The 72,089-nt window shown below is 34.1% G+C and overlaps 2 protein-coding genes across 2 annotated transcripts; both read left to right on the top strand.

Annotated features, from left to right (window-relative positions):
- The first annotated feature begins 25,328 nt into the window (after window positions 1-25,328).
- LOC141705878 (glucomannan 4-beta-mannosyltransferase 9-like) lies at window positions 25,329-28,975 on the top strand. Its single transcript, XM_074508745.1, has 9 exons — window positions 25,329-25,652; window positions 25,740-25,838; window positions 26,551-26,803; window positions 27,240-27,350; window positions 27,439-27,575; window positions 27,689-27,802; window positions 27,923-28,122; window positions 28,234-28,446; window positions 28,608-28,975. Exons 1-9 carry the CDS (start codon window positions 25,329-25,331, stop codon window positions 28,765-28,767), a joined length of 1,611 nt encoding a protein of 536 aa, XP_074364846.1. The 3' UTR covers window positions 28,768-28,975.
- A 15,627-nt stretch (window positions 28,976-44,602) lies between these two features.
- Window positions 44,603-48,475, top strand: LOC141707197 (glucomannan 4-beta-mannosyltransferase 9-like). Its single transcript, XM_074510240.1, has 9 exons — window positions 44,603-45,130; window positions 45,232-45,330; window positions 45,512-45,764; window positions 46,717-46,827; window positions 46,916-47,052; window positions 47,139-47,252; window positions 47,394-47,593; window positions 47,693-47,899; window positions 48,054-48,475. The coding sequence occupies exons 1-9, from the start codon at window positions 44,807-44,809 to the stop codon at window positions 48,211-48,213; spliced, it is 1,605 nt and encodes a 534-aa protein (XP_074366341.1). The 5' UTR covers window positions 44,603-44,806; the 3' UTR covers window positions 48,214-48,475.
- The last annotated feature ends 23,614 nt before the right edge of the window (window positions 48,476-72,089 follow it).

Consider the following 72,089-nt stretch of genomic DNA (forward strand, 5'->3'; position numbering starts at 1 on the left):
CTTGCGTGAATTTTAGTGCGTGTTTTCGCCCTAACAAGTTTTAAGAAGACCTAGAGAGTATGAGATGGCTACATAGAAGAAGATTTTTGTTTTCTTTAATTTAGGCGATACTTGGATGTTTTTTTCGATTTGTCTTTGAACCCTAGTACTCTTATATTGTTTATTATCATGCTTTCATTAGAACCCATGGTGATGATGAGTTCGATTATGAACTAATCGTTATCGTGGGGTTCTAGCGAATTTATTTATAGATTTCTTTAGTTAAATTGTTTCGATACCTTAGTGTATGGTGATTGTATGATAACCTAGTATTGGTTGTGCTTATTCATCTTATGTGCGTAGCTAACATATAAGATAGTGTGTTAATCTCTATTGAAGCGACATTGAATATCGAGGTTTAGAATGTCATGCTAGCATAGATACATGTGTTATTGTTATGCATGATTCGTAGGTAATTTTACCCATCTTACTTGCCCTATGTAATCACGATAGATAACTTGCGCATTAAACCGTTATATTTTCAATTCTTATAGACATATAAGGACTAAGCATAATTAGTATCTATTCAACTTCTATCTCTTTTGTGGATGCTTGGTAGTAGGGTATTCGTACAACAAAAGTTGGCATTTACTAGTTTCATGTTATGTGATTAGTGTCATCACCATTGCATCCTAAAGTTAAGAATAATGACTTTGAATGAAGTAGTAATGAATTTAGAATCCCATGTTTATCTCATATAAGTAATTAAACCTCAATTCTCTTAGTTAATGCTATTTAGTATAATCTCTTAGTTTAATCAAAACCCAACTTGTTAATTATCTTAGCATTGAATGATAGCCATACCATTATTGGATAAGTGCATAAATTGAACTTAACCTTAACCAGTCTCTGTGGGAATGAATCTGATCTATATATTATACTACTTGCGAACGCGTATACTTGCGTGAATTTTAGCACGTATTTTCGCCCTAACATTTAACATCCCAAGTTCACTAAGAGAATTGACACTAGAGTGGAATTTATGGCCCTTTATAACGATCCATAAAGCTTTGAATTGGTGTATATGTACTCAAGTTGTTGGTGTTTTAATGTATTTTAATGTATTTTTGCATTTCAGGCATTAATCAGGAATACAGGTGAATTAGCATTGATTTGATGCTGATATGGTGTTAGAATGGTGTCTAAGAATAAAGGCTCGTGAAAGACCAACTCATTATAGCAAGAAAAGAAGACAAAAGAAGGTTTTCCTGAAGACCAGCGTGCCCGCGCTGTCATAGCGGGCGACCGCACCTGAGGAACAGAAACACAGCGCGCCCGTGCTGGTGAAGCGCGCGGTCGCGCCAGGTCGGGATTCCAGATTCCTGTTTCAATTAGAAGACTATTTTTCTGGGTTTTTGGATTAATTGGGTTGCTATTTAATGACAACAAAAAGACATTTTTCGTAACGGAGCTCAAGAAGAATATGACAAGAAGACCTATAGCACAATTCAACGAAAGTGAAGAAGATCTAGTTTATTCCTGTGAATCTTTGTTCTAAGTTGTAATTTTGGATGCTAGTTTTTGTTATATTGAACCTAATACTCTGGATTACGTACTTTGTTTATTATTTGTTTTATAAGGACTGCGTTTATTATACCATGATTTCATCGAAACCCACGTTAATGATGAGTCCGATTATGGGCTAATCGTTATCATGGGGTTCTAACGGATTTATTTAGTTAATTTGTTTTGATGCCTTAGTGTGTGGTGATTGTATGATAACCTAGTATTAGTTGTGCTTATTCTTCTTATGAGCGTCGCGAACTTATAAGATAGCATGTTAATCTTTAATGAAGCGACAGTGACTTTAAGGATTTAGAACTTGCCATGCTAGCATAGGTTCATGTGTTATTGACATGCTTATGTGACTTGGGAGGTAGCATCAATCTGATGCCTTTGTCAATCTTCAAGAAGTTGGACTTACCTGATCCTAAACCTACTTATATGACTTTGCAGTTGGCCGCCCGCTCTATTACATATACACACGGTATTGTGGAGGATGTATTGGTCAAGGTGGATAAACTCATCTTTCCTGCTGATTTTGTAATTCTTGATTTCGAGGAGGATAAGAAGATTCTCATAATCTTGGGGAGAACATTCTTGGCTACTAGTCGAACCTTGATTGATGTGCAGAAAGGTAAGCTCACCATGTGAGTGCTGGATTAGGATGTAACTTTTAATGTGTTCAATACCATGAAATTCCCTACGGAAAATGAGGAGTGGTTACTTCAGAACTTGATCAATTGCTAAGGTCCGATGCCTTAGAAAAAGCCTTGTTGGGGAATTTTGATAGTGAAGATGATGAAGCTAAGGAGCAATTGCAATATTTAAATGCTTCACCCTGGAAGCGAAAGATAGATATGCCTTTTGAATCTCTTGGGTTGGAGGAGCTGAAAAGTGCTCTAAAGCGCCTCAAGCCATCTATTGAGAAAAGCTCCTACTCTTGAGCTTAAACCTTTACCTGAACATTTGAGGTATCCATATTTAGGTGATGCATCTACTTTGCCTGTTATTATTACATCTAACCTTTCAGGTAGCAATGAGGAAAAGCTTTTGAGAATTCTTAGAGAATTCAAATCGGCAATTGGTTGGACTATAGCAGATATCAAGGGAATCAGCCCTTCTTATTGCATGCATGAAATTCTGCTAGAGGAAGGTAGCAAGTCTATTGTTGAGCAACAGAGAAGGCTAAATCCAATCATGAAAGAGGTTATGAAGAAGGAAATCTTCAAGTGGCTAGATGCAGGGATCATCTATCCTATTTTTGATAGTTCATGGGTGAGCCCAGTTCAGTGTGTGCCAAAGATAGGTGGTATCACGGTGGTAGAAAATGAGAAGAATGAGCTTATTCCTATACGAACAATCACGGGATGGAGAGTTTGCATGGATTATAGAAAGCTGAACAAAGCTACAAGGAAAGATCACTTCCCTCTTCCTTTCATTGATCATATGCTTGATAGATTAGTTGGGCATGATTACTACTGTCTTCTGGATGGCTATTCGGGATATAATTAGATTTGTATTACTCCAGAAGATCAGGAGAAGACGACATTCACATGTCCTTTTGGTACTTTTGCATTCCGGAGAGTTTCTTTTGGGCTATATGGTGCACTAGCCACTTTTCAGAGATGCATGATGGCTATCTTCTCTGATAAGATTGGTAATAATGTAGAAGTGTTCATGGATGATTTCTCGGTCTTTGGAACTTCGTTTGATGAATGCTTGCATAACCTTGGGTTAGTATTGAAAAGGTGCGTTGAGACCAATTTGGTTCTAAATTGGGAGAAATGTCATATTATGGTGGTCCAAGGTATCATTCTTGGTCACAAGGTTTCTAGTAAGGGTCTTGAGGTGAACAAAACCAAGATGGGGGTTATCGAAAATCTTCATCCACCAATTTCTGTTAAGGGAATTCGTAATTTTCTTGGTCATGCGGGTTTCTATAGACATTTCATCAAGGATTTCTCTTAGATTTCAAAGCCGTTGTGCAAGTTGCTAGATAAAGATGTTCCTTTCAAGTTTGATGATGAGTGCCTTGATGCTTTTGAGACACTATAGAAGAGTTTTATTACAGCACCTATCATAACTGCACCTGATTGGTCTAAACCATTTGAAATGATGTGTGATGCAAGTGATTATGCAGTTGGAGAAGTTCTTGGGCAATAAAAGAACAACATATTTCATGTAGTCTACTATGCTAGTAAGATTCTTAATGGTGCTCAACTGAACTACACCACTACTGAGAAGGAACTTTTGGCTATTGTCTATGGTTTTGAGAAATTTCGATCTTATCTACTTGGGACGAAGGTGACAGTCTTCACTGATCACGCTGTCATTCGCTATCTCATCTCGAAGAAGGACTCGAAGCCTAGATTGATTCGATGGGTTTTTTTACTTCAGGAGTTTGAATTAGAGAACAAGGACAGAAAAGGGACTGAAAATCAAGTCGTCGATCATCTCTCGCATTTAGAGGATCCAATTACAACTTCACAAGATAACTCTTTGATAAATGAATCTTTTCCCGATGAGCAATTATTTGGAGTGCAAGCTGAAGAACCGTGGTTTGCCGAGATTGTGAACTACCTTGTGAGTAATGTTATGCCTCCAGATTTGACTTCCGCTCAAAGAAAGAAGTTTCTGCATGAAGTGAAGTGGTATATGTATGATGAGCCGTTTCTTTTTTGACAAGGAGCTGACCAAATCATCAGGAGATGTATTCCTTATAGCGAAATGGGGGGATCTTACGAGATTATCATTCAATGGCTTATGGAGGACATTATGGTGGAGAAAAGACAGCAGCTCGTATTCTTCAAGGAGGTTTCTTTTGGCCGACTTTGTTTAAAGATGCTCATCAGTTTGTTTTGAAATGTGATCGATGTCAACTTGTGGGTAATATGTCCAAGAGGGATGAGATGCCTCTTAATGTGCTTCTCGAATTTGAAGTCTTCGATGTGTGGGGAATAGACTTCATGGGGCCATTTGTCTCGTCTTGCAATAATCAGTATATCTTGTTGGCGATCGATTATGTGTCGAAATAGGTGGAAGTCAATGCTTTGCCGACAAATGATGTGAAGGTAGTGCTTAATTTTCTTCACAAGCAGATATTCACAAGATTTGGAACTCCAAGAGTTATAATCAGTGATAAGGGGTCGCATTTTTACAATCGCAAATTCACTGCTATGCAAAGGTATAATGTGAATCATCGCATTGCTACGGCTTATGATCCTCAGATGAATGGTCAAGCTGAGGTATCTAACAGAGAGATCAAGCGTATTTTAGAGAAAGTTATGTGTCCATCGAGAAAAGATTGGTCTTTGAAGCTTGATGAAGCTATATGGGCGAATAGAACAACATACACTACACCATAAGTGGCCTTTTGTAACGGTTTTTTTCAGTGTAACCAGCTAAAGTGTGACGGTAGGTGCCTTAAAATTATTTTTAGCTATTTATGGTTACACCTTTTTTCATTATAACCATTGTTCTAATTTAGTGTAACCATAGAGAAAATGAGGCATCTATGGTTACACTATAACTAATGTAACCGTTGGTCTTAAAAATAGTGTAACTAATAACCGAATTTATTGGGAGGTTGAATAAAAATGAAATCCAACTGAGCGGGAGGCTTGAATTAATTAAAAAACACAAGGGGGGATTTATTACCCCCAACTACTACACTGTCCAAAAATTAAACACTCTCATTTCTCACTCAACACAAAGTCACACATATAAAGTCACACTCTCATCTCAGTCAAACACGCACACAAATTCACCCGGCCCTGTCCTAAAATTCAAAAATTCAAACATTCACCAAAATTCACAGATTCACTCACTCACCCTCAACACAAACTCACTCACTCACCCTCTCACTCACTCACCCTCTCACTCACCTCTCACTCAAAACTCAAACACTCACCAAAATTAGGGATTTAAATCAATCGGAGTTTCAATCGGAGTTTCAAAATTAGGGTTTGGGTTGCTTTGGAATTGGGCTTTCAATCGGGTCTTCGGGTTTGGGACTTGAGTCAGGTATTGGATTAGGGATTTCAAACAAGTCTTTTACATGTATGCTTCTCTCTTTTCTCTATGTTTATGAATGTGTTTATGTGTTTTTTTTATGTTTTCTCTCTGCATGTGATTTGTTTTTTATTGCATGTGATTTGTTTCTTTGTGATTTGTGTTTTTTTGGATGGGGTTCCTCACATAATCGAATGGTGTGTTTTTTGTAAGTTTTTGGTTGTTATTTTTTGTTTTTTTGTTATTTTTTGTGATTTATTTTTGTTTTTGGTTGTGATTTATGCTAGAAATAATGTGTTTCTGAGATTGGTTTTTCGTAAATCCATAACTTTCTTTTGTGCCCGTGTTAGTTTTATAAATTGCCACTATTTGGAGTACTTTAGCTTATGTATTCATATTCATATTTCCTAAATTGCCCTAGGAAACGCTGTTTAGTAAGAACAAGAAAATATTTGTGATAATATTTGTTATATTTTAGGTGAATGTTGGTGAGGGTAGGACTTCAATTAGTATGATTATTTCAAGTATTTATGATATGCAATCTATGAGTATAAGTATGACTGCCCTGCAACTGAGATAACATATATGCATTGTTTATTAGTTATTAGCTAGGTGCCCCATATGTAGTCTGATTCTGTTGGTCCAGAGGACTACCGTAATTTTAATGTCGCCTCGATATGTAAATTAGGCATGATTCTCTGTTTAGGTCTGTTGTGATAGTCGAGCGTCTAGGTTGATGCACACAGGCCTAGGCTATCTTAGACGCAGGGTTGTATAGTAGACTATACATAGGTAATTATTTTGGCTGACTGTATTCATGTTTTACGTACAGTTGGTAGTCATGACAGAGAAAGGTAATACTTGGTTGAATCTTCCCAAGTATACCAAAGGTTATATGGATGGAGTGAAATTGTATGTGAAGAAAGCAATGTCTAATTTCAGTAGAGGAGACGAAATTAAGTGCCCTTGTCGTAAGTGTGAAAATCGGTTATGGTGGGGTGGTAGTGACGTTGAGAGTCGCCTCATCTGGAGTGGACCTTCTCCGCCATTTATTCAATCAATTTACGATGTTAGTTTATTGGCAGACAAAACCGATAATGTAGAATTTGAACATAATACTAGGTTTGGAGATAATCTAGATGACATGTTAGATGGTAGGACCAAATGATGATGCACGAAAATTTTATCGACTTGTTGATGAAGTAAAGTAACCCTTGTACCCCGGTTGTAAGAATTTCTCACGATTAAGTTTTTTAGTTAGGCTTTACCATTGGAAGTGCTTAAATGGAGTGACCGAGGTTGCATTTGGAGAGATATTGCAGTTGTTAAAAGAGGATGTCCCCGATATTAACGTGCCTTCCACTTTTAATTTAGCTAAAAATATCATCAAAGATCTCGGTCTTGACTACAAGAACATAGATGCATGTCCGAATGACTGCATCTTGTATTGGGGTGATAATAAAGATAGAGTTTGTTGCAAAACTTGTGGTGTTTCTAGGTGGAAAGGTGTGGAGCAAGGCCAGGAACAAGAATTAGACGTTAACAATAGTAGAATTCCTGCCAAAGTAATGAGATTTTTTCCGCTCATCCCAAGGCTACAACGACTGTATATGTGCAAAGATTTTGCTAAAAAATGGTGTGGCATGCAGTTGAATGAAAGAAATATGGGAAGTTACGACATCCGGCTGATGGTGAAGCCTGGAAGACCATGGACGCCAAATATCCCGAGTTTTTATCAAAACCTCGCAATGTCAGATTGGGTATTGCTACAGATGGATTCAATCCATTTTACAAGATGAGTGCCACACACAACACATGGCCAATTGTAGTCGTGAACTACAACCTTCCGCCATGGCTGAACATGAAACCTGAGAACTTGATTCTCTCAACAATTATTCCTGGTCCAAATGATCTGGGGAACAATATTGATGTCTACATGTAACCTCTGATTGAGGAGTTAAAAGAGCTGTGGATAACAGGGGTGGAAACTTATGACGCTGCAACTAATCAGAAATTTACATTACGAGCAAGTGTTCTTTGGACAATTTCTGACTTTCCGGGATATGCAATGATGTCGGGGTGGAGCACAAAAGGGAAGCTTGTGTGTCCAGTTGCCATTATGAAACATCGTCGATGTATTTGAAGCATAGAAAGAAATTGTACTATATGAACCATCGGAAATTCTTAGACCCAAATCATAAGTAGAGATTTGACAAAAGAAGATTTAATGGTGAAGTAGAGACTGGAACAAGTGCTCCTATGTTAACTAGGAGACAAGTTGCCAAAATTCTCGATGTTTACGAGAATTCTTTTGGTGGGGTGGATAAAAAAAGAAAAGTTAGTTACGATATCAACCCTTGGAATAAAAAATCAATCTTTTTTGACTTGCCATCTTGGAAGGACAACTTAACTCGGCATGACCTTGATGTTATGCATATTGAAAAGAACATATGCGATAGTGTTTTATGCACCTTGCTAAACATTGGTGGTAAGACGAAAGACCATCTAGCAGCTAGGTTAGATTTGCAAGATCAAGGTATTAGGAAGGTGCTTCATCATATGCCCTCTGTTGATGGAAAACATCTTGAATTTAAGGTGGCAAAGTTTGACATGACGAACAAAGAAAAGGAAATATTTTGTTCCGTTCTTGAAAATGTGAAATTTCCCTACGGTTTTGCTTCCAACATTAGCAAATGCATGCAAGATAGGAAAGTGACGGGATATAAGAGTCATGATGCAACATGTAATTATGCAATACTTGTTACAATTTGCTGTCAAAGGATCGTTAAAGCTCGAGGTTGCAGTACCTTAGATCAGACTAGGTGAATTTTTTAGATGCATCTGTTCTAAAGTCATTGAGTTGGATGAAATAAAAAGGTTGCAAGAGAAGATTATTGAAATACTTTGTCAACTTGAGAACGTATTTACAAATGCCTTCTTTGACATTGTGGTCCACCTACCGGTACATTTGTGCAAGGAAATTCAATATGGTGGACCAGTCCAGCAAAGATGGATGTACTTCATTGAACGATACCTCAGAGTATTAAAGAAGTATGTCCGCAATAGGAGTAAACCCGAAGGATCCATTGCGGAAGGTTACCTTGCTCATGAATGTTTGACATTCTATGCAAGGTTTCTCAGTGATGACCAAAATAAATCAGTCAATGAGTCTCCAAGTGTAAATGCAGAAAAAGGTGGTTATGCTATCGGTTTAGGGAAAAGCAAATACGGGAAGGACATTAACTTAGGTGAAGATACTTGGATCGTGGCTCATAGGTACATTCTATTTAACTATGATAACAAGGAAGTGGAAGACCTAATTGAGTAAGTCCCCTAAATAAAATACTTGACAGAATATTAGGGCTTATTTCTGTGAAAATATTGGTAAATTGATTGTGAAAATTAGGGCTTATTTCTATGAGAATTAGGCATTATTTGTGTGAAAATTAGGCATTATTTCTGTGAAAATATTGGTAAATTGATTGTGAAAATTAAAGATTATTTATGTAAATTACTTGGTAATTTAATTGTCAACTATGTTTCTGTGATTACTTGTTTTATATTTATATTAAGTCTGAAATTAACATGGAATTCATGCATATGTGATTTGTGTTAGTCAAATATTTGTACGATCTATTTTGTTTCAGTCTCAAATAAACATAAGAATTTATGTTCTGTTTTAGTCAAGTAATTCAGTACATTGACTGATCTCTGTTTTCATATTTTATTGCAGGATGGACATCGACATTGTGAAAGTTCAATTGCACCACAGTGGAGAATTCATGAAGACCAGGTACTCTGGTGGCAAGGTTGAAACTTCTTACGTGGACTGTGACCGTCTTTCTTATTGTAAAATGATGGATTATGTTAAAGAGCTAAATTACAAGGAGATTGGAGGCTTATATGTTAATTGCAGAGGGTGGACACTTGTGACAGATGATCAAGGTGTAACCGAAATATTATTGTGAAATGATGGATTATGTTAAAGAGCTTTATATTATCGGTATTAGATGGTATCAAGTTATTTTGCTTGCCTTGGATTGTTGGTAGTAGTTTATTTAGATTGCCTTGGATATATTGTTGGCAGTAGTTATATTTTGGATGCTTATGTATTGGATTGTCATTGTGGATTTTGGATTGAAATGATTGTTGGTTATGTAATGGGAAGTGGTATTTTCAAACACTATATTGTCTATTTTTTAAATAAAGTGTTAGCATAGCCTTTTAATGTGTAGCCACTGTGATGTAAATGGTCACAATTTGATGTTAGTAATACTTTAAAAGTATAGATAAAGCCAACAAAAACTGTTAGTAAAGCTAAATAATGTATATTAAAAACATGTTACCATATATAAAAAGTATTACCAATGAAAACAGAGTTTTTCAAAAAAGGCATTTTGGTAACAACAATTTGATGTACCAAAAGAAAATACTGGTGTGACTATAAGTCTATGGTTACAGTACTCAAAATGTTACTATAAATATGAAAGTGTAGGCGTATACCATATATGAGCACAGTTTTGTCAATATAACCTAAAAACTGAAAACTGTAACCATAGACCCCTAAGGTAGCGGCCAAATTGGTTACGAACTGTTTTTTCACAAAAGTGTAACCGTAGCCCTTTTTTTAACTTACAGCCACACTTCTTGGCCTTCAACAACACTTTTTTTACTGTTGCAATAGGCCACTTAGTATAGTGATATAAGACTCTGTTGGGTATGTCGTCGTATCGGTTGGTTTATGGTAAGGGGTGTCATTTACCAGTGGAGCTAGAGCATAAAGCATATTGGGCTTTGAAGAAGTTGAATCTGGACTTTGATGCAGCTGGAAAGAAGAGGATGCTTCAATTGAATGAACTCGACGAGTTTCGACTTCAAGCATATGAAAATAATAAAATGTATAAGGAGAAAGTCAAATGGTGGCACGATAAGGGTCCAGTGCTCAAATCATTTGTTCCGGGTCAACAAGTTCTTTTGTTTAACTCTCGTCTCCGACTTTTTCCTGGAAAGTTGAAGTCGAGGTGGTCAGGGCCGTTTGTTGTCAAAACTGTGTTTTCACATGGAGCGGTGGAGATTTTTGAGAATGATCCATGCCAAGCATTCAAGGTAAATGGTCAGAGGTTGAAGCATTACTATGGTGACACGGCAAACCATGAGGTGGTTAGTGCCGTTTTATTTTCTATTTAATCTCGTATTTCTACGTCAAGCTAACGACGTAAAGCAAGCGCTTCTTGGGAGGCAACCCAAGTTTTTTGTACATTAGTAGATAGAGGAAGAAGAAAGAAAGGAGAAAAGCACAAAAAATAAAAAATTTCAGGGCCAACTACAGTAGCACGGCGCGCCCGTACTGAGGAAGCGGGGCGGCCGCGCCACTTTTCTAGAAACAGAGCGTGCCCGCGCTGCCTAGCGGGACGACCGCACTGAAAAGACAGAAGCACGGCGCGGCCGTGCTGCCCCCTGAATCCAAAAAAATAAAAACATCAGAAAAAGAAGAGAAAATCGGGGACATTACTACAAAATCAATTTCTACCCGATTTTTACTCTTCACATCCCAAATTTCCCTCTCAAAATCAAACCCATTATTCCGATAATCAATTTCCACTTCTATTCCAGATCTAATTCTCTCCCAACCTCCTATATATACATACACTTATACACAAACTTCTCCATCACTTCTCAAATTCTCAAACACAATTCTCTCTCAAACACTTATCTTTTATTCTCTCTTATTCAATCCCAATGGCACCCAAAAGACAGCAAACTCAAGTAAGCAGCAGCACCACTGATTCTTCGAGTGCAGGTGGTGTGAGTTCTAGGTTTTCAACTCATGAGGCTGAAGCGGAGTATACGAGGCTTCTCTCAAAGCCTATAGCCAAGGAGCGTGGTTTTCTGCCATCAGGGAAAGATGGTAAGTTGTTGGAGATGATCTTGGAGATGGGATGGGTTGCTTTTTGCGAGACACCTTCTGCTGTGCCCATGAGTGTGGTTCATGAGTTTTATGCTAATGTGAAGGCGGAGAAGAATGGTTTCACTGTGGTTAGGGGGTTGACGGTGGAGTACAGTGCGGAAGCGATAAGGAGGGTGATTGAGCAGCCCGCAAGGAAGCTCGGTCAGGATATTTGGAACGAGAAGACTCCGGAGGAGTTTGATTTGGATTTGATAGTTGCTACTCTATGTGTGCCTGAGACTCACTGGAAGTTCAAGAGGGGCACGACTGATTATTCCAATTATTCCATGTTCCCTGCTTCGTGCATGAACAGGTTTGCACGTGCATAGAATTCTTTTATTTGTGCTAACATCATGCCATCTTCTCACGTGCATGATGTTACTATGGAGCGTGCACGTTTGTAGTGGGGTATTCTGCAGGGGGACTATGTGGACCTTGGTATGGTTATTCACCAAGGGATTCTGAGATATTTACGAGGGAGTACTACAGGTTCTATACCCTATGTGTCCATTGTGATGAAGTTGTGTGTGGCAGTTGGTGTTCATTGGCCAGCACACGAGCAGCTCCAGATTCTGAGTGCTCCGATTGATAGTACCACTTTGTTGACAATACAAGAGTGGGATGGAGGAAAGCTTGATTTGAAAGGGCTTGGATACTCTTCTGACCATCTGCCAGGTGAAAGGCTAGCTGCTGGGGCAGCGCAGACGAGCAGAGCCGCTTGGAGATCTCAGTTAGGTGAAGAGGCTGGTCCATCGCAGCAGGAGGAAGCAGACGCAGATGTTGGAGTTGGTATGAGCATGGCGCAATATAGGCATTTAGCGAGGAGGATGGATGCGATGCATGACATCCATAGTCAGTTTACACGTGATCTCACCCAGGCATTAAGGACTGCATTCAGAGCCACGGGTGTTGACATCTAGTGGCCAGTATTTGGTGATGACTCTGTGTATCCACCTCATGACACGCCTGACACTCCACCCGTTGCGGGTGAGGATACTGATTCTGATTAGGTATGCCCGATTCCTTACTATTAACTTCACTAAGGACAATAAAAATTTTAAGTTTGGGGGTAGTAGTTGAAGGAATATGTTTTTGTGTGAGTCGCATATAGTTTACATATTCATGATAGTTTCGTGCATATAGTTGCATATTTGCCATGTAGTAGTTTTTTTATTTTTGTAGTTTTTTATAGTTGTTCATATAGTTTCATGCATTTGCATAATAACATGATCCCGTAGATGATTTTTCCGAGTGATATTGATGCTAGTGTAGTGATGTCGTATTTAGTGATGTTAAGCCTTATTGAGTTGATTTGCATGCTAGAGACAATTGTATTTTACTAAGTCTTATAGGTTGCTTGAGTGCTAGATCATGGTTATGGTTTATTTGATTGTCGAGGTTTAATCGCTTGTTTATATTTAAAGTTTAAGATATTCTCTTAATAATAAAATAACATGGATTTTTAAAAATGGAGAAAATTGGATTTCATTGCTAGTTGTTGTGGCTAGGTGTCAATTGGCTAGTATCTGGCTCATATTTATATGAGTAGTGTAGGGTTGAGCGAGATGGAGCGAAACACACTCGTCCAGAAATTTATGAAAAAGGGAAAAAAGGAAAAAAAATAAGTGTTAGCATAATTGATCACGAGTGGTCTCTTTAGTACTCGAGTTATTAAGTTCTTAGGGGACTTTGTTCCTAGTGACCTAAGGCTTTTATAGTCTGAGATCCACTAACCTAACGCTCACTATATAGATACTATTGTATAAGTCTTTTGTGGACTTCACTCATTGCACGGTAAGCATATTTGTGTTGTTTTGTTGTGAATAAAAGCATAAATCCATATAAAACTCCAATATAAAAATTGAAGTGTTATAAGTTATTTTGAGTCTAGCTGTTATTTTATTTATAACCTTGCAATTGCTTTGATGAGTGGTGAGTCATGGTTAGTAATCTAGTTGCGATGGTATCTGTAAGCATTTGCACACATGCACGTCTCTTGTTTGTAGGTTGATTTGTGAGGTTTGATTGATCTTTATGCGAATAATTGCATTTGTTGAGATGTTGCTTGTTGAATAGTTTAGTTATTCTATGGGGATCGTTGCATTCATATAGTTGCTTTCATGCATTTTTATTTCTTATTCTTTGATTCCGTTTATGCTTGAGGACAAGCATCGATTCAAGTTTGGGGTATGTTGAGTGGCATTTATGACACTTTATAACGCTCCATAAATCTCTGAATTGGTGTATTTGTACTCAAGTTGTTGGTGTTTTAATGTGTTTTGTAGTGTTTTTGCATTTCAGGCATTAATCAAGAATACAGGTGAATTAGCATTGATTTGATGCTAATATGGTGTTAGAATGGTGTCTAAGAATAAAGGCTTGTGAAAGACCAACTCATTACAGCAATAAAAGAAGACAAAAGAAGTTTTTCTAGCAGACCGGTGCGCCCGCGCTGTCATAGCGCGCGCCCGTGCCCGAGGAACAGAAACACAGCGCGCCCGCGCTGGTCAAGCGCGCGCCCACACCAGGTCGGGATTCCAGATTCCTGTTTCAATTACAAGACTATTTTTCTGGGCTTTTGGATTAATTGGGTTGTTATTTAAAGACAACAAAAAGACGTTTTTCATAATGGAGCTCAAGGAGAAGACGACAAGAAGACCAATAGCACAAATTTAACGAAGGCGAAGAAGATCTAGTTTATTCTTGTGAATCTTTGTTCTAAGTTGTAATCTTGGATGCTCGTTTCTTGTTTTGTTGAACCTAATACTCTGGATTACGTACTTTGTTTATTATTTATTTTATAAAGACTATGTTTATTATACCATGTTTTCATCGGAACCCACATTGATGATGAGTCCGATTATGGGCTAATCGTTATCGTGGGGTTCTAGCAGATTTATTTATGGATTTTTTTAGTTAATTTGTTTCGATGCCTTAGTGTGTGGTGATTGTATGATAACCTAGTATTGGTTGTGCTTATTCGTCTTATGAACATCGCAAACTTATAACATAGTGTGTTAATCTTTAATGAAGCGACAGTGAATTTAAGTATTTAGAACTTGCCATGCTTGCATAGGTTCATGTGTTATTTATATGCATGATTCGTAGGTAATTTTAACCATCTTACTTTCCCTATGTAATCATGATAGGTAACTTGTGCATTAAACCATTGTGTTGTCAAATTCTATAGACATATAGGGTCTCAATATAATTGGTGTTTATTCAGCTTCTATCTCTTTTGTGGATGTCTGGTAGTATGTTATTCGTGCAACGAAAGTTGGCGTTTATCAATTTTGTGTTATCTGATTAGTGTTATTACCATCACATGCTAAGGTTAAGATCGATAAGGCTATTGAATGAAGTATTTAATGAAGTTAGAATCCCATGTTTGGGTTATATATTATTCAAATCTCTTTAATATCTTAGTTGATGTTCTTTAGTATAATTCTCAATAGTTAATCGTAGGATAATCAAAACCCAAATTGTTATTCGTCTTAGCATTGAATAATAGCCACATCATTGTTGCATAAGTGCATAAATCACAAAGTTAACCAAAATCAGTCTATGTGGGAATGAACTAGAAAGAATTCTATATTACTTGCAAACGCGTATACTTGCGTGAATTATTAGTGCGAGTTTAGCCCTAACAAACACCCACTTTGTTCCAATTATACTTCTTTTCTTTGGTGCAGGAATCAACTTCCAAACTTTGTTCCTTTCAAATTGATATAGCTCATCTTGCATAGCAGATATCCAATCAGGATCAAGTAGGGCTTCCTCAATTTTCTTAGGCTCAACTAGTGACAAAAAGCATGCATGTAGACATTCATTTGCAATTGCACTTCTAGTCCTTACTCCAGCATTTGGATTACCAATAATTGCTTCTCTTGTGTGACTCATGTACCATTACCTGGTGTGAATTTGTTGACTTGAGTTCTCTGCATCTTCTTCATCATTGGCATGACTTGCAGAACTTTCTCCTCTTTCTCCCCCTGAGTTTGTGCTATCAAATTCAGGTGTTTGAGATGAGCTTCTATTCTCATGATTCACTTGTTCAGTTGAATTTTCATCCATCTTGTTGCTTGTGTTGACTTCAACTTCATCTTCAGAATCACTATTAATGTTGACATTTTTAAACTTAAGGACCTCATCTTTATTTTTATCAAGGAAATCCAAGCCTAAACACTTGTCATCATCAGAAGTCACATATGTTCTTTCCATAATTTTCCTTTGTTCAAGCACATAGACATTGTAGGCAGTTCTCTCCAATGAATATCCCAGAAAAATTGCTTCAAAAACCTTAGAGTCAAAACTTCCCACATATTCAGAGTTCTCTTTCAAAACATAACACTTGCTTCCAAATACATGAAGATGCTTCACGGTAGGCTTTCTTTTAGATAAGATTGAGTAGGGTGATTTTCCAAGATTCTTGTTAATGAGATATTTGTTTTGAGTATAGCATGTAGTGTTGATAGATTCTTCCCAAAAACTTGTTAACAGTTTAGCATCCTGCAGCATTGTTCTAGCAGCCTCTATCAGTGTTCTATTCTTTTTCTCAACTACCCCATTTTGCTGAGGAGTTCTAACAGCTGAGAATTCTTTAACAATGCCCTTGTCTTTGCAGAATTCAGTTAAAATTGCATTTCAGAATTTTGTGCCATTGTCACTCCTTAATCTTTTCATACAATTCTGATCTTCATCCTGCTTCTCAATCTTTTTGTTGTGTTCAATTATGATATGTGGAGTCTCATCCTTAAAATGCATAAATTCTACCCATGTATATCTTGAGTAGTCATCCACCATCACAAGTGCATATTTCTTCCTTGAAATTGACAAGACATTAACTGGTCCTAATAAGTCCATGTGAATAAGTTGCAAGGGTGCACTTATGGAATTCACAGTTTTACTCTTGTGACTTGACTTCTTCATTTTTCCTTTTTGGCAAGCCTCAAAAACTTCATTTTGAGAAAACTCCAGGTTTGGCATGTCTCTCACTTTTTCACCAGGGTGTTGATTGACTTGTAATTCAGGTGAGAGAGATTTTTGTGCCATAGATTTCTTTGCTCTACAAATGTCTTGGTGTAGAAGCAACAAATTCCTTCCTTATTTGTTGAGTGTAAATCTTCAACAAACAAGCTTCCCATTCTTACTCTTTTCAGAGAAACTTCACTAGTCTTTTTGCTGATGATTAAGCATTCTCATTTGTCAAATGCAACATTTAATCCTCTATCTGTGAATTGACTGACACTTAGGAGATTTACTTCCAAACCAGCAACCAGTGCTACATCTTTAATGACAACATTTCTAGAAATTAACTTGCCATATCCCATTGTGAAACCTTTGATGTTGTCTCCAAAAATCACTAATGGGTCGGCCATCTTCTCAAACTGTGATAGCAGGGCCTTATCACCTGTCATATGTCTTGAACATCCATTGTCTATGATCCATATGACTTTCTTCATTTTACCCTGCACACAATGAGGATTAAGTGTGTTTAGCTACCTAAGCAGTGTTATGTACTTTCTTCTTGTTAGCAGAATTTACAGAATTAGAATGAGTTGATTCAGAAAGAATGGTGTTCACTGATTGATTTATATATTCCCTTTTAGTTGCAGACCCAATATTGACTTATTTGAGGTCTACTCTCATCTTGTGGCAACTTGTCATCACTTTCATTTTATAAGGAATGCAATCAAACTTATCACAGACTGAATAGGGATCTTCAGTCTTTGCTTCATTATATTTGCATGCTCCCAATCTTGACCCACTAACAGCCTTTTTGCAAAGGTGAGTTAGATGATTTGTAGAGCCACATTTCTGACATTTTTTTCTTGGAGCATCTGCAACAAATGCAAAATTATTGCTCTTGTTTATCCCAATATTCCCATTTCTATTTTTCAACTTCTTTCCTGTATTCTCAGTCTTAACCTCCTTGATTGGCTTCTTGGGGGTTTGATCCACCATGGGCTTCTTCTCAGTTTTAGAAGGTGGAGTTATTTCTGTGCATTTCTTTTCATTGTCCTCATCAGCAAGTTCTTGCTTTATGATCAACTCCTCTTCACTGAAATTTACTTCACATACTTTGAACAGAGGTGAACCAACCTTTCTCGGCATAGCCGGGACATCTTCACTTACAGTTGATTTTCCCTCATCACCTTCAAATTTCTTGTTGTTGTTCAATGCATCATAATCCAAGCCAATAGCTATGTGAGCACATGGCTTGTTCTTCTCATGGTACCGACCAACTAGCTGAAATGCATTTCTGAATGATTTCAGTTTCACCTCATTCTCTAGCTTTCTCAATGCAGTTTCTATCTCAGTAGCACACTTTAGTTTGTTCTTTAGATATTCATTTTCTTGCTTGACAGTTTCAAGCTCAACAAGCTGCAGTTCCAGATTTTATTTCTCAATCTCAAGGTTCACATTTACTTTTGACAACCTACTCACTTCCTCAATAACTACCACCATACGTATGTGTATGTGAAACATCTCTACACTCATCTTTTCAACAATTTGCCTTATATTGACTAGCATTTAAATTAATAGTAGTAGAAGTTGGTACCTCTATTTTTGATGAGAATGACTCTCCTTGCTCCAAGGCCATGAGTGCATAGTTTCCAAACTCCTCATCTTCATCATTATTAGAATCATCCCAACTCTTTCATTCTGTAATGTAAGCTTTTCCAGACTGTTTCTTCAAGAGAGCTTCATACTTAGCCTCCAACTCCAAATATGCTTTGTCCATTTTCACTTTCTTTGGCTTTCTACATGCTATGGAAAAGTAGCCCAATTTCTCACAATTGAAGCATCTTATTTTTGATATGTCAACAAATCCATTTTTGTAACCACTTTTGCCACCATAGTTGTACTGAGCTTTTCCTTTCCAGCTGCTGTCATTGTTGAATGTTTTTCCTTTGTTCTTGAAGAACTTTGGCTTCTTTACTCTAATATTATAGAATTTTTTTGCTAGGTAAGCCATGTATTGATCCAACTCATCTGGTTCATCCAATGTACAGAACTCTTCTTCTTCAAGTTCCAGAATGACTTGCTTCTGTGGATCCTTGTTCTTTTGCTCAACACTTGAGATAGTTGGAGTCTGGATTTCTTATTCATCATCAGATGAATTACAATCATTAAAAACTAGTGAACTTAAACCATCAACAATGTGCCCTTGACCAGCTCTTAAAGATTTTCTTTGAATCATTTCCAGTTCATAGGCTTTTAAAATACCATATAAAACCTCCAATGTCATTCTGCTCAAGTCTCTCCCTTCTCTTTTAGCTGAAATTTTCTATTCAAGATGGTTTGTAAGGGTGAGAAAAAAATTCAAATTAACCTCCTCAGCTTCATAGTACTTGTCATGAATCTGCAAGTCATTTATCAGCTAATTAAATCTTTTAAAAATATCAGTTATACTCTCCTTTGGTTTAGCCATGAAACCCACATACTGAGACACCAGTATTCTCCTTTGGCTGGATCTAACTTCCTCTGTATCTTCATAAAAAATTTCTATTTTTTCCCAGATCTGTTTAGCCGGGTCACAGTTGACAATATTGTTGTACATGACATTGTCAAGTGACTCTTTCATAATTAATTACAGACCACTATCAAGGGAAACTTTTTCTTTCTCAGTTTCTGTGTATTTTGAAGTATCTTTAGGACCATAATGAGCTGGGATAACCATGTTTCCATATGTAGATTCTTTAATCCTTTCCATAGGAGTGAAAGGTCCATTCTTCAGAATCTGGATGTACAAGGGATTGGCCATCCTTAGAAACAACATCATCTTCTCCTTCCATAATGTGTAGTTAGTCTTATCAAAGGATGGTATCTTTATACTGCTTATCTTTTGTGTATTTATTCTTCCAAGATCTTGATCTATTTACTTTCAGATCTTGATCTGTTTACTTTCAGATTTTTCTCTGATACTACTTGTTAGATATTGAATACAACACAGAGGGGGGTGAATGTGTTCAGGATATTTTTAAGTCTTTTTACAACTATTTGGAATGGTGAACAAAGCTGTCTAATTAGTAGAGATATTGTGTTTAACAGAATAAACAAAGCATGCACAATAAATATAGTGTTTTCAAAACTCACTTAACTTTGTATTAAAATTAAGTATGTCTTGCTACAATCCTGGGTTCTTTGTAAGTAAAGAACTCGGCTTCTTTCTTGAGAGAGTTCCGAGAAAATCTAGATTTGTGTGTTACTTCTACAACAAAGGACCAGTGTTTACTTTATAGATTAGTAAACACAAGTTTACACAGCATGCAATAAGATGTACTAAACCCTATTTAAAGTTATTTCTAAAGCTTTCCATTTCAGGATTAGTGAATCTTTGTAAATCATGTAGGTCTGTGACTTTCCTTTGTCAGTTAATCTTGGCCTTTGATCTTGCACTCTTCAAGCTGCTTTGTAGACTTTTCAATCCAAGTGATTAGCTCATTTGTTGATTGATAATCTTGAATATTTAACTTGTCTGCATTCTGTACTTGAGGTTTATATCGTGATCTCTAGTTTGTTGTATAGAGCACTAAGAGATCTCGATAAGCCATTATATTTATCGAGATGTTAGTTCTCTATAAGTGTTTTTGACTTGTCGAGGTCTCTGAGTTCTCTATAAGTGAATTTGGCTTGTTGAGGTCTCTGAGTTTTCTATAAGTATCTTTCACTTGTCGAGATTTCTGAGTTCTCTATAGGAGAACTTGGCTAGTCGAGATCTCCAAATCTCTGCATGTAGAAATGACTTATCGATATCTCTGAGATCTCTATATGCATTTTGACTTGTCGATATCTCTTAGTTCTCTATATGCAGATACGACTTGTCGATATCTCCAATCTTCATATCTTCATTTGACTTGTCAATATCTCTGAGACTTCTCTATAAGCCATTTTGGACTTCTTGATAACTCATTCTGGAGTTCTCGAATGACTTCTCTATATGACTTGATCCGTGACTTGTAGATATCTTGACTTAGAACATTTTTCCTAAAACAAATTTATTCAACTCCACGCTTCTTCACCTTTTCTCTGAGGCATGATCTTGTTGATCTTCTTCCAGAGTTTATTCTTAGGATTGAGACTGTTTACAGAAAAATACTCCAGTCTGATTTTTTAACATTTTTACAGACTGGAGTAATACAATACAAAATACAGATTTAGACTATCATACAACTAAATCTTAGGGTTATCAATGTGACTTGGTCTTGTTATAGTACAAACATGTCTTGCATAACATATATATATATAGGTGATGTGACAAAAGTTTTAGAAAAAAATAAATTGGTTTTACTTGTTATTTTAACAATCAACCAATAGTTTGAATAGTACTTCTAACTAGTGTTTAATCCCATATTGATATTTCGAATTTAAAAATATATATATATGAAAAATCCAACCATACGGATGTTAAGATTTATATATTTTAGTGATATCACATAATTTTTAGAAAAATATATATTTATTTGGTTTTCTATTTTAACAATCAACAAGTAGTTTCACCAGTATTTCTTACTAGTGTTTAATATTACATTGATGTTTCAATTTTTTTTAAAAATATTTATGAATGATCCAACCGTACGGATTTCAAAATATATATATTTTTGAGATATGACAAAAGTTTTTGAAAAAAATGAATTGATTTTGTTTATTATTTTAACAATCATCCAATAGTTTGAATAATACTTATAACTAGTGTTTAGTTTCATATTAATGTTTAAATTTTTAAAATTACATATGAATAATCCAACCATACGGGTGTCAAAATCTATATATTTTAGTGATATCACAAGATTTCCAAAATAATATAAATTTATTTGGATTGCTATTTTAACAGTCAACTAGTAGTTTGACTAGTATTTTTTTACTAGTGTTTAGTCATATATTAATATTTCAATTTTTTAAAAATATTTATGAATCATCCAACCGTACGGATGTCAAGATCTATATATTTTGGTGATATGACAAAAATTTTAGAGAACAAAATATTTGGTTTGCTATTTTAACAATCAAACAGTAGTTTGACTAGTACTTCTTACTAGTGTTTAGTCCCATATTCATGTTTTGATTTTCTTTTAATATTTATGAATGATCCAACCGTACGGATTTCAAGATCTAAATATTCTCATGATATGACAAAATTTTCAGAAAAAAATAATTTTATTTTTTTGTTATTTTAACAATCAACCAATAGTTTGAGTAATACTTCAAACTAGTGTTTACTCCCATATTGATGTCAAGATTTTTTTAAAAATATTTATAAATAATCCAACCGTACGGATGTTAAGTTCTAAATATTTTATTGGTATGACAAAAAAAATGTTTTTACTTTTCTATTTTAATAGCCAATCGTTTGACTAGTATTTCTTCTTACTAATTTATAATATATAAGTAAATTATTTTTATGTACACTCTTCATTTTTGACAATCTTCTCATTCGTATGGTTGACTTACTTAAAATATTTTTTTTCAAAATAAATAATATAACCCTAATTCATACCCTAAACTTCATGTTTATTTATGAAAACTTGTTCTTCATAATTATTTAATTAGAAGATTTTTTTATGACCTTGATAGCATGTTCTGTAAATTTATATTTAAGCATATATCTTCTTGATATAACTATTTTTTTGTATTTGTTCTAACTAATTAATAATTTTTTAAATTTTTATCAAATATAACACAAATAAAAATGTAACATACTTATATACATATATATGTATGTATGTATGTATGTATGTATGTATGTATGTATGTATGTATGTATGTATATATCTATATATATGTATGTATATATATCTATATATATTCCTGAATAATTGTTTTTAAACAATGAAAGTGTTCTTCGAATTAAATTTTTTTCTTTACATGAAATGTACTAACCATTTAAAAAATAAAAATAAGTTTTACAAAAAATTAAAAAAATTTAACTGGTTTCAGTCACATTTAGCTAAATTCTACCATTTTTGTCGAATTTAGTAAAAAAAACTTTTGGAGCATTTTCTTTAGCGGCAAATTTGTTATTTTCATTCATTTTGAAAAAAAGGCGGAATATTTCATGCCCAAACCATATACTAAATTCGATAAAAAATGGTCAAATTTATTTTCCAAAATTCAACTTATTAGTGGGAGGTTTCCCCCCTTTTTTTGGCAGAGTAATAATTTCGACCGAATAAAAAATCGATTAAATTTAGTTGCTAAATTTGATCGAATAAAAAATCTGTTGAATTTAGCTGCTAAATTTGACCGATTAAAAACGACTGCTTCTTAATTCAATCGTAAATGGTCGATTTTACCCGTGCCCCTTAAATTCGACCAAATACGGTAGTATTTAACCGCAGTTGTTTTTAGTCGATCGAAAATAACCTGACTTTCTTGTAGTGAAAATTATGTTCATTTTTAAAATATATTGTAACACCATAGTCCCACATCGAGGAGATTTGGGGCTTCTGTTTAGTTTATAAGGTGAAGTACTACTACTATGTGCACCAATAAATCATGATCTTTTGGGGGCTTGTGGTGGACTTGTCGTAACCCAAGTTGGCTGCACTCGGGACAGTATGCTTCGGCTTATTTCAGACTCGTAATCGGGACCCGGTCACGAAAAAGGCTCGGGATTTGACCCGGGTTGTCACATATGGTATCAGAGCCGACTCTCGAAAACTTGATGCGTCAAGTTACCGGAGGTGGGGACACGAAAGCTGGTGGTATTATCCCACAATGGCAAGAGGTCCGGAGGTGGGGACACGAAGCCAACCGGTATTATCCCACAATGGCTAGAGAGGCAAAGATCTGGACCTATAGGCTGTCTGTTCGACCTGACAAAGACGTTAGGAGTTTAAGTGGGGGAGTTTGTAACACCCTAGTCCCACATCGAGGAGATTTGGGGCTTCTGTTTAGTTTATAATGTGAAGTACTACTACTATGTGCACCAACAAATCATGATCTTTTGGGGGCCTGTGGTGGGCTTGTCGTAACCCAAGTTAGCTACACTCGGGACGATATGCTTCGGCTTATTTCGGACTCGTAATCGGGACTTGACCCTTTTACGAAAAAGGCTCGGGATTTGACCCGGGTTGTCACATTTATTAAGATATATGTAATTTATATATATATAAATTGTTTTAAATGATGAAATAGTAATAAATATATGTAATGATAAGTTAGACTAATTAATACATTCATATTATTTTTAATTAATAGGTGTATATTATATAAAAAAATTATTAACATATATAATTTTGAGGGGTATTTCAGTAATTTTATAAAAAATAAAATGTGAACACCCTAGTTGCTCTATTATATATATAATAGATAGAAGATAGATAGATTTGAGATTTATGTCTAACATCAAATTAGAAAGAAAAAAACTATTTTGTTGAAAAAAGTGCATCACTTACATTTTTACACATTATAATTATATTTTTTCTCCAATTAGAAATTTATAATCATAAGAATAAATATTAAGGGATCAATTTTAAGATACATCTTATTAATTAATATACATGGAAACAAAGAAAAAAAAAATTAAGAGGGTCCCCTTCCCCTATTGGAATCCGATGGGATTAGAATAGCACAAAAAGCATGGGCCCGAAAATCTGGCCCGGCCCGATCCGATCAAAGCCCGGTCAAGCCCGGCCCGCCTCGACGGGCCCTATATTTTTAGCAAAGCCCGGTCCGGCCTGGCCCGGTTAAAAGCCCGGACTTTGACCCGGCCCGGCCCGATTAAAAGCCCGAAAAAGTCCGGTTAAAATCTAATTATCCTAATATATTTTCTTATATATTTATGAATTCACATATACTATAAATATAAATAATACTTTAAACACGTATATATTTACATATTTGTGATTAATAATATTATTTATACACTTCATTGCATAAATAATGAAAAAAGATATAGTAAATACTCTATATATATTTGGATAACAATGATAAAATATATTATTCTATAAACATGTTTATTTTTTGCCGAAATTAAATGTTTTCAACGAAATAATGTTTTCATAATACATTATATGTAAACTAATATATTTTTATGATGATATAGTTGCTAACATATGTAGTCTTCGGAATCTCTAATAAAACTCGATCCGATTTAAATTAGAAAAAAGCCTGGCCCGATCCGATCCGGTCCGAAAAAATGTCCAGTTAGGCCCGCCTCGAGGGTCCAAACGGGCTCTGACATTTTCGGAAAGTCCGGCCCGGCACGGTCAAAGTCAAAACCCGAAAAGTCCGGCCCGGTCAAAGCCCGGGTTTTTTAAGGTCCGGTCAAAGCCCGGTCCGGTGGGCCTTTTGTGCATCTCTAGTCGGGACCGGGGAGGCGGGGTGATACAATTCAACCCACGATCAAAGTAAACAAACAAAATTCTCCAACTCTGAAGATCTGGCATTGTTAAAGAATAAAGTACTTGAGCAGTTTAAACCCATATATAATAAACGGCTGTAATGATTAATTAATCAAGAACTCACAGTCTGTAAAACTACAATTGCACTGCAACTAACGTTAAAATTATTTAAATTCTATCTGATACTGATCACAATAGTCAGTACCAGCTTTGATCAAGTTTTGTACTGTATATTCTAAATCTATTCTAAACGTTGAGCACCACATGCATATACTAACTACAGCTAGCAGCTAGCATTTTCTCTAGCGTGATTCAGAAGCATAACTTAGTTATATACATTTCAAAGGTCAATGCAAACTGCAAATTGCCATATCTTATTCTACTATATTCATCATCTCTTCGCAATCTTTTGTTTTACATACTTGTATAAATTAGTAGATTTGTAGTGTTCTAAGTTTAGTGCAGCAGTGAAGCAAGAAATGGAGAGTATTGAGATGGAGACATTAGTTTTTCGAGGCATTACGCTAAATGGCATTTTAGACCAGCTTGGGATGCCTTGGAATTTGGGGAAAGTGCCATTGGTCGTGCCACTGTTAAAACTAATGGTGAATATTTGCTTGGTAATGTCTGTTATGTTGTTTTTGGATAGAGTGTACATGGGAATTGTCAAGCTTTTTATTAAACTGTTGCGGCGTAAACCTGAGAAGAATTACAAATGGGAGGCCATGAAGAATGATATTGAGTTAGGGAGTTCAGCTTTTCCGATGGTGTTAGTTCAGATACCAATGTATAATGAGAAAGAGGTACCAATCATCAACATTCTCTGTGTTAATTGCTTACATTCTTATAGTCTTCTTGTTCTGATTTTTTTTGGTCATTATGATGAGTAGGTGTATCAGTTGTCGATCGGAGCAGCATGTGCACTTTCATGGCCATCTGATAGGATTATAGTTCAAGTTCTTGATGATTCTACAGATTTAGCTATTAAGGTAACTATGTCAACTCTTTTCTTCATATATCAACGAACCATATAAACCCATTGCTTCAAAACCTTATTACATGTTATGAACTGAACGTGAACAGATTCAAAGCATGGGTAAAACTCTATTCATTAAAGTAAAAGAATTTTTCTTGTGCACCTTCGAAATTTTTTTGCAAGAGTGAAAAATTCTTTTTTCTTGTGAACTGGAAAAATATTTTTGCAACTGCAGTACTACAAGTTGCAATTAAAAAAAATCCATGTGTATATCAAGATTGAGGCATGGCTCTGGATTTCCTAGGAGGGCTAGATTTGAAGAGGGAACATGGCCTCTATTTGGATTTTATTTTTTTTATTCATTCTTTCTCTTACGTCTCTTCTGATTCTTTTTGTCTTAATTTCTATCTAAAAACTTAGAGATGCTCTCACATGTGGAACAGGGTAACTTCTTTATACAATAAGTCTGCCTTCAGTTCTGTTTAGTGAAGCACCCTTCATATAAACCACAACAAACAGACAGAAAATGAGAAGAAAAACTTGCTTAACCTTTCAGTTGATCTAGTGCTCTTCGTGGAAGAGCTTGATTGAGATAGTTTAATATTAATGCACAATTTTAAGCAACAGTATGCCTTTTTCGATATCCATCGACTAGCATGAATAATAACAAACACTTAACATATTTTACTTGATTTTTTGTCATTTAAACTCTTACACAAAAACAGGATATGGTAGAGGTAGAATGTATGAAGTGGGCAAACAAAGGCATAAACATAAAGTATGAGATCAGAGACAACAGAAATGGCTATAAAGCAGGGGCCCTGAAACAAGGATTGAAGCACAGCTATGTGAGCCAATGTGACTTTGTTGCCATCTTTGATGCTGATTTCCAGCCTGAGCCTGATTTCTTAATGCGCACCATTCCATTCTTTGTTCATAACCCTGAAATCGGCCTTGTTCAAGCTCGTTGGAAATTTGGTAAATACGACATTTATTTTTATAGTACAAAAGAGTCTGCAGTTTTGATCTTTGGAACCGTTTTTCTAGCCTTTCAAGTACTAGATAACTGGGAAAAGAAAATATATAACTTGTTTGAAGTCAACGAATCCAACATTTACAAATACACTAAAATAAAGTATGCGTTTTTTCCTTGTATACCTGTCGGTTGGGGAGTGTTTCATACTCTATATCCTAATTAAAAAAAATGGTAGATGCTGATTGGTTTTTATTGTGAATAATAGTGTAAGTTGCATCATATACTGACCTTCTTTCTTGGAGTCCATTTATCATTCTTTTTATTTTGCACTTTCTTGATAAATTCGTTTAGATGGCTTAGCATTAGTATTAATATCATGTTGAGTATAGTACAAGAACATGTGAACTGACAAGAACCGCCTTATATAATGCAATGCAGCCAATGCAGATGAGTGCTTGATGACAAGAATGCAAGAAATGTCATTAAATTATCACTTTATTGTGGAGCAAGAAGTGGGTTCCCAAACATATGCATTTTTTGGCTTCAATGGTAATTATAAATGAACAAATAAATAATCAACAATCGTAATTATCATAAATTGATATGAAGATAAATAGAAAATGCAATTGTGGTGCAGGAACTGCCGGTGTCTGGAGAATTAAGGCACTTGATGAAGCAGGAGGATGGAAGGACAGAACGACTGTTGAGGACATGGATTTGGCTGTCCGAGCTACCCTCCAAGGATGGAAATTTGTTTTTGTCAACGACATTAAGGTACATCGTATATAATTATGTTTAATTTTCCAAAATAGACGAGACAGATGACAAATGATTAATAAATTGAGATGGTTATAAAAATGTGCATGACTAGTTACTGTGTAATTTAGGTAATAAATGAACTTCCGAGTACTTTCAAAGCCCTCCGATATCAACAACACCGATGGTCATGTGGCCCAGCTAATCTCTTCAGGAAAATGGCTATTGAGATTGCCACAAACAAGGTAAATTATGTTGTTTAGACTGTGAATTCCCTTTTGAACTTAGATATTTGACCAGCAGAAGTTATGTTTTAGCCTTTAAATTAGTGTATTCTCTAATTGTAGTTATTTTGTTTGTTATAGAAAGTGACTTTGTGGAAGAAGTTATATGTGCTTTATAGTTTCTTCTTTGTAAGAAAGGTTGTGGCTCATATTGTCACATTTACCTTCTACTGTGTCGTTTTGCCATTGACTGTTTTAGTTCCTGAAGTTGAAGTTCCTAAATGGGCAGTTGTGTACATTCCTACTACAATTACCATTCTCAATGCTGTTGGAACTCCCAGGTCTTTCTTCATTACCATCAAAACTATTTAGAATCCATATAGATAATTCACATTGCATGGCTTTTTGGATCAGTACTGAAATGATCCTGCTTTCGCATAATTATGTTGCAGGTCGTTACACCTGGTAATTTTCTGGGTCGTTTTTGAAAATGTTATGGCAATGCACCGGACAAAAGCAACGTTTATTGGCCTACTAGAGATAGGGAGAGTCAACGAGTGGGTTGTCACCGAGAAATTAGGAGATGCTTCCAAAACTAAAGCTTCTGGTACTTCCTCTGTCAGTAGTGTGCCTATTAAAAAACCCAGCGCCAGATTTTGGGGAAGGTATATTTTTCTTTTGAACATAATATAGCTATGCTTAGAGTTAACAATAATAAATTTGCGACTTGTTAGACAGAGCACACAAGTTTTTTTTAAATCTGAACATACAACACACAAAGAAATCATAAACATAACATTTTAACAAAAATATATTTCTGTACCAGAGTTCGTTGGCTAGAGACAACTGTTGGGATGTTCATCTTCTTCTGCGGATGGTATGATTTCAAATACGGAAAGAACCATTATTTCGTTTACCTCTTCCTTCAATGCATATCATTCTTTGTTGTCGGGCTGGGATATGTTGGCACATTCGTTTCCAACTAATCAGATCAGATTCATCACTAAGGCGTACACGAGTTATGCTGTTATCATTACATACAAAAGAAATGTTTAGGACAACATGTTGATAGTTAAAGATTGATTCTTTCAGTTAGTTGCAATGTATAAAAAACTCTGGTCACTTTTTTTTTTGTGCATAGCCGGTGAAGAAGTTGAGTAATATAATTATACCTATTCTTGATCAATCTTGTATGCATAGCTATAAAAAAAATCAAGATGTTTTAGATCACAGATGAATGTTTCGTTGCCTATACCTTGGTGTTGTCAATATTGTAAACTTTGATGCGAAGAACATGTTTAAAAGTATGATAACTGAAGTGTACGAATGCGGGGTGATATAATTTATTTATTTTTGACGGGGGATATAGATTTTTTTAAAAGAATAATATTAGAAATCCTAAATTATGTCAAAGAAAAAACTTATTAAATGCACGGGTTAAAATTTGAGTGCTTATAATGTATGTGAATAGATAAACAACCGAATATAATCATTATAACCTGCTTAGAGCTGGTTTCAAGAAGACAAAAATATACGCATACTCCTGTCCTAAAATGTACGCATCTTGAGAAAATTGAGAAACTGCACTTCCTTGAATATTGTCGACTTGGTGCAAAACAAAATAATAATTGACAAATGTGTGTAAATAATGTAATAGCTAGTATTGAAACACCATTACCTGGGTCATGAGATAAATAGTGAGCGACAAATTTATATCCAAACGCATCAAAATCAACAAACACATATAAACGATGATAATAGTAATAAAGTTCAAACGTATAAAAATACATACATTTTACATATATTTTACGGAACAAAAATCTAGTACATATTTATAATTGTAATCAATAATCATTTATTCTTATCATTTTTCGTATAATTAATGAAACCCTAATCAAGAACTTACTTGTTGACCATTTCAAATTTTGACTGTAAATAATAACCATCTATTCTAATCATTTTCTATATAATTAATGAAGAAAGCCATTACACGTCTTCGAATTTCCAAAATCTTGATATAATTCCAAATTTAAATTATCAGTTCTCTATCCTTATACCGATCGCCAACATAAAGTCGATGACGGGTAAAAACTTGCTACAGACCAGAAAGGGAAGGCCAATACAAATACTCCTGCTCGGATAAGATTTCATAATAAGATACCTTAATTTATTACAAAATCGCAGTTATGCGTGGTATTTTAGACCGTTGGATATAATTGAAGAATTCATCGAGCGACATTAGTTACGACCACCGAGGCGGAAAGATGTTAACAACTTATTGGATGTGATCAAATTTAGATTTGATATAATCATATTTAAGTTTAATAAATACAAGAGTGTGTATGTGTGTATAATGCAACATCAACACTATCACGTCAATTTTAAGAATTATTTAACCAATTTAATAGCATCACTCAAAAAATTATTTAAAATATAAACATAACTCCTCAATAGAACAAACTCAATGAATACATGAGATGGCTAGCCTAAATTAAATGGATGATACATGTTAAAAGTTCAATTCATAAACAACCTTAAACTTAATAAAATGATATTGAATAATTAAATTAGACATTTATAGACAGGTTTTACGCACTCGTATATATGTTAATTCTTATTGACATATATTCCATTTTCTTAGAACCAGAGCCGAAAGTAGACAGGAGCCTCTGAGTTCTCATCTCATGCATATGCATGCATGCATGTGTTTTTACATGAAGTTCACATATTTAACTATATTAATAATACATGTTTACAAAATACTATTTTTTATGCTTCAAAATGTTAAAAATTTGAAAATTACCCCTGAGCCTCTGCTTACAACGATTCCTTCTATATATAATAGTCCAAAAAGAATATAATTCGTGAGACATTTTATTCTATTTAAATGATAAGAAATTTTATTCAACCTAAAATTACAAATTTACCCACATAATTTAGTTTTTTTTAAAAAAGAAATTATTATCGCAAGTATTGGAACTTGAGAATTTGCTTACCATTAGACAAACATAATTTAAGAGACAATTTATTCAAATTATGAGATATTTTATTCAACCTGAAAAAAAATTATTGCTGCAAGGATTCGAACTTAAGTCTCGACTCTAGATTGGGCATTGCTTATCACTAGGCAAATCACTAATATGTGTTTTAAATCATACACATTATATGTGTGTGTTTGTGAATGAAAATTTAATGACAAATTTATCATTGTACTTAATTTTTAATTTTTATTTTAAATTAGGCCATTCGAAATTAAATATATACACTACTGTACACATCTTCGTACCAATTAACTAATTGATGAAAGTCATATATGTTTATATCATACAAATTACAAATGTGTGTTGAGTTAGTGATATTTGTTACTTTAGTTATTCTGATCATCTTAACATTTTTTAAAGATGATTCAATTTTCACACTTATTGGTTCATATTATAATATATTATATAAAATATAAAGTGAGTTTATGCAATTCTAAATTATTAAATTTAGTGAAAATAAAATAGTAATCACAGTTTACTATACATAAATAATTTCCCAACAATCAGATTACTTGTATTTTAAACTATACACATGATATGATTTTTTTTTATCAAAATGCAAGTGAATTGAAGCATATTAAATCTACCAAAATAACTTTCAACACTAATATTTATCATACAAATGTGATGATAATTCAAAATACCGCATACAAAAATTTAAAAATAATAAGAAACAGAGTTAAAATGCATAAAAAATAAGACACAAAACAAAATAATATCTCATATAAGAACACTTCTCATAATAAAAAAATTGAGTTGTGAAAGAGATAACTGATGAAATCACGAAATCACAGGTCAACCATAAATTAGAAGATTCAAACAATATATAAAAGTTATATGTACTGATTAAACTAAACAAATTATAACACATTATGCACTGATTGAGATAAACACATTATATACATAAGTGACAAAAGCTTACCAAGTATTCACAACTTTTGTATCAGAAGACAACATGATTAGAGATTGTCAAGGATACCATTATAAATGTAATTTATTCAATAAAATCTAAGTTATCTCATAAATTAGTCTTTTCAATATTTTGGTGTTTAATAAAAATATGCGTGTCAAATTGTAAGCAAGAAGAAAGACTGATTTTAGCAACAAAAAAGGCAAAAATAAAATCTGACACTAAGATTCAATATCGTGAAGGGGAAGTTTTTTTTTTGGGCTGGGTGTGGTAAAGGGTTTTTCTTTCAATTTTTTTGAAGTCTAATGAGGATTATTAATTAATGATCCTTTTGTACCAACCCTAAACCTATGACCACGGACATGTGTGTGACGTCTTACAACTTGAGGTAACATAAAATATTATATATTTTCAGGTTTTTATGCAGCCTCAATTGCTTTTGGAGTTAAACATGTTTGTGGTAAAGAATGCATGAGATCAATAACAATTTCGACCATAGACTTAAATATTTACGATAAAACAAGCAAGTTAGATTAGATTATAAACTAGAGCACACTTTCAATATTATTATTATTGTAAATCACATTCCGGCAGCCGTAATATTGATCAGCCTTAGTCGTTATGTACAACACACCATGTACTGATATACAATTCATACCAAAACCACTATATAAGGATGAAACTATGTTAGCTAGAAATTTAAAATTTGGTACATAAGAATTTTCTTTACCTAAAGTTCTATAATTTATGTTAACATAATATCGAGTTTAACTCTATATATACTGAGCTGCAAATGAAAATTCGCAAACATTGACAAAAAATACAAGTCGCTTTACACTTTTTATGAATATTGTACACAATCTTGTATACTAATATGCAACAACAATAAATCTAAATATAAAAAGTATAATAAATCTTACACATGCCAAGTATTCAATATCAAGACTAATCATTTCACAACTCAAAAAATACGACGATCATGGATATAGTTTTATCAGTAATAAAGTAACTATATAGCTAAAGTACGAAGAAGTATCACAAATTATGAACATCATACATATTATAACATCTCCTAATTTTAATAATTTATACTCGTGACTCGTACGGATTTTCATGCTAGTTAAACTAATAGTTAAACACTTAAAATAGCGATGCATGTTGCATTATACTTGATAGTTAGTGACTTGGTAAAAATGTTCTATGTTCCTCTTGAAGATGTTAATTAACACTAGTTAGTGATTGTTGGATGTGATCATATTTTGGTTCGATATTATCAGATTTAAGTGTAATAAATAAAAGAGCGTGTACTTGTGTATAACAACATCACCGTGATACACATCACCATTATCACCTTATTTTTAAAAAAAAATTGTAACCAATTTAATAGCATCACTCGAATTTTTTTTATAAACACAGCTCCTCAATTGAACAATCTCAATGAATACATAAAAATGGCTAGTCTAAATCGGGGATGATACATGTTATATGTCAATTTGTAAACAACCTTAAACTTAGTAAAATGGTATTAAATAATTAAATTAGAAATTTGTAGACAGATATTTGACGCACTCCTATATATGTTGATCGTTATTAATATATATTCCATTTTCTTAGAACGCGAAATGCACATGGATCTTTAGAACGCGAAATGCAGATGGGATTTTTGAGCTAGCATGTGTGTGTTTTTATATGAAATTACATATTTAATTAAATATTATTTAATAATATTTATTTACAAACTATTATTCTTTGTGCACCTAAATGTTAAAAATTAAAAAAATGCCCCTTTGAGCCACCGCCGAGAACGAATTAAACTAATAGTCCAACACTTAAAATATTGATGCATGTTGCATTATACTTGCTACATAGTGACTTTGTAAAAATGTTCATGTTAATTAACACTGGTTGTGGATTGTGGTAAGTTTTTAGGGCAAACATGCATATTTAAGCAAGTAAAAAACGAGTATATTACGCTTGTAGTTGGTATGGGAAAGAGTGGTGAAGAAGGAAGACAGAAATGATGTCCCATCTACTCTTGACTAATTAAACACACATAAGAATGAAAGGTGGAGAGAAATATATGATGCTTACATCGCTTCTTTCTCCATTCATTTCTTAATGCCTTTGAGCATGACACAATACCCTCATCTCTCCCTCCCCCACATATATATACACTTATGACTTCCCTACCTTTAACTTAAGTAGCAGTATAATATAGATACACACCAGGTTGCGGGAGATCCAGATCTTATTTGACGGCAGGTAGAATATTACTCGTCTAGAAATATAAAAACTTCAAAACATAGGCACGCGCGTGTGCTATATGTCAAAGAATGTCTGCTCTTAGATTCCGTTTAAATTTTACTGTCTATTTTTTTTACTTTTTATAATAATAAATTAATTCTTAAGTCGGTACAAATGTTGTTTGGATTGCTTGGAAAGGCTATTTGAAATGCAATGCGGTTACTTGTTTACGGGGCATTTGGTTCATGTGGGAAAACGGAATGGAATTTAGATTAGGAAAGGAGGAGAATGAAAAGTAATGACCCAGAATTGTTATACATGTTTAATTCAAATCCGGAAACGTAATGAAAATTTACCTGATTATATTTATTTTTTATTTTTTTAATATTAAGTAATCTCAATATAGTCAAATATATATATATTAAAATAATATAATATATTAGCATTATAATAAACCAACATATTTAAGTACTTAAAAGAACCATTAATCTCAACAAATTTATTATCACCATGTTTGTTTTTGCATAACCTAAGAACAATTTTAAGAGCTAAAAATGCAGAAATCAACTTTTCTATAAACAAAAAATCTTAAATATCCATTTTAACTTTTATAAACGTCTAAAATGTCGATTGGTGAAAATAGGGGTGAACGCAGGTCGGGTTGGGCGGTTTAGAGGTAATAAATCGAACCAACCCAATTAATCGGTTTTTAAAAAATAACCTATTAACCAAAAAATTATTTTCAACCCAACCCTACCCTTTTTATATATTGGGTCGGGTTCGTGCGCGCAGGTTGGTTTGGGTTAAAACTCGAATAAAATTGTTTAAATATTTTTAGGAGTCAAAATTACAAATAATTTTAATAAAAAGTTGAAGTGTACCCCATAATTTAACAGAAGATAAAAATTATTGGATACTATATATATATATATTGTGTACTCTTCTACTTTAAAGTCAATAATTTATGGTGTGTTACCCGTAAAATAATTATTTTATATCAAATATATTATTTATTAGAATAGATACATAAAATAAAATGTTAAATAATAATACTATAATCAAAAAATCTGGTTGGGTTGGGTTAATAAGGTTTTAAATTTTTTGTAACTTGACCCAACCCATTATATTCGGGTTGACAAAAAATTAAACCAATTAAAATTCGGGTTTTGGATAGTTCGGCTCTGTCGGCCAAAACAAGGGGCGGGTTGGGTCGTAAAGAATATACTTGGAGATATGTATTTTTCAATGTCTAAAGTGACCGAAAACACATTTCCAACATGTATATTTGAATTATTGGTAAAGGGTGAACATGGTGTATTTTTTACAAAATTTAAAAAATTAAATTTACGTCTGACATGTGTGTAGGCCCCAACCGTATAGGCCACAACTCCAAACATGTTCGACAGCAGAACTTCAAAAGTAAAATATTTTTATAATTTTTTCATAATTTTATATTGAAAATATAATTTGTATATTTTATATTATCACATCCCAATTTCTAAAATTTGAACATCGATAAATATTTTTATATTTATAATTAAATTCAACTAGTTTCGATTAAATTATAATTTGAAGAATATTTATACAGGAAGAATAGGTATTTACAAGTCAAATTCCTCTATACCCTCCTCATATAACAACCTCAACCGTGCAATTAGCTGGCAGAGAACAAAATAAACATACGCATTTGTAGTTGTAAAATCTTTGTCTTTTGGCAAGCTATCATATGTTGTTTAATGAATTCCCATGATGAATAAACTTCTAATTAAGCAATGATTGCTATGTAATTAACATTTGACTTCAACGAATGTATAAGCATCTATTCATCTAATCAAGCAGAATATAGTACCACTAAATCAACATCAAACTTTTTAAACTTGTAGTATTAAGGTATGCTTTTGTAGTTTAACTCTTTTTAGGCGTCACTATTTTAATGTTTACCAACCAGTACTAGCAACCTTTTAATTCCATAAAACGCGCTGGCCCACTTTATATATTGTTGCCTTCTTTTCAATTTACATTCATTTAATTTTACGAAAATATTACTTAACAAATCCAATTACAATTAGTTGCTAAAAACATCAATTATCACCTAACTTTAATTTGTATCTATTCTTACATGTCCATCAATTCATTATGCATAAAGCACAAAATTTACTCCGTTGCACAGAATTGCTAAGCTGCATAGCTTGTGCGTATTAAAAATTCATCCGAGTAAGATGATCGGATCAATATCTTTAAGGAACTTATAACTAAGGTGGAAAATAAAATTTCTCCATATTTTCAAAAGTCCTTTGACTCGTGAAATTAAATGATGAAGGCAAGGGGGTTGTAAGTTCATTTTTATATCATATATTTGTTTAAATTGTGAAACAAATTTTAAGAGAATATTAAGTTATTAATTAAATTAAATTAGAGGTTTTAAAAAATAAGTTTCCTTTCTAATATTTTTTTTGCAAATATATGTTTTCTTAGTTTTAAATTTGCAAAACAGCCATTTTTAAAATATTTTAGCAAAAATATGATTTTGAAACTCGATTCAACCTAATACAATTTTTTAGTACAACCAAATGAAACGTCAAATACAATCGACAAAAATTTCATTTATTTTTCATAATCGTAAAAAAGTCGCATATTCGGTTGCTTTTGAAACCGTATCTTTGCCAATATTTTCAAAATATAGTGAAATCATAAAAAAACTTAGAAAAATTAATATTTTTGATAATTTCTCAATAAATTATTATATTATTTAAAATTTTAAAATATTTATTATTATTAGTAACACATATTTGTGTACAAAAATTATTTTTAATAATTTAAAATATTTGTCGCATGAATTAAAATAATAATACTAAAATTAATTGCTCATACCCCTTTTTATATCCAACTCCCCCGGTTATCATATACTTATACCTTGTGGATTAAAGATATGACTTTGAGAATGAAAAAATTCAACCATACATGCATGAGTTTTGTTTACTTTAAATCCAAAAATGATTCAACATATGTTAAATTGAACCGAACCCGGAAATTAAAAGAATGAGCGACAACATCCAGCAATTAAATACCATTCAACCACTTAAAATAATATTTTTATTTTTTCCAAAAACACAATTAAACATGTAACACATATTGAAAATTACATATATGTTCAATAACAAGGATAATATGCACACAGTAGACTCTATAAGGATTATTAATTAGATGCACACGACATATTCTCTTATTCACATAGATAACACCCATACTCAATTAACAACTCTTAAAATAATATTCTTATTTGATTATCCCATAGTTTAAATCACGGTCACACTATACTAGTGATACGGCTCTATATTCGATATTTCCATGAAGTCTAGTTTATGTCCCTCGTCAAAACAAACTCAACAAGGTATTCATATGCCAGTAATACGACTCTAAATTTGATGTTTTGACATGTGATTAATAAGAAAAGATTTTTCAAAATCCCTCAGTCATTTTAGTTACGTATCGAATCATAAAATTTGGTCATTGGATAGTGTAACACATAATAACTAGTTAGCGCATGTTTCTGAACACATCAATACCTTGCCAAGGTTTGGTTAAGAATGTAAACTAGCACTTATCGAACTATAGAACTATAGAGCTGTGTCGCCGGTATAGTACGCCCGTTATTTAGAACCATGAGATTTTGAAATAAGAATATGATTCTAATATGTATTTATTGCTTAAGAATTCCGATTATATGAATTGTAAAATATATTGTTTGTTTCTCTTTGATAATTGTTAAAGAGTATATGTACATATATGTACTGATTGTAGGCGAGTGTGTTAGCGCCATATTATGTGATAGAAGTTCTATATGCGCACCATGTCTAAAGTGTTTTTTGAAAAAGATAAAAAAGTATTATTTATATGTGACAACTCATGTCAAAATCCATAACTTTTTTTGAAAATCTGATCGAGTACCGACTATTAGTCCGAATTAGGTTGAAATATACCGGCCTAAATACAACCAACTTGGGTAGCCCATCACAACCCCCAATCATGATTTGTTGGTGCATGTAGTAGTACTTTGTTTTATAAACTGAATTAAAGTCCCAAATTTTTTCGATGTGGGACAGGGGTGTTATAAACTCCATCATTTAAACTACTGACATCCTCGTCAAGCCTGAATGTATAGCCCATAGGCTCGGATCATTCTTCCCTAACAATTATGGGATAATGAAAATAGTGAGAATTAATGAATCATGTAATTGAAATTGGTGATTTTTTGAAAAGTTAAAATTTTGAATTCGATAAATTAGTGATTTTGTGCAAATCAAAAATTTAAATTTTATAAAATCACTAATTTTAACTACGAAATAAATTATAATACAGTATGACAATTTTTATTGTTTAAAAAAAATTATCATTTTGTTTATAAGTAAGATATGATGCATATTTATGCTCATATTTTACAAACAATTTTTTTTAACATGAATTACTTTGTTCCATTTATAACTTAGTCTTTTAATACATTTTTTTTATTTGGTAGTTTACATTGCTCACCATTTCTTCAAGGGTGGCTATTAATTTCACCTATATTTTTTGCTACAGATTTTTTCTCGATACAATATACTCTGAATATTATATAATAGGGATAATTAGGACGATATGGTCGGTCGAGGATAACAACACACCAATAGTTATTGGTGGATTTGTCATTCTTATACTGTTTTTGTAAAGGACAAGAGCAATATTTCCTTCTCACAGTAGGAGAGCTGGCCATGGATTTGAACTGGGCCTATCAGATCTAAACAACTTATAAAAATGTATCATACATCTGAACTGAGTTCTTTCTTAAACAAAGTGACGAACGGGTGCATAATGTGTGATGGCTAAGTATAACATCGGTCCCGCGTGACTTGCTTGGAACAACATCTATGTCCACTCTGTATAATATCTTATTTGATTTTCTTGTATTGGCTTAATTTTTTTTGTTCCAGTAAATATATATGTCAATTAAGTAATTCATTCTCAAATATATTAAATCAAGTAATTCATTCTCAAGGTTTGATAAAAACGTCTTAGAAAAAATACATGTATAATGAAACATTAATAATTCAAAATTGAGGGGCTAATAAATTTTTTAAATACGTCTCATATATCGGGACTGGCTATGTCAATAATGATAATCCGTACAATAAGGAGATTATTCGTAATAAATAAACTTGTAACATATATACTGCTATTTTTAATAAATTTTTTATTATTTCTTCGTAAGTAAAAAGACAAATTATAATCCATACAATATGAAAACTGTTTCTAACTAAACAATCTATCTAACATTTTATTCGTGAAAGTTCATGTTATTTGTATTTGTATCCGTAAATTATGAATTTTCTTTTTTTACTAAATAACTTTATATTAGAAATATCAATATTTTTAAAAAAAATAACCATAGATATACTCAAAATTCGGTCTTAATAGGAAAACTTACTTTTTATACATCCAACACATATGAAATCAATTTTTATTATATATGTATATGAAAAATCATAAGATGTTATCTTAAATTACATCAAACCATAAGAATGACAATCCACCTATTGGTGTGTTGCTATCCTCGATGTGGGACAACGGTGTTACAAACTCCCTCATTTAAACTCCTGACATCCTCAGCAGGCCTCAATGGATAGCTCATAGGCTAAGATCATTCTTCCCTAATAATTGTGGTAGAATAATGAGAATTAATGATTTCTAAAATTTATTTTAGTGATTTTTTGAAAAGTTGAAATTCTGAATTTGATAAATTGGTGATTTTGTACAAACCAAAAATTTTAAATTTTATAAAATCCCTAATTTAACTACGAAAAAAGTTTATTATACAGTATGACAATCTTTATTATTAAAAAAAATTATCATTTTGTTTATAAGAATGATATGATGCATATTTATGCTCCTATTTTACAAATAATTTTTTTAACATGAATTACTTTGTTCCATTTATAACTTAGTCTTTTAATACATTTTTTTATTTGATAATTTACATCCTTCACTATTTCTTCGAGGGCGGCTATTAATTTCACCTATATTTTTTTCTACATATTCTTTCTCGACACGATACACTCTGAATATTATATAATAGAGATGAATAGGACGATATGGTCGATCGAGGATAGCAACACACCAATAGTTGGATTGTCATTCTTATGTTGTTTTGGTAAAGGACAAGAGCACTATTTCCTTCTCACAGTGGGAGAGCGATTGGTTATTAGTTGACTTTTAACTAACCGATTATTAATTTGAATTGGGCCCATCAGATCTAAAACAACTTATAAAAAATGTATCATACATCTGAACTGAATTCTTTCTTAAACAAAGTGACGAACGGGTGCATAATGTGTAATGGGTAAGTATTACATCGGTCCCGTGACTTGCATAGAACATCTATGGCCAATCTGCATAATATCTTATTTGATTTTCTTGTATCGGCTTAATTTTCTTTGTTCCAGTAAATAAATATATATATATATATATATATATATATCAATTAAGAAATTTATTCTCAAATATATTTAATCAAGTAATTCATTCGAAAAATGTCTTAGAAAAAAATATGTATAATGAAGTATTAATAATTCAACATTGAGCGCCTAATGAAAATTTTAAATACGTCCCATATATCGGGAACGACTATGTCAATAATGATTATCCGTACAACAAGTAGATTTTTCGTAATAAATAAACTTGTAACGAATATATTGCTATTTTTAACAATTTTTTTATTACTTCTTCGTAAGTAAACGGACAAATTATAATCCGCACAATATGAAAACTGTTTCTAACTAAACAATCTATCTAACATTTTATTCATGAAAGTTCATGTTATTTATATTTGTATCCGTAAATTATGATTTTTTTTACTAAATAACTTTATAGTAGATATATCAATATTTAATAAAAAAAAATCAACCATGGTTATACTCAAAATTTGGTCTTAATACAAAAACTTTCTTTTTATACACCCAACACATATGAAATCAATTTTTATTATATATGTATATGAACAATTATAAGATGTCATCTTAAATTAAATCAAAGCATAAGAATGACAATCCACCTATTGGTGTGTTGCTATTCTTGATGTGGGACAATGGTGGTACAAACTCCCCCATTTAAACTCTTGAAATCCTCCGCAGGTTTGAATGGATAGCCCATAGGCTCAGATCGTTCTTTTTCCTAGCAATTGTGGTAAACTAATGAGAATTAATAATTTCTGTAATTGAAATTGGCGATTTTTTGAAAAGTTAAAATTTTGAATTTGATAAATTGATGATTTTGTGCAAACTAAAAATTTTAAAATTTATAAAACCCCTAATTTTAACTATGAAATAAATTTATTATACAGTATGACAATCTTTATTATTAAAAAAAATTATCATTTTGTTTATAAGTATAATATGATGCTTATTTATGCTCCTATTATACAAATATTTTTTTAACATGAGTTACTTTGTTCCATTTATAACTTAGACTTTTAATACATTTTTTTATTTGATAGTTTACATCGCTCACCATTTCTTTGAGGGTGGCTATTAATTTCACCTATATTTTTTACTACACATTCCTTCTCGGTACGATACACTCTGAATATTATATAATAGAGATGATTAGGACGATATGGTCGGTCGAAGATACCAACACACCAATAGGTGAATTGTCATTCTTATATTATTTTGGTAAAGGACAAGAGCAATATTTTTTCTCACAGTGGGAGAGCGATTGGTTATTAGGTGACTTTTAACTAACTGGTCATGGATTTGAACTGGGGCCATCAGCTTTAAACAACTTATAAAAATGTATCATACACCTGAAGTGAATTCTTTCTTAAACAAAGTGATGAACGGGTGCATAATGTGTGATGGGTAAGTATAGCATCGGTCCTGTGACTTGCTTGGAATGACAACTACGGATAGTCCGCATAATATTTTATATGATTTTCTAGTATTGGCTTAAGTTTCTTTGTTCCAGTATATATAAATGTCAATTAAGTAATTCATTCTTAAATATTTTTAATCAAGTAATTCATTCACAAGGTCTGAGAAAAACGTCTTAAAAAAATGTATAATGAAATATTAATAATTCAACATTGAGGGCCTAATGAAAATTTTAAATACGTCCCATATATCGGGAACGGCTATGTTAATAATAATTATCCGTATCAAGAAAAATTTTTGTAATAAATAAACTTGTAATGAATATATTGCTATTTTTAACAAATTTTTTTATTATTTCTTCGTAAGTAAACGGACAAATTATAATCCGTACAATATGAAATCTGTTTCTAACTAAACAATCTATGTAACATTTTATTCGCGAAAGTTCATGTTATTTATATTTGTATCCGTAAATTATGAATTTTGTTTTTTACTAAATACTTTATATTAGATATATCAATATTTAATAAAAAAATCAACCATGGTTATATTCAAAATTTGGTCATAATACGAAAACTTTCTTTTTATACACCCAACACATATGAAATCAATTTTTATTATATATGTATATGAACAATCATAAGATGTCATCTTAAATTACATCAAAGCATAAGAATGACAATCCAGCTATTGGTGTGTTGCTATCCTCCATGTAGGACAATGATATTACAAATTCCCCCATTTAAACTCTTGACATCCTTGATAGGCCTGAATGGATAGCTCATAGGCTCAGATCGTTATTTTTCCTAGCAATTGTGGTAAAATAATGAGAATTATGATTTCTGTAATTGAAATTGGTGATTTTTTGAAAAGTTGAAATTTTAAATTTGATAAATTGGTGATTTTGTGCAAACTAAAAATTTTAAAATTTATAAAATCCCTAATTTTAACTAGAAATTAATTTATTATACAGTATTACAATCTTTATTATTAAAAAAGTTATCATTTTGTTTATAAGTATAATATGATGCATATTTATGCTCATATTATACAAATATATATTTTTTAAAATGAGTTACTTTGTTTCATTTATAACTTAGTCTTTTAATACATTTTTTATTTGATAGTTTACATCGCTCACCATTTCTTCGAGGGTGACTATTAATTTCACCTATATTTTTTACTACACATTCTTTCTCCGTACGATACACTCCGAATATTATATAATAAAGATGATTAGGACGATATGGTCGGTCAAGGATACCAACACACCAATAGGTGGATTGTCATTCTTATATTGTTTTGGTAAAGGACAAGAGCAATATTTCCTTCTCACAGTGGGAGAGTGATTGGTTATTAGGTGACTTTTAACTAACTGGTCATGGATTTGAACTGGGTCCATCAGATTTAAACAACTTATAAAAATGTATCCTATATATGAACTGAATTCTTTCTTAAATAAAGTGATGAACGGATGCATAATGTGTGATGGGTAAACATAGCATCGGTCCCATGACTTGCTTGGAACAACAACCATGGCCAGTCCGCATAATATTTTATTTGATTTTCTCCACATAATATTTTATTTGATTTTCTAGTACTGGCTTAAGTTTCTTTGTTCCAGTATATATAAATGTCAATTAAGTAATTTATTCTCAAATATATTTAATCAAGTAATTCATTCACAAGGTTTGAGAAAAACGTCTTAGAAAAAAATTTGTATAATGAAGTATTAATAATTCAACATTGATGGCCTAATAAAAATTTTAAATACGTCCCCTATATCAGGAACAACTATGTCAATAATGATTATCCGTACAATAAGGAGATTATTCGTAATAAATAAACTTGTAACGTATATATTGCTATTTTTGACAAAAAATTTTATTATTTTTTGGTAAGTAAACAGACAAATTATAATCCGTACAATATGAAAATTGTTTCTAACTAAATAATCTATCTAACATTTTATTGGTGAAACTTCATGTTATTTGTATTTTTATCCACAAATTATGAATTTTGTTTTTTAATAAATAACTTTATATTAGACAAATCAATATTTTTCAAAAATTAAAAAATTTTAACCATGGGTATACTCAAAATTTGGTCTTAATACGAAAAATTTCTCTTTATACACCCAACACATATAAAATCAATTTTTATTTTATATGTATATGAACAATCATGAGATATCATCTTAAATTAAATCAAAGATAATTTCTTTACACTATTGTTTTCGGTCAGAATTTGAGGATATCAAGTTTTGATCATCTTTTTTTATTTCTGAGCAAAATGAAATCTTATTGATTATATTAATATATCTAGATAGATATCTTTTACGATCTTGAAATATTGAATGAAATCCAAGTTTATACTGTGTTGTCAATAATCGCCATTGCATTTAAAATTTAATTTAAAATTTAATTTAAAAGTAATTAACAAAAGATGATGCATAGTATCAAAGGTCCCCAATCCCATTTCTTTTAATTTATTTGTGATTTTAAAATATGTAGAGACATGCATGTATAATTATCTTTATAAATATCATTTCTCTCACAATATATGACCCAACCAAAGATTGAGTTTGGTTTTAGTTCTTGACCATACTCTCACAAAACATTAAAAATACATTTACACCACCTTTTTGCTACCTCCCCATTTATTACTTGTTGATTTTCGGATTCTTATTAATTTCTAGATTTTCTCATCATTTGCAAAGGCCTTTTACTATAAAATCCAGCTGTGATATACATAATCTGCAGCTTGTATTTTCTCAAGCGTGAAATAAAAGCAAAACTCAAACACATTTCAATTTCAAAGCAAACTCCCATTTCTCGTATCATATACTCGTGTTCTTTTCGCAACCCTTTTGTCTTTATATACAGAGAGTGTGCAGTGCAAGTGTAGTAGTACAATTCTGAAGCAAGAAATGGAGAACGATTCGAAGACGATGGTTTTTCAAGACTCTCCTCAAGCTGCAGGCATTTTAGGCCAAGTTGGAATGCTGTGGGAGTTGGGGAAAGCTCCGTTGATCGTGCCGGTGTTGAAACTAATGGTGAATGTTTGTTTGGCAATGTCTGTTATGTTGTTCATTGAGAGACTTTATATGGGGATTGTGAAGCTTTTTATTAAATTGTTTCGACAAAAACCCGAGAAGAAATTCAAGTGGGAGGCCATGAAGGAAGATCTTGAGTTGGGAAATTCAGCTTATCCCATGGTGTTGGTGCAAATACCCATGTACAATGAAAAAGAGGTATCTTTGATTTATTTCTTACCATTCAGTGTAAATATTATTTATCTTTTATCAAGATTCTTTATTTATTATCTGATATATCTTTTTGTTATATCGAGTAGGTGTATCAGTTGTCGATCGGAGCAGCATGTGGACTTTCATGGCCATCTGATAGAATTATAATTCAAGTTCTTGATGATTCAACGGATCCTGCTATTAAGGTAAATATAATACCTTGAATTAAATTGTTCAGATGTGTAAATTAATACATAAAGCAATCCTTTTTTCTTCTTATTTGAATATTTACGACATAAACAATTGTTCGAATAGGTAAGTAGAATCATTTATCCTTTTTTATTTTGTTTTTCATTGTCCCAAAATAATAATTTATAAAACAAACAGGATATGGTGGAGCTAGAATGTAGGAGATGGGCAAGCAAAGGAATTAACATTAAGTATGAAATCAGAGAAAATAGAACTGGCTATAAAGCAGGGGCCCTCAGAGAAGGATTGAAGCATAGCTATGTGAAGCAATGTGACTTAGTGGCCATCTTTGATGCTGATTTCCAGCCTGAGTCTGATTTCTTGTGCCGCACCGTTCCTTTCTTTGTTCACAACCCGGAAATCGCCCTTGTTCAAGCTCGTTGGAAATTCGGTAATAACACATTTACTTTTTGTACAAAAAAGTAGTCATTTATTGATTTTTCGCGCCATTTGGATTGTTTTACAGTTTCCTCTTAAGTTAAATGAATTCTATGTTTCGCGCCATTTGGATTGTCTTGCAGTTTCCTCTTAAGTTAAATGAATTCTATGTTTCGCGCCATTTGGATTGTCTTACAGTTTCCTCACAAGGAAAACAAATTCTATGTTTAGATAATCTGTTTGACTTATAAGTCTGTTCGAATACTCCATTTCGGGTTATTTCCCGCGTATTCTCCAACAGTGTCTGTATTCTCTTCTCGCCTTGTATACGCTGTCGGTTGGGGGACTGGTTTATAGTTATAGTCCCACATCGAAAAAAAAAATGTGGACAGTCCTACAACTTTGAGGCCCCTAAAACTGCAGACCTCTAATTGTTTCCTTATTGTGGTTGAGTAGGTGTAGTCATTTTACTCATTACCAAACTTCAGCCTAAACACATGTCAAGGATAGATATGGTCTCATGAATCAAAGAGCCCATAGGACCACTTTTAATTATTACTACTTATTATGATGGTTGTAACAATAATGATAGTTGCAGTACTAAACTTCTTTCTGCAGTTCATTTAGTTACAGGTGTAGCCACCTCAGTACTCAGCTTGTGATTTCTATCTTCACTTTTTTATACCTTCTTTTTATTCGATTAGTACATGTTAGATTACATTTTTTATTGCCACAAGTTTTCTGGATTTTGTATGTTTCAGTGTTAGTCTGTCAAAACTTCCTGATCGTTGTTACTCAAAATGATCGGCTTATATGGACTTTAAAGACTCTGTGATTTGTGAATATGTGACTTTAATATGCTCCCCATATCCTGAAAAGTCATGCTGTGGATTCATATAGTTTTAAAGATTTTAATTACAAGAACAAGTGACTGAAAAGAATTTACTTCTATGTTTGCAATGCAGTCAATGCAGATGAGTGCTTAATGACAAGAATGCAAGAGATGTCATTGAATTATCACTTCATTGTGGAGCAAGAAGTGGGTTCCCACACATATGCATTTTTTGGCTTCAATGGTAATTATAAATGAACAATTATGTAAAAAATTGTTTTATGTTTGTGATAATTATAAATAGATAACTAAAAATGTAAATGGTTATGCAGGAACTGCTGGTGTCTGGAGAATTTCAGCACTTAATGAAGCAGGAGGATGGAAGGATAGAACAACTGTTGAGGACATGGACTTGGCTGTCCGAGCTACACTCAAAGGATGGAAATTTGTTTATGCCGGAGATGTCCAGGTACAATCTAAAATCAAACGAGAGATGCCAAATGCAGAGAGATAATTAAACCAAAAGCATAACTTGTAATTGTGTAACTTATTTAGGTGAAAAGTGAACTTCCAAGTACCTTCAAGGCATTTCGATATCAACAACATCGATGGTCATGCGGTCCTGCTAATCTCTTCAGAAAAATGGCTTTTGAAATCGCAACAAACAAGGTTAATTGCCATTTTCATGTCTAAGTGCATTCTTTTATTCATAATAAGCGAGATTTACATTTATCTTACAAAGGATATATGAACTTATAGTGCTTACATCTTATGCTACTCTCTATTTTTAATCTTTGTTGTTTGTTACAGAAAGTGACTTTGTGGAAGAAATTATATGTGCTTTACAGTTTCTTCTTTGTAAGAAAGATTGTGGGCCATATCGTCACATTTAGCTTCTATTGTGTAGTTTTGCCCTTGACTGTTTTAATTCCTGAGGTTGAAGTTCCTATATGGGGAGCTATATATATTCCTTCTGTTATTACCATCCTCAATTCTGTTGGAACTCCAAGGTTTGTTTCTATTAATTAAACAAGTCCATAAGTCCATTCATTGTACAAAGTTGCATGGATAAATAGCAATGATTTTGACTTTGCATAACTTTGTTGCAGGTCCCTGCACCTAGTGATTATCTGGATACTCTTTGAAAATGTTATGTCTTTGCACCGGACAAAAGCAACTATCATCGGCTTGCTGGAGGTAGGAAGAGTCAATGAGTGGGTTGTCACTGAAAAACTGGGAGATTCTGTCAAATCTAAGAATTCCAGAGCTAAACAAGTTAAAAAGTTCAGCCAATTCAACCCAAAATTTTGGGGAAGGTACAAATATTTCCCGGTTCATTTATTTTGTAGTTGCTGAACAAATATTTTTGTATTAGAGATTATTTAGGTGGTGATAAGTATATTCATAAGCTACAACAAAATGTTACATATAAAAATGGTAGTAATGTTTAGTAATAATTGGCATTGACAGATTTCATGGGCTAGAGATGATTGTTGGGATGTTTCTATTCTCTTGTGGATGGTATGATTTCTACTTCGGAAAGAACAATTATTTCATCTACCTCTTCGTGCAATCAATGGCGTTCTTCATCGTAGGGTTGGGCTATGTCGGCACATTCATCCCCAACTAATCATATATTTCACTAAGCACAGCCTTTATGCTGGATCAGTTAATCTAGAGAAATGAATGAATTATTAAGGACATTTGTTTGGATATTATAGTTTGATTCTTTTTGGTTTCCAAAACATATAAGAAAGGCTGGTCATTTTTGTTTTGTGAACTAGCAGTCAAAAAGCATGTCAAGTACTGGTATTCAGGTTTTAGAAAGTATTATGTTCTTCACAAATACATGTCTGGATCAAAGATATGAAAGGTTTTAAATTTTTGGTGGATGCTTTTGTAGTTCACATCTCTTTATCAATATTTATAGGGCGCTAAATCGTGTGTTATATAAGTCATATCTAACATACTGCTCCAGAACCCTTAGATCATTATTTCAAGGGCCCAGTTCTTAGAAATTTTTTTTAGCCTTCACTATTTCAAGGGCTCAGATCTTAGAATTTTTTTTTAGCCTTCACTATTTCAAGGGCTCAGATCTTAGAAATTTTTTTTAGCCTTCCGCAAATATTTTTCGCGAAAGGACATAATATTCGCGGAAGGACATTTCTTCTTTCCGCTAATAATATTGGCGAAAAGAAGAAATGCCCTTCCGCGAAAAATATCCGCGGAACGCTAAAAAAATTTCCTTAAATCTGGCCCCTTGAAATATAGATCCGACGCCCCTGGAGTAGTATGTTAGATAAAACTTAATTAACACAGGATTGCCGGACAACAGGACCCATATTTTTATAGTTATTTAATAAAAGGCTTTTTAGAAAATTACTCTCTAAGTTAAAAAAAATATAAAAATACTATCAATTTTTAAAAATTTTGCAAAAATATATTTTCTTTAACTTTTTAATTGCAAAAACACATGCAACAAAAAACTCTGGTGCAATAACTTTGCATGTTTTGTTGATTTGTATTTTTGTAAATATTTTAAAAAATAGTAAAACTGCAAAAAACTTTTAAAAAGTAGTCTTTTGGTTTTCTCTTTAAAAAAATACCGCTAGCAATTTTTATTGTTTGAAACAAACCAAAAACATCAGATCCAAAGAACAGAGGATGAAAACTTCAACGTCTGATCATTTATCATATTGAAGTTCTGTTTTTTAAAAAACTGTTATTTTAGTGGTTTCTCAATAGTTGGGCTTTAAAAGAAATTCAGGTAATAAGGCTCCGTTTGGGAGTGCGTTTGAAAACTGCTGTGCTTTCAGAAATAGTGTTGTTAGGAAAATTAGATGTTTGTTTGGTAATTTTTTTTTATTTATGTATATTTTGAGAAATAATATATAAAAATAATATTTTTGAAAATGTTTGATAGTGAAACTGATAGTTACTTACTGAAAAAATTGCAAATGGCTTTTTCTAAAAGCATGGAGGGACATGTTTTTACTAACAGCAGTTTTAGATCAAAAACGTTTTTCCAAATAACAACTTTTAAAATTTACCAAACACTTTTCTGACAGCTTTTCAGCAGTTGTCTGCAACAGCAATATCAAATCATGCCTAAGTTTCAATCCAACATGTTGTGAAGTAAGCAATGATGTAAGCTAGAGATTTTTGAAACCTATAAAAGTCAAACTGCAGTGTATGTAATATGATACACCAGAGTAAAAAACAGAGAGAAGAGTTTTGAAAAACAGAGCTGAAGCTCGTAGTATTAAAAAGGCTGTAACCTGTGTTGGTGAGTGTAAACAATTAGTTGTACTTATATTATTGTGTGAAATAAAAGTGTTCTCGTGTTTTGTCTTAAAGTATCGAAATTTATTGATTAAAACCCATTCACGTTTCCAACAATTGGTATTAGAGCCAATGTTACGTTCATGAAAAATGGCGAATATGGTGCAACCCAACATTCCAAAATTGACGTCCACAAATTACGGGAATTGGAGTATCCAAATGAAGGTGTTACTCGGTTCTTACGATAATTGAGAAATTGTCGAAAATGGGTTGAACGAACCGCTGATGCAGCCGCTGAAGTAGCACTTCCAAATGCCGAGAAGACGACGTTAAAGGAGATCCGGAAAAAAGATAAAAAGGCATTGTACACAATTATTCAAGGTGTTGATGAATCAACATTTGAAAAAAACCGAGTAAGTGAGTAGCATCAAAATTCCTACCTTTGACAAAGCTAACTACACTATTTGGAAAAAAAATGATGTTATTTATCAGGATGGCCAATCCACTCTACATTCAGATCCTCAAGAATGGACCCTTCATTCCTATGGTTAGAGTTGAGGAATCTACAGATGGAGACATGATTATCCCAGCTTATTTTGCTCCAAAAGATCCTTCTGAGTATACTGAGCCTGAAAAAGAGAAGGTTTCCTTGGATAGTAGCCTGCAATTAATATTGATTGAGTCACTTGACAATGTGATGTACAACAATAGTGTCAACTGTGACACTGCCAAGCAAATATGGGAAAAGATTGAGATACTCTCTGAGGGAACTGAGGAAGTTAGATCAAATCAGAGAAGAATACTGATTTCGTAGTATGAGGGTTTTATGGAAAAGCCAAAGGAAAGCATTACTGATGTGTTTGAAAGATTTAACAAGCTGATAAATGATTTGCAGCTTCATGAAAAATATTATGAAGCTGAAGAGGTGAACCTGAAGTTCTTACTTACTCTCCCTGATCATTTGGAACAGAAAATCTCAGCAATCAGGGAAGGGAGAGACTTGAGGAAATTCTCAAAACGTATGAACTAGAGATGATTCAAAGGCAATCATTGAGATCTGGTCAAGGACATGTTATGGATGGCTCAAGTGCTTTCATTGTAAATGAAAGCCAAATATCTAATGATGAACCAAGATCTCAAACTCCAGTTGCCTCAACAAGTGAGCAAAGAATAAATGATTCATATAAACAAGTCATTCTGGATTTGGAAAAAGATGAGTTCTACACTCTTGAAGAACTGGATGAGCTAGATCAATCAATTGCATATTTGGCTAGAAAATTCTCTAATATTAGAGTAAATAAGTCAAGATACTTCAAGAGTAAAGGACCGTCTTTTAACAAAGACATCAGCTGGAAAGAAAAAGGGAAGTAAAATTATGATAGTAAGAATGGCTACAAAACTGGATTTATTGACAGATCTAATATAAGATGCTTCAATTGTGATGAACTAGGCCACTTTACTACAGAATGCAGGAAACCCAAGAAGGAAAAGAAAGACAAAGCTTATCTTGAACTGGAAGCAAAGTATGAAGCTCTTCTGAAAAAGCAGCAAAGCTAAGCTTACATTGCAGAGGGAAAGAGTTAGGATGATTCAGATAATGATGAAGATGAGGAAGTTGGAAACTATGCTCTAATGGCTTTCGAGCAAGGTGAATCATCCTTATCAAAAGCACAGACACCAACTCTTACCACTATTGATTTAAATATAAATCAATATAAGGAGACTGTTGAAAAGATGAGCACATAAATGTTTCACATTCACACAAGCATGGTTGTTGCTAATGAAGAAGTTAGTAGATTAACAAAGATAAATGAGAAGCTTCAAAGTGAGAAGCAAGAAACTGAATTATTGTTGGTGGATCTTGAAGCTTTAAAATAAGAAAATGCATATCTAAAGAACAAACTCAAGTGTGCAAATGAAATTGAAGCAGTGCTAAGGGAGAAGCTGGAAAAGAATGAAGTGAAGATGAAATCTTTCAAAAATGCATCTGAACTGGTCGGACAGTACCATGAGAAGAATAAGCCATGTGCGAACATTGCTATTGGCCTTGACTATGATGCTATGAATGACATAAAGAAGACTGTAGGTGATAAAGGGAAAGCAAAGAAAACTAAAAATGCTCCGACCTTTTTGAAAGAGGTTAATGCACCTATATTCAAAGCATGTGAAGTCAACTTCAGTAAAGAAGAATTGATTATAAAGTAAGAAATTACTGATGAAGATAAAAAGAAGAAAACTGAAGAATCGGTTCAGTCTTCTAATACTGAACATAAGCTCATGAATAAACAAAGTCCCAAGACTCATGTTAAAGAAATCAAAACTGAAGATGCAAGAAAGAAAAAGAAAAACAGAATTGGAAAAATAGGGATAAACAAAAGCAACAATTTTGCTTATGTTGCAGATGCTCCAAGAAATAAATGTAAAAAATGTGGCTCTGTGAATCACCTAACTCACCTTTGTAAAAAGGCAGTTAGCAAGCCAATTGAAGGAGCTTGCAAATACAATAAAGCAAATGTAAATGATATCTACTGCATTCCTTGTAACTTGAAAGTGATGAAGAGTTGCCACAAACTGAGAGTAGACCTTAAAGAAACAAAAATTGGGTCTACTTTAAATAGGGAAAATGCACAACAGTCATTGAACTCTATTTTATCTGAAACTACTCATTCTACTTCTGCTAATTCAGTTAACCAGAAGAAAGTACCAAACACTGCTTGGGTTTCTAAACACACTTAAAACTCATTGTGTGCAGGGCAAAGTGAAGAAAGTCATCTGGATCTTAGACAGTGGATGTTCCAGGCATATGACAGGTGATAAAGCCCTTCTATTACAGTTTGAGGAGAAAGCTGGCCCCCTGGTGACCTTTGGAGACAACAACGAAGGATTCATAATGGGATATGGAAAGATTATTTCTGAAAATATTGTCATTGATATTGTAGCACTGGTAGCTGGTCTTGAAGTGAATCTTCTCAGTATTAGCCAATTTGCAGATAAAGGCTTTGAAACTTTATTCAACAAAGAAGAATGCACTTTTATCAGCAAGAAAACTGGTGAAGTTTCTCTGAAAGGAGCAAGGAAAGGTAGCTTGTTTTTTTGCAGATTTTGACTCAACAAATAAGGATGGTGTTTTTTGCTTCTACACCAAGGCATCAGAAGAACAAAGCAAGCTCTGGCATAAAAAGCTATCTCACCTGAATTTCAAGGCAACTAACACCTTGGTCAAAAAGGAGTTGGTAAGAGACATGCCTAAACTGGAGTTTGCTCATGTTGAAGTTTGTGAAGATGAAACTCTACATATCATAATTGAGCATATCAAGAAGATAGAAAAATAGGCTGAAGATTACAATTGTGTGAAAAGATTGAGAAGTGACAGTGGAACAGAATTCAGAAATGCAACATTGAGTGAATTTCGCAAAGGCAAAGGCATTGTTCAAGAATTCTCAGCTGCTAGAACACCTCAATCATGTCTAAAAGAAAGCCTACTTTGAATCATCTTCATGTGTTTGAAAGCAAATGTTACCTTTTGAAAGACAACTCTGAATATGTGGGAAAATTTAACTCAAAAGTTTTTGAAGCAATTTTTTTGGGATATTCACTGGAAAGAACAACCTACAAAGTTTATGTGATTAATCAAAAAGAAGATTATGGAGAGCACATATGTGACTTTCGATGATGACAAGTATCCAGGCTTGGAATACCTTGATGATAATGGAGCTGAAGCCCTTGCATTTGAAAACCTCAACATTGATAGTGATTCTGATGGGAAGATATCAAGTCAATCCAAAAGAATTACATTTGATGGCTATAAAGAGGATCTTCAGATATTTAAAGGGAACTCCAAACTTGGGATTATGGTATCCTAAGGGAACTGGTTTTGAAGCTGTTGGTTACACAGATGCAGATTTTGCTGGATGCAGGGTTAATAGAAAGAGTACCAGTGGAAGCTGTAAATTTCTTGGACAAAGATTTGTATCCTGGTATAGCAAGAAATAATAATCTGTATCAACTTCTACAGCTGTAGCTGAATACATAGTTGCAGGAAGTTGTTGTGCTCAAGTGCTTTGGATTAGAAATCAGCTAATGGATTATGGCCTAGTGTTACACAAAATTCCTATTATGTATGACAATACTAGTGCTATATCTATAGTGGCTAATACAGTTAATCATTCTAGGACAAAGCACATTGATGTAAGGTACCATTTTATTAGAGAACATGTTACAAATGGTACCATTGAACTCATTTTTTTGTACCAACATAAAAATATTGAGCTGACATTTTTACTAAACCTTTGGATGAAGCAACTTTCACTAGATTTGTAGGTGAAATAGTTCTTCATCCTAAGGCAAGAACTCAGCTAATATTTTGCAGCAGATTAATCTCCAGTAGATCAAAATTAATTTGATTTAATTAGAAACTAACTGAAATATGAATTATAAATATTTCAGAAATCTCTGCATATTTGTTTTTCAAATTCAAATTCAACTTGAAAATTTTCAAATTCTAAGTAAACTGCCCAGTTGTTAATTTACATTCTTAGTATGTAAAATTAGCACAAGGCAGAATTATAAAAACCAAAAGTATATAGAAAACTGAGTTCTCGATAAGTCAAAATTGACTTCTCGACAATTCATTTTAGGACTTCTCGAGTGAGTCCTCGATAATTCAACTTACTGACTTCTCGAGTGACTTCTCGATAGGCTTAAAAATGATTCATCGATAAGTCCTTGTAGAGTTCTCTAGTAGTGTTTATTCACAGAGTTCTCTACAAGTACAATTCTTGACTTATCAATAACTCAGAACTGAGATAATTTACATTAATAAATTATTTTGGTAAAATACTCTTGGAAAATTTATTCAAATTGTATTTTGAATTTATTCAAATAAAAATTGGAATTACTTCAGTCCACTTTTTGGATAAACTGAGTATTTATTTTACATCCCGATAAGTCAATTTTGAGTTCTCTAAAAGAATAATTTAAAATGACTTCTCGACAAGCAAACTCCAAATGTCTATTTTTGAGTTCTCGACAAGTCATCTGCTTTTACTATAAATACCCAGACTTCTCGATACACACACCTACTTACAACTTTCAAGATCTAAAGTGACTTAGCTTTAAATCCAAAACCGATTTCTCTCTCGTTTTTCATCCTTTCTCAGAAATTTTTCTTACCCACTCATTCTCATCAATCAAAAATGGCTATATATGTTACAAGGATATCTATCCCAGAGAAAGGAACCAATTATCTTGCTTTTATTGATGCAAACCAAGCCCCTGATAGTTTTAAGGGGTTTGTGTTAGATATATTTGATAATGTCATGGCTAATATGTTTTATGTTTAGCTTTCAGATCTTACTTGAACAGGATAAATCAGTACTTAACTGTTGATCAGTACTTATACTGGAAGTCAGGACTTAAGGATATCAGTACTTATGTTATCAGGAGATAATCATCAGAAGATAGATATCAGAACTTAAGTGCTGAAGGACGATCAGATAAGGACAGTAGCTGATTAAAGGAAAGAAGATCAAGATAAACATAAGAAGAGATATGCATGAAGAAGGAATTCTGTAAAGAATGGAATACTTGGAAGAAAAGATATCTGATTGATATACTTTAGGAAGCAGAATTATATTCCATATCAATTAGCGATTATCTTGTAACTGTGTAGTATATAAACACAGACATAGGGTTTACACTATAAGTGTTATCATTATTCGAGAAGATTATTCATTGTAACCCTAGCAGCTCTCGTGATATTGTTCATCACTGAGAGGTAACAGTTCCATACTGTAACAGAGTTTATTGTTTCAATAAAGTTTGTTTTCTGTTACTTAAGTTCTTAAAGTTCGATTTGAGTGTACTATACACTGTATTCACCCCCTCTATAGTGTGTGTGTGTGACCTAACAAGTGGTATCAGAGCCTATCTGTTAACACACATACAGTTAAAGATCCAAACACAATCATGTCGGACACAGAAACTCCAACTAAGCCTACCAAAACTGAGGAACCACCAAAGACACAAATTCAGAGTCGGTATGAGACCATCAGAGTTCCCATACTGAGACCATCTGAATATCCCATATGGAAGGTAAGGATGACCATGTTCCTGGAAGCAACAGATCCAGAATACCTTGATAGAATCAAGGAAGACCCTCAAAAACCAACCAAACTCGATGTTGCAGTTGCAGGTGAAGCAGCAAAGACCGTGCCAAAGGAGAAGAGTGATTATACTGCTGAAGATATAGCATCAATTGCTAAGGATGCCAAGGTACGACACTTACTGCATAGTGCCATTGATAATGTAATGTCAAACAGGGTAATCAACTGCAAGACTGCTAAGGAGATATGGGATGCTCTGGAAACAAGGTGTCAGGGAACGGAGACAATTAAGAAGAACAGGAAGACAATACTCACTCAAGAGTATGAACACTTTGACTCAAAAACTAATGAGTCATTGAATGATTTATATGATAGATTTGTCAAACTTTTGAATGATTTGTCATTGTTTAATAAAGAGTATGATCTTGAAGATTCAAACCTTAAGTTCCTGTTAGCTCTTCCTGAATGCTGGGATTTGAAGGCAACTACAATAAGAGACAACTATAATCTTGATGAAACAACTCTTGACGAAATCTATGGTATGCTCAAGACTCATGAGCTTGAGATGGAACAAAGAAGCAAGAGGAAAGGAGGAAAGTCAAGGACAGTTGCTCTTAAGGATGAAGAAGAATCCCCCAAAGCATCTTCCTCAAAGAAAGACAAGGGTAAAGCTCTTTTAATAAAGTCTGATACTGAGTCATCAAGTTCTGAGAGTGATGATGACTCAGATTCTGAAAGCTTGCCTGAGACTGATGCTGATGAGGAGATGATGAAGCTGTGTGCTCTTATGGTGAAAGGAATCACAAAGATTGCATACAGGAAGTTCAGGAAGGGAAAGAAGTTTTCCAGGAAAGGCATAAGTTCTGATAAGAAGAATTTCAGAAGATCTGAAGGCAGAGGAGGAAAGTCTGACAGAGGAGATTACACCAATGTTAAATGCTATAACTGTGGTGAGAAAGGCCACATATCTCCTGATTGCAAGAAGGTAAAGGGTGACAAAGGCAAGGCTCTTGTCACAAAGCAGAAAAGCTGGACAGACACCTCAGACTCTGAAAGTGAGGAGAACTACGTATTGATGGCAAATGCTGATAAATCAAGTGCTGAGAGCAGTTCTGAAGCTGCTGAAACAAAGGTACCTCAGACTACTTATGCTTTTCATACTGATGATATTAATGAGTTGAGAAGATATCTTAAAACCATGTTTGTTAGTTATAGAGATCAAACTTTAACATGTGAGAGATTAACTTCTGAAAATCTTGCATTTAAGAAAAGAAATGATTTCTTAGAAAAAGAGTTAGTCATGTTCCATCAAACTCAGAAGGATAGAGATGATGCCTTTTATGTTAGGGATGAAGTGCTAAAAATGAATGAATCTCTAAAAACTGAGTTAGAAAATGAAAGAGAGATTATCAGGACTTGGACTAACTCTGGCAAAACAACTCAAAATTTGCTAAGTAGTGGAAACTAGAAAGAGGGCTTAGGTTATGGAGAAGATAAGAATGATAAAGGAACTGAAGAAATTAAGCCTGTTAATAAGCAAAAGCCAAAGTTAAAACCTGTTAAGTTTGTAACTGTAAAGTCTGAAAATGAGAAATCAGAAGTTACAAAGGAATTAACTTCTGACAAACTAAAACAGGAAAAGACAACTGAAGTGAACATAGGCTTAATGACAAAGAAGCAGCTTAAACATAAGCTGAAAGATGTTAAGAATGCAAACAAGGTAAAATCACCTAGGAAAAATAGGAATGGAAAGGAAGGTGTGAATAAAAGCAATAATTATAAACCTATTCCTGATGCTTCTAGGAAAACATGTCATAACTGTGGAAGTTCTAACCATCTGGCTTCTTTTTGCAGGAAGAATAGGAATATTAACTCCTTACCTTCAAAATTAGGAGTTAAGAGTCAGTCTGTTAGATACAAACCACAAAATCCTTGTTTTCATTGTGGTAGTTTATGGCATTCCATTTATACTTGTAAGGAATATCATAGCTTGTACTATGATTATTATCAAATAAAACCTTCTTTGAAGAAAGTTTCCATTGTTCCTTCTAGTGTAAATACTGATTCAAAGTCTGATAGTGTAAGTTCTGATAAGAAAAATGTTAACATAAACTCTGATGCTAAATCCGCTGCAAATATTAACAAACTTAAAAAGGCCAAAGGATCCAAGCAAGTCTGGGTCCTTAAAACTAATAATTAGTGGTCTTTGTGATTGCAGGGCAACAGGAAAAATATTCTAGTTCTGGACAGTGGATGTTCAGGACATATGACTGGAAATAAGGCCCTGCTATCAGACTTTATGGAGAAAGCTGGCCCAAGTGTTTCTTATGGAGATGGCAACATTGGAAAAACATTGGGATATGGCAATATCAATCTTGGAAATGTCATAATTAAAGAAGTAGCGCTGGTCTCAGGACTTAAACACAACCTACTGAGTATAAGTCAAATTTGTGACAGAGGTTATCATGTTGATTTCTTTGAAGAACACTGTGAAATTGTGAGTAAATCTAAAGGCAAAGTTGTTCTGAAAGGATACAGGCGTGGTAACATTTATGAAGCTAAGCTTTCAACAAGTACTGATGGTTCTGCAATCTGTCTGATGAGTAGAGCATCAATTGAAGAAAGCTGGAATTGGCACAAGAAACTCTCTCATTTAAATTTCAACAATATAAATGAACTGGTCAAGAAAGATCTTGTGAGAGGATTGCCAAAAACAGTATTTGCTCCTGATGGTCTTTGTGATTCCTGTCAGAAAGCTAAACAAAGAAAATCTTCATTCAAGAGCAAGACTGAATCATCAATTCTTGAGCCTTATCATCTACTACATGTTGATCTATTTGGTCCAGTAAATGTCATGTCTATTGCAAAGAAGAAGTATGTGTTGGTCATAGTGGATGAGTTCACCAGATACACATGGGTGTATTTCTTGCACACAAAAAGTGAAACTGCATCTATCTTGATTGATCATGTCAAACAATTGGATAAAATGGTCAAAGATTCTGTGAAAATTTTAAGGAGTGATAATGGCACTGAGTTCAAGAATTTGATAATGGAAGAGTTCTGCAAAAACCATGGAATAAAGCAGGAATTTTCTGCTCCTGGAACTCCACAGCAGAATGGAGTTGTTGAAAGAAAGAATAGGACTCTCATTGAAGCTGCACGTACAATACTTGAAGAAGCGAAGCTTCCAACCTATTTCTGGGCTGAAGCTGTGCAGGCTGCTTGTTTTACTCAAAATGCAACACTCATTAACAAGCATGGAAAAACACCATATGAGATGGTGAAGAAAAAGAAGCCAAATCTGAAATATTTTTATGTATTTGGATGCAAGTGTTTTGTTCTCAAGACTCATCCTGAACAGCTATCAAAGTTTGATCTAAAAGCTGATGAAGGAATCTTTGTTGGATATCCACTTTCCACAAAAGCCTTTAGAGTCTATAATTTGAGAATAAAAGTGGTCATGGAATCTATCAATGTCTCTTTTGATGACAAGAAGATTACTGGTCTTGAAGATTTCATTGACCATGATCAGCTGAGATTTGAAAATGAAGACTCAAATTCTGATACTGAAAATCCTGACAGTCTAAGTCCTGATACTGTAAACTCTGATGGATTAAACTCTGATGTTATTGAAACTGTGGTAACTACGTCAAAGGAAGATGCACCTATGCAGGGGGAGCATACTCAAGATCCTACCTCATCTCAAGAAACATCAGAACATGCATCTGGCTCTTCAAGTTCTGATTCGTCAAGTTCTGATAAGCCAAGTTCTGATAGTGCTGAAAATCTAAATACTGAAGAATCCAACTCAGAGAGCATAGTTTTAGGGGGAGCATCAGAAAATGAAAATGAAGATAGCATGGATCATGGGGGAGCATCCAGTTCTAGAGATAACCTTCCATCTGCAAGGAAGTGGACAAAATCACATACACCTGATTTGATAATTGGAAATCCTGATGCAGGTGTCAGAACTAGAATAGGTACTTCAAATGAATGTCTCTACAATTATTTTCTCTCTCAGACTGAGCCAAAGAAAGTTGAAGAAGCTCTTCAAGATGTTGATTGGGTGCAAGCAATGCAGGAAGAGTTAAATGAATTTAAAAGAAACAAAGTCTGGACCCTAGTTCCAAGACCAAATAACAGATCTGTTGTTGGTACAAAGTGGGTATTCATAAACAAAACTGATAGTGATGGCATAATTACAAGGAATAAAGCAAGGTTGGTTGCAAAAGGATATTCTCAATATGAGGGAATTGATTATGACGAAACATTTGCACCAGTAGCTAGATTGGAAGCCATAAGGATATTTTTGGCTTATGCTGCTCACAAAAAGTTTACTGTCTTTCAAATGGATGTGAAAAGTGCTTTTCTCAATGGAGAATTGGAGGAGGAGGTATATGTTGAACAACCTCCAGGCTTTGTAGATACCAAACATCCAGATTATGTCTACAGGCTTGATAAATCACTTTATGGACTTAAGCAAGCTCCTAGAGCATGGTATGAGACTTTAGCTCAGTTTCTTCTGGAAAGTGGATTCAACAGAGGAACAATAGACAAAACACTTTTCTATCTCAACCATGGAAAGGACCTACTTCTTGTCCAGATTTATGTTGATGATATCATCTTTGGATCTACAAATGACAGACTTTACAAGAAGTTTGCCAAACTGATGCAGTCAAGATATCAGATGAGTATGATGGGGGAACTTAGCTACTTTCTGGGCCTTCAAGTCAAGCAGAATGAAGAAGGCACTTTCATTTGTCAATCTAAGTACACCAGAAACTTGCTGAAGAAATTTGGAATGCAAGATTGTTCAAGTGCATCCACTCCCATGGCCACTGCAACAAAACTGGATAAGTATACTGGTAAATCAGTAGATATTACTGACTACAGAGGTATGATTGGCTCTCTACTCTATCTAACTGCTAGTAGACCTGATATCATGTATGCTACCTGTCTTTGTGCAAGATTTCAAGCAGATCCAAGAGAACCTCACTTAACAGCTGTGAAAAGAATCTTTAAATATCTTAAAGGAACAGCTGATTTGGGATTGTGGTATCCTAGAGAATCAGACTTTAAACTAATAGGTTACTCAGATGCAGATTTTGCAGGCTGCAAAATTGACAGGAAAAGCACAAGTGGAAGCTGCCAATTTCTTGAAGGCAGATTGGTTTCTTGGTTCAGCAAGAAACAAAAGTCAATTTCCACATCAACTGCAGAAGCAGAGTATATTACTGTAGGAAGCTGTTGTGCACAGATTCTTTGGATGAAGAATCAATTACTGGATTATGGGTTAACATATTTCAAAATCCCTATTTACTGTGATAATTAAGTGCTATTGCTATGACAGGTAATCCAGTTCAACACTCTATGACAAAGCACATCAGCATCAGGTACCACTTCATCAGGGAACATGTGGATGAAGTTACAGTGGAATTGCATTTTGTTCCCACAGATCAACAACTAGCAGATATCTTCACAAAACCACTGTGTGAAGCTACTTTTATAAGATTGGTAAATGAACTTGGAATGGTTTCAGGTTCTTTCTCTAAATCTGCTTAGTCTTGTTCTGTGTTATCAGACTTTATGCTCAGTATTTACAGAATTAATCTCATTGTGTATTCTGTGCTTAATTGATAAATGTTTTTACCACCTGACTGTTGTCTGATATATATTTCTCAACTCTAATAAGTGATATATCTGTTTAAGTAATTATTCAATCCTATGAGGATAACTGTGTTAGATACTGACCTAGTAGTCTTCAATAAATAAATGATTCCATGTAAGAAGTAATTATTTCTGTGGAAATCTTATGACACAAGCAAATTCTGATAATTGAGCTTAGTTGAGTTTACTTTGTTTATCTTATTACTAAGTCACAAATTAGAATAATGCTACTCATCTGTTAAGTTCTGATTCTAGTAAAACTGTTGAATGTACTAAGTGCTGATAAACCTCACTTATCAAAAGAAAAAGAAAAAGAATCAAAGAATAACATCAGGTACTCCTTTGAGATCTAGAGTAAAAATGTGGAAGGGACGTCCCAAGTGCATTGCTGGTATTAAGTAAATATGCATTAGAAAAGCAAAATATTTTCTTGGTGACTTTTCACACTCTATGATTACTGGAGAAATACACTGATAAAAGTATAAATTCTGATACACAGTCGTGACTCACTTACACTGAGAAGCCACTGTAACATAGAATTTGAAAAGATGCATAAAATTAGCACAAAACAGTTGAGGTGGACTCATGCATGACCTCATTCATCAGTAGGTTTCAGGATAATGACAGCTCTTTAGCAAAATTTTAATTATGCCTTATTTCTAAGATGTACTGAAGTGAATCAGACTTTACTCTTTGTCTGTTATTTAGCTTAATACACACACTAATCACTCCATATGAATGATGAAAATTACTGTGGTGGTCTATATTATTTTAGATAAACAGTCACTGTGTCACTTTGCACAAATTCTGAGGACAAGTTCTAGTTACACGTTCTGATGATTAAGTTCTGAAGTCTATAACTCAGAACTTGTATGAGGATTTACTAAGATGGGCATTCCTCTTTCGAGTTAAGAAATTATGTTCTGATGACTGTTAAGTTCTGGTATAGGTCTAAGTTCTGATTTCTCAGTCTAATCCTTTACTTGGCTTATCTGTGAATAAAATTTTGTAACAGTCTCAGTTCGAACTAGCATATGTTGAAGTGGAAGATTAATAGTCACTATGATTAGGATTAATGGTATTCGTACTTGAACAGTCCACTGTTACTTGTTTCTTGTGCGTTTTAAACCATGTTAACTCTTTCCAATGAATGTTATTCTTTTTCAAAGTCTAGGGAGACGAGGTAGAATTAATTCTACCTATCAGCATTCAATTTCTTTGCGTCTTCTGGCATTCTCTTGCCTATATAAGCAACCACTTCACATCAGTTCATCACCTACTATGAAGCCTTCATCTTCCAAGCCAAAGAGGACAAAGAATGTTCCTCAAACACCTCAAAAGAGAAGGATGATTGCATTGAGAGATGAATCTGATTCTGAGGAACCGGTTCCTTCTAGAGAACCTGTTGTTTCTGAAGCTGAGAAAGAGACTTCTCAGAAGGATTCTGAAATTGGGGGTTCAAGGCTTCTCAAGAGACTTAGACGAATGACAGTTCCTGAAACTCCCAAGGAATCCAAATCAACAAAGAAGTACAAGAAACAGAGGGCACAAAGGCCAGTTTCAGATGATGAAGAGGAAGCAGCTAAGGAAGGGGATCAGGAATCTCTAATCTCACAAGACAAGGAATTTGCTCCAGTCACTTCTTCTCCATCAACTCCATCTCAGGAAGCTGTATCTGACAAGGCTAACTCACCATCTGTGTCTCTTGTTGATCCAGGCACAAGTGCTGATATTGATGTTCAACACTTGGTTGTGTCTGAAGTATTTCTCTTAGAAGCTCCAACAGCACCAAATCCTTCACCAACACCTGTTACTGATGCTGTTCAAACTCCAGAATTATCTAAGACACCTTCTCTGCATCTAGATACTGATGATCAGACTTTAGGTGAGCATCAGGATATGGCTGTTGATCAGAACTTAGTATCCGATCAACAATTAGAGGATGCTGAAGCCTCTATTGCTACTCACACTGTTATTTTATCAGAGGATACTGTTTCTGTAAGTTCTGATGCTGCACATGATGGAGATACTGGTGATGCTGCTCCAACTGCTCATGTTGTAGATACTGATGCAGCAGGTCCTTCCAGACATACTCCTCAACAGACTCTTCCTAAGTCTGAATTGGTTAAGCAGTTTATTACCGGGGAAGCACCAGTACCTTGGAGTAAAACTCCTGCAGGTCAGGAATGGACTAAGAAATGGAACTCAGTTTCATGTGTTCCAACTGAAAAATATCTTGCTGAGCACTTGACTAAAGCTGATGAAATGTTAAATTCTGATGATTTTAAAACTCAGCTTAGAGTCACTGCATTGAGTAATAAACATTTACAAGGTCTTCATTCAACTACTCATGCAGAGCTACACAAGATTCAGGAGAACTTTATCAAACAGGAACAAGTTTGGAAAATTGATAAGAAAAAGTTCTTCCAACCTACCATTGATAGGATTGCTTATATTGAGAAGACTCAAGATCATCAACAAGCTCAGATTGATGCAATTCTGAAAAATCAAGCTTCTCAGCAATCACAACTAACTGAAATCCAATCCTCAGTGGAATTGCTTCTCTCTCTTCTACTACCTGCTGATGCCAAAAAGGGGGAGAAGGTAATTAAGTCCAAATGCAAAACTAACAAGACACTGCAAGGAAAGGATGATGGAAATGATGACCAAGGATACTCTGGAATGGGTAGCGGTCATAGTCAAGGTAGAAGGTTTACATCAAGACAAGCTAGTCACAGGACAAGTTCTGATACTGGGAAAAGAATAAGTTCTGCTGCTGGTAAAAACTTAAGTTCTGATGAACTTTTAGATCTTGATGAGTAAATGTCAAGACGGTTATTTCTTCAAGAAAATCCAGGAATGGACTTGGAAAGTTTAAAGGAAGAAAAAAAAGCCAGACTTAAATCAGAGAAAGTCACATCTAAATCTGAAGCTTCTGGTAAAAAGTCACTTCCAAAACTCAAAGGCATTGTGATCAAAGAAAGGACACATACTGAAGCAACATTGGCTAGATCACAACCACAGATAGATCCAAGATCCAAGGGTAAAGAAAAGGTTGGTGAACCTATCAAGGTTTATGTACCTCCTGAGGAAGAAGAAATTACTGATGTAAAGGATGATCTTGCTCTGACTTCAAGAAAAGTTCTTAAAACAACCTCTGACATGGCTCAAGTTGTTCAGAGTCAAGAAATTGTAAAATCTGATATTCAGATGAAGCAAGTAACCTCTGACATAGCTCAAGTTAACTTGATATCAGAAAATAGATCAAAGACACTCCTACCAGAATTCACTAAAGCAAAACAGACTCAATCTTTGAAGACTACTGCAAGTGGTTTTGAAGAAAGAGTAGTCACTGGAAAGGAAGCAAGAGATAAAACTGGATTGGGAAGTGCTGATGAAAGAAGAGTACACAACACTACCAATGATCCAACTTCCTTGAGTGAACCGGGTATTGGAGCAACTCCTGAGAGAATGAATCAACTGGAATCTGTACAGATGGTTTACCATACCTACTTGAAAGAATACATCATGTTGTATTTCATGACAGATGGTAGGGTTTATCATATAAGACAAAATGCCATTCCATTGAAGTATTTTGAAGAATTAGAGCATGTACTTTTCTTACTTCAAGTGGATGACAGAATAACAGGGACTGCTGCAAACTACTTAAAAGAACAGATTCAGAGACAGAAAAGGCTTTATTCTGTTAAGTCTGACAACACATATGTTCCAAAGTACAGAGATCACAATGGTGATATTGTTGATATGAAGCCTAATACTGCACAGATCAGAACATATCTTGGTATTAAGGGACTTGAATTCAATCTGGAGTCTGACAAAGCTTATGTCATAAGACTAGATCAGGAGTTGAGAAAAGCAAAGATCAATGATCTCAGAGCTGTAATCTTTCAAACTGGTGAAGATACTGCAGAGCTTAAAGATGTCAAAAGGAGAATGATAGATGAACTCAGATATGCTGAGAAATGTTTGTTGAAGAACTATCTCAGAACAACTCCTGACATCAGAGAGATCAAAAAATAATGAAGCCAAGTCGAAGATCTACAACTGCTTAAATTCTGATATTTATACAGACTGAAGTTGTTATCAGAAGTTGAATATTGGTAAAGCTTTAAGGACTGTAAGTTGTAGTTATCTAGTCTAATTCTCATGCATTTGTACTTAATGTTTTTGACATCATCAAATATTTGTTAAACTTGTATATTATGCTAATTTATAAGTTGGGGGAGATTGTTAGATATATTTGATAATGTCATGGCTAATATGTTTTATGTTTAGCTTTCAGATCTTACTTGAACAGGATAAATCAGTACTTAACTGTTGATCAGTACTTATACTGGAAGTCAGGACTTAAGGATATCAGTACTTATGTTATCAGGAGATAATCATCAGAAGATGGATATCAGAACTTAAGTGCTGAAGGATGATCAGATAAGGACAGTCGCTGATTAAAGGAAAGAAGATCAAGATAAACATAAGAAGAGATATGCATGAAGAAGGAATTCTGTAAAGAATGGAATACTTGGAAGAAAAGATATCTGATTGATATACTTTAGGAAGCAGAATTATATTCCATATCAATTAGCGATTATCTTGTAACTGTGTAGTATATAAACACAGACATAGGGTTTACATTATAAGTGTTATCATTATTCGAGAAGATTATTCATTGTAACCCTAGCAGCTCTCGTGATATTGTTCATCACTGAGAGGTAACAGTTCCATACTGTAACAGAGTTTATTGTTTCAATAAAGTTTGTTTTCTGTTACTTAAGTTCTTAAAGTTCGATTTGAGTGTACTATACACTGTATTCACCATCTATAGTGTGTGTGTGACCTAACAGTTTGTGAAACTATTGGCTGAATCCTTTCTTGCAGGAGCCTTGACTGCAAATCCAGTACTGTATCTAGATTTGTTGCATGAATTCTGGACTACAACTGTAGTAAGGACTGATAAAAACAACAACTCTCTCTATGGTAGTGACATGCACAATTGGAGGCCAACTAATAGAATTCAATGACAAAGATGTGAATAGAGCTTTGGGGCTGCCAATTGAGAATCTAGTGGAGGTACCAACTCCTGATGAACTGACTGAGTTCATGGACTTCATCAACTATGGTGGAAGGATGAACCTGTCAAGCTTAAACAGGACCAATCTGATGAAGGAGTGGTCTTTCAACTTTGACTCTGTGGTAAGGGCCTTTACTTGCAGAAAAACAAGATATGACAACATCTCAAGTGTTGTGCAAAAGCTGGTGTATTCAATTGCCCACAACAGTCACTTGAATGTTGGTCTGTTGATCCTGGAAGAGCTCGCAACCAGGCTAACAATGCCCTTGTCAGCTAGAGGTAAGGAAATTTTCTTCCCTAGATTTATTATGTCCACTTTAAATCATAAAGTAGTAGACATACACTTACTGAATGGAATAGATAGCACAAAAATAGGCAATTGTAAGCAAGTGTCCAAAATAATATTTGGCTCACTTACTACAAAGAATAAGGTAAATCTAAGTCTGAAAATTACTCCATTTATGTTGGAGAGGTTTAGGACTTACCCTTATCCTATGTCTGACATGAGATCTAACATACAATCTAGCTCAGCTATGATCCCTGAACCTGTGAAAGTACAAGCACATGAACACCAACATGGATCTTCCCAAGCTGCAACCATTCTTTCAAAACTTTTAGAAGCTAGGCAACCAACCACTTCATCTTCTCAAAAAGATGAGGTGAGTAAAAAGAAGAGAAAGGGGATAAACCTAACTGCAATAACTGAGAGTGGTGTGGAGATAGATGAAAAAGAATCACCTCTGGTCAAAAGATCCAAAAGAAGTAAACAACCTGAGCTGACCACTCTAGCCACCTCTGCATCCTCTCAACAGGATGCAGTTGTAAAAAAAACCAGTAGTGAGTCTGCCCAGCCGGCATGAGAAGCAATTCAGGTGTATGGTAGGAGAAACAAGGAAGGCACACACTGTGCGGACACATCTCTTGAAGCCCCCCATTCATTCACGGGGAGCTGCCAACACTCACAACTGAGCACCAAACTCTTATGACTCAAATTTCTTCTACTCCAATTCCACTTGAATCCACTTCTCAAGTGCAACAAAAATCAAGTGGCTTAGCTCAGGAAGCTTTGCTCACCACCCAAACACTCCATTTGGATTGTGAGAGGCTACATGATGGGGTAGACCTTGATGACACCATCATAAACATGGGGGATTCATCAGTTTTTACAGAAGACCCCATGGATACTTCTAATGCACCTTCATGTGCAAGACAGTCTTCACAGATTGAAAGGTTTGAGGGTAGTAATCTTGAGGGGGAGCTATCTAAATCCTCTCCAATTCAATTGGAGGTTCCTCAAGTAGGGACAACTCCCCTCACAACTCTAGAAGAAACTGCCTTGGCAGTTGAAGCTAGAAGTACATTTGCCTATGATCCTGTCATAGGGGAGGCAAGCATAGCACATTCAAGTGCCAGTGTGTTGCAAGACACACAATGGTTTAAATCCGGTGTACATGACAGTAACCCAGTCAAATCCCCTCCAATTTAATTGGAGGTTCCCACTACAAGTGGAGGACAACACACTGTCAAAACCACAGAACCATCTGTGAGTCAAACTGTGGCCCTAATCACAAGTGTTTCTGATGAACCATTCACCTCACAACCTCAACAACCTCACCTACTCTCTCAGTGGCTGCGAGAATCTACTTCTCAACCAGCTTCTGTAGATGATCTAATAGTATAGTAGATATATCTGGACTAGACAATATTTCACAGCATCTCCTAGCTTCAAATATGAGCAACCAGGACTATCAAGCTATCATGCTTGCTTACAATGAAGAGATTGAGGGGCAAAAGGAGAAAATTGTCAATAATGCTGAGCAAGATGGAAATGTGGATGCATGACTGTCTGATGATTTTGCCTTGGAGATGAATCAAGTTCTGGCCAGATTCAGAGAAAAGTATGTTACTATTCTTGGCAGTAATGCAAAATACTTGAGTCCAAAAGTTGTCTATGATGCCATCACATATGTATACAAAGCTCAGCTCAAAGCATTTCATCTGTTTGGTAAAGCTCTTGAAATCAAGCTTACTGGCCATAAAGACAGAATCAGAAAACTGGTGAATGAGAAAATGGACAAGATCATACTATCTCAAGAGCATATCTCTACTAAATTCAGGCATTTTACTGAGCAAATGGCTAGGATGGATCTTGCCTCTATTGAGAAGGAAGTCATAAACCTCAAACTATCTTTCGTCAATCTCCATACAGTGGTCCAACAACAAATTACTCACTCAAATGAGACCAAGGTCCAGCTGGATCAACTTCACTAGAGCAGATACAAGCCTTCATCTTTACTAATGGAAGGGATCAAACAGGTTGTAGAAGAACACTTTGGCACATCTAGCAGCTCTTATCAGCCTAGATCCACTTCAACAAATCTGCAAATTCAGTCTCTACAAGGTCAAGTCACAGCGTAGCAAGACTCCAATTCTTCTCTCACTGCACAAGTTCAGGCCTTGACATCTTTTGTCAAGAGCCAACAAACCGATATCCAAACCCTGGTAGACTCGCATAAGCATCTTCAAATGCAGAATTCTATAGCTTTGGGAGCCATCATGGGTAAAATCAACATACCACTACCTTCTTTTCCTGAACAAGTAAGGCCTGAAATCCTTACTCCCCTTATAATGCTTGTCAACAAGACTAAGGGGGAGATATAGAGGCTAGGTTGACACGATCAAGGTCATATCAACAGCACGTCCAAGGTGCTGAAAAGAAATCTAAAGAAGTTAGATCAAGGTCATCTCAACAGCAAGTCCAAGGTGCTGAAAAGAAATCTAAAGAAGTTGATCTTGACATGGAGAGACTTATTAGGGCTGCTGAAGGACCTAGTATAAACAGAGAGTTTGATGAACTACTCACAGCTTTAAAAGCTTCTCTCAATAACAATCACTTCACATACAAAAAGGCCCTGGACAAGACAAATAATTTCATAAGAGTGATCATAGTCAATCAGGACAACTTTTTGCATAATAGGATAGTGATCAATACAAATGACTCGGGGACAGACAGATGTATGCATGTGTCTCTCAATTACCTTGTCTCAAGGTGGGCATCTGAGTTAGATATCTTTATCAACAAAGTCAAAGTTATAACTCATGAAGGTACCTTGCTATTGACTGAATTGAGGAAGGCTCGCTGCTTTTCCTGAAGCATATCTACAGCCAAGCAAGGGTATATCATACATCTGTCCAAACACCAATCACTTCAAACATTTTCAGATCCCCAAACAATGTGTCATGAGCAACAAAAAGCTTATCATGATCCTAGGAACTAGCTTAAGAGCTAAGAAAAACAAGAACAATAATGATATAGAAATGATAAAGCTACTGAGGAGATATATGGACAATGCAGAAGCCAACTTGCCTAAAATACATATTAATAAGGATGACTTGGATGATGATGAGCCATCTGGCAGCAAGTCAGTCCAGTAAGCCATCTGGAAGCAATAGTGGAGAGAAGAAGAATGAGGATGACAAGAAAGATGAAGAAAGGAAGAGAAGAGGTGATAGGAAGAGTATGAAGCCTCATGATGATTCAGAAACTCAGAAAACCCTAAAAATCCAAACACAACCAACTCAAACCTCAGCTCAACCTACAACATCAACTATCTCAAACATCAAACCTTCCCAACCATCTAAGCCAAAATTTCTGTACAAACAAACAACCAACTCTTTTCTAAAAATTCCAATCACCTCAATCCAAACTAATCTCAAGAAAATGACAACCCTACCTTTAGCCAAGCCTTCACTAAAATTTAAGCTCAAATCTATTGGGAGAAAACCTAAGAAAGTCAAGCCTAAAAAGAAAGGAGAAGTCACTGAAAGGGCCATCTGGAATTGTTTTAAAGAATCTGACTTTTTACCTCTAAATTGGTGCACCTCAGATGAAAACTATTTCCAACATCTAGCTGAGGAAATTGTTAGAGTCTAGACTGTATTCTTGAGAGGTTTTAGAATTTATTTTGAGGATGGTACATTCACTCTTCTAAACAAAAGGTTAATGGATTCTTTGGCTCCCACAGTAATTAAGGGAGTGATAAGTTTGTTAAAGGACAAGGATACTGCTACAAGGGCATGGAGATCATCTCTAGCTGAATGGTTGATTGTAAGGGAGAAAACAAAGAAAAGAAATAAGGCTGAAGCTGAAGAAAAAAGAAGGAGGCATGATAAAGAAATAGATATGAACATAAAAAGATCTGAAGAGTTGAAAGCAAAAGGAATGAGCAGAATTTCCAAAGATGGGAGATTTCTAAACATCAAAGCTGGTGGATTCTCAAGATTCTGCATAGAATTTCTAGATAATGGTTATCCTAAGGTAGCAAGACAAAACTGGTAGAAGCTCTAAGTGGAACACCTATCATTGAAGAACTTGAAATTCTTGACCACTTGAAGGATAAACTTAGAGAAGAAGCAGACACAAAAACTGTCTTTACCTGATACTTGTAACCATTGAACATTGTGAATCTTATGTTGTACAAGTTGTAATTCTATCAAGCTTTATGTATTAATTTTATCTTCCATCATTTTAAACTTAGGGTTAGTCTTGTTAACAGGCATGAATTTGTGTTAAGCAATCTTCTCACAAATTGGGGGAGATTGTTGTAAAAGACATGCATGTACTTTAACAAGACTAAGACATTTTGTCAACCCTAAGTAAGTTGTATTGTTATCTTAATTTGTATTTTGTACTTGTAACATTTAAAGTCTATAAAACTGCAAAGGAGCAAACTGGAGTCTTTTTCCTGAAACAGTATCAAGCCTAAGGATTCTTTCTGGAAGAAGATCAAGAAGATCATGCCTCAGAAGAATTTTAAAGAAGCTTGGAATTGAATAAATCTGTTTAGATAAAAATATTCTAAGTCAAGATCTCTACAAGTCACAAATTTAGTGTTATAGAGAAGTCATTCGAGAACTCCAAATGACTTATGAGAAGTCAGGAAAGCTACTAGAGAACTCAGTGAGATATCGACAAGTCAAGAAGACATGAAGGTTGGAGATATCGACAAGTCATTTTTTCACTAGAGAACTCAGAGTTATCGACAAGTCTACATTCATTAGAGAACTCTGAGTTATCGATAAGTCAAAGTCCACTAGAGAACTCAGAGATATCGATAAGTCAAAATTTAATAGAAAACTCTAAGTTATCGACAAGACAAAATGAAGATATGATGCTGAGAGATCTCGACAAGCTAAAGGTTCATTCAAGAACTCAGAGACCTCTATAAGTCAAATTCACTAGAGCATTAGAGATCTCGATAAGTCATTATACTTATTAAGATGTCAAGATCTCTGTATGCCTAATTGGAGATCTCGAGTAAAATTCTCAAAGTACAAAATCACAGACCAGTTCAATATTCAAGA

Source organism: Apium graveolens, chromosome 2, assembly GCF_009905375.1.
Source record: "Apium graveolens cultivar Ventura chromosome 2, ASM990537v1, whole genome shotgun sequence".
Classification (NCBI taxonomy): Eukaryota; Viridiplantae; Streptophyta; class Magnoliopsida; order Apiales; family Apiaceae; genus Apium; species Apium graveolens.

What these genes read in the sequence shown, in the direction of transcription:
- LOC141705878 (XM_074508745.1), top strand. Translation starts at nt 25,329, where the DNA reads ATGGAGAGTATTGAGATGGAGACATTAGTTTTTCGAGGCATTACGCTA. An exon ending in TTTTTGTCAACGACATTAAG is followed by an intron (nt 27,576 to 27,688) that starts GTACATCGTATA and finishes TGTGTAATTTAG; the next exon opens with GTAATAAATGAACTTCCGAG. An exon ending in TTGAGATTGCCACAAACAAG is followed by an intron (nt 27,803 to 27,922) that starts GTAAATTATGTT and finishes TGTTTGTTATAG; the next exon opens with AAAGTGACTTTGTGGAAGAA.
- LOC141707197 (XM_074510240.1), top strand. Translation starts at nt 44,807, where the DNA reads ATGGAGAACGATTCGAAGACGATGGTTTTTCAAGACTCTCCTCAAGCT. An exon ending in TGCATTTTTTGGCTTCAATG is followed by an intron (nt 46,828 to 46,915) that starts GTAATTATAAAT and finishes ATGGTTATGCAG; the next exon opens with GAACTGCTGGTGTCTGGAGA. An exon ending in TTGAAATCGCAACAAACAAG is followed by an intron (nt 47,253 to 47,393) that starts GTTAATTGCCAT and finishes TGTTTGTTACAG; the next exon opens with AAAGTGACTTTGTGGAAGAA.